The sequence below is a fragment of the Elaeis guineensis genome, chromosome 6 (assembly GCF_000442705.2).
Source record: "Elaeis guineensis isolate ETL-2024a chromosome 6, EG11, whole genome shotgun sequence".
NCBI classification, from domain to species: Eukaryota; Viridiplantae; Streptophyta; class Magnoliopsida; order Arecales; family Arecaceae; genus Elaeis; species Elaeis guineensis.
Genome location: NC_025998.2, coordinates 5,277,033 through 5,344,808, shown reverse-complemented (window position 1 = coordinate 5,344,808; position 67,776 = coordinate 5,277,033). Strand labels below are relative to the sequence as shown.

Below are 67,776 nucleotides of genomic sequence, written 5' to 3'. Positions count from 1 at the left end.
TACTGGAAAAGGTGAGCGAGCCAGTGAACTTTAGGTCTGGTACATTCTGATGTATGTGGACCCATGAGCTCAAGGCAAGAGGTGGATTTTTCTACTTCATAACCTTCACAGACGACCTATCTAGGTATGGGTATGTCTATTTAATGAAGCATAAGTCGGAATCATTTGAAATGTTCAAACTATTCCGAATGAGGTAGAAAAAACAAACTGGGAAGTGTATTAAAACTCTTCGATCTGATCGAGGAGGTGAATACCTTTCCAATGAGTTTCTGCGTATCTAGGGGAGAAATGATTCTCTCTCAGTGGACTCCTCTCTGGAACACCACAGCATAATGGTGTGTCTGAAAGGAGGAATCGGACCCTGTTAGACATGGTTCGATCCATGATGGGGTTTGCTGGTCTGCCGATCTCCCTCTGGGGATGCGCTCGAATCGGCTTGTTACCTCTCTAAATAGAGTTTCCGAGTAAGTCTGTAGCCAAAACGCCATATGAGATATGGATAGGACGTAAGCCAGTACTCTCGCACCTTAGGGTTTGGGGGTGTCCGCTTATGTTAAACGTTTAATTACAGACAAGCTTGGACCTAGGTCTGACAAGTGTAATTTTATAGGTACCCAAAAGAGACCAAAAGGGTATTATTTCTATCCTTGCTGATGGAGCAAAAAGTGTTTGTCAGCCTTAAGGCAATCTTTTTAGAAAAGAGTTCCTTAGTGAAGGAACTGTTGCCTCTAAAGTCGAACTTGACGAAGTTCGACAGGTGAAAAACCGACACATGTTACTGAACCTGAACCGGATTTGATTAGATCAGATCCGGAGCCCATTGATTATGCACCCTTAAGGCGGTTCTGGTAGAGTACCACATCAAACCGGACAAATATTATGGTTCTTTGGTCCGGGATGGTGATCCTATCGAACTTGATGAAAACGATGAGGATCCGATCACCTACATGGATGCAATGCAGAGACCTGACTCTGAGAAATGGCTAGAGGCCATGAAAATCCGAAATGGAGTCCATGAAGGTCAACGATGTGTGGACATTGGTTGACCCACCCGAAGGAGTAAACCCATAGGGTGTAAGTGGGTCTTCAAAAGGAAGAGGGGCGCAGACGGAAAGGTGGAGACCTATAAAGCCCGTCTGGTTCCAAGGGATATCGTCAACGTTATGGTATAGACTATGACGAGACATTTTTCTCCTTGCAATGCTCAAATCCATTCGGATTATGCTTGCGATAGCTGCCCATCTGGACTATGAAATCTGGCAGATGGATGTGAAGACAGCTTTCCTAAACGGAGAGCTGGACGAAGAGGTGTATATGATACAACCTGAAGTTCACATCCACAGATGAGTCTAAGGTGTCAAGCTACAGAGGTCCATTTATGGACTTAAGCAGGCATCTCGGAGTTGGAACATACGTTTTGATAGGACGATCAAAACGTATGGCTTCGTTAAGAACGGAGAAGAACCCTGCATTTATAAGTGGGCTAATGGTCCAGGCAGTAGTATTTCTTGTTATTGTATGTGGATGACATTCTCTTAATCGGGAATGATGTCCCTGCATTACAGGAATAAAGATTTGGCTATCGTCACAGTTCTCCATGAAGGATCTGGGAGAAGCTTCCTACATCCTAGGGATGAGGATCTATAGGGATAGATCCAAAAAGTTGCTTGGCTTATCCCAGTCCACGTACATTGATACTATGCTGAAAAGTAGCATGAAAATTCCAAGAAAGGCTATCTACCGATAGGCCATGGAATTTCTCTCTCGAAAGAGGGATTGTCCGACAACACCTCAAGAGAGAGAGCGTATGGGTAGGATTCCATATGCTTCGGCAGTGGGATCTATCATGTACGCATGACATGTACACGACCAGATGTGGCATACTCACTAGGGTAGTGAGTAGATACCAATCTGATCCAGGAGAGAATCACTGGAAGGTTGTTAAAACCATCCTGAAGTATTTGAGAAATACTAAGGACCAGTGGCTTATATATGGTGAATCGGACTTGAGACTTATAGGGTTTACAGACTCTAGTTTCCAGTCTGATCGATGATGATAGCAAGAGTGTGTCAGGATTTATTTTTACCCTTAATGGTGGGGCGTCTGCTGGAAGAGTTCCAAGCAGCACACTGTGGCTGATTCAGTATGCGAGGCGGAGTTATATTGCTGCATCAGATGCTGCCAAAGAAGCGGTGTGGCTGAGGAAATTCATCACCGAGCTCGGAGTAGCACCCTCCCTTGTTGGTCCAGTTCTGCTCTACTGCGACAGCTCTGGAGCCATTGCTCAGGCGAAGGAACCAAAGGCACACCAGCGGACGAAGCATATTCTGCGCCGCTACCATCTCATCCGGGAGATCGTGGATCGAGTGACGTCGACCTTCAGAAGATCGACGGAAGGAGAACCTGGCCGACCCATTCACTAAAGCCATTGCGGTGAAGGAGTTCAACGACTACAAGTCGAAGATGGGTATTAGATACTGCACCGATAGGCTTTAGGCCAAGTGGGAGATTGTTGGAATAGTGTCCCAAAGCCAATCGTCAGCCTGTTGACGGTTGTGCTCCTTTTGTATTAGTACATGAATTATAAATAAATAAAAGTTATTTTGGTATTTTTTCATCACAAATGTTTCATCTTCTAATGAACTCCTGTGTTGGGGTGAAGTCCTTAGGACTATTTAGACTCGACAAAGGAGGATTTGTCGTTTAGTCCTTAACATGTTTCGCGACCAAATGATACGTTGTTACCAAGGACGACAATATTTATCGAGCATAGGTCGTTGTGTGCCATATGGGTTGGTTGTCCTCATAACCAAAGAGTGTGGAAGACACTGGTATGGCATACAGGTGAGATGTAATGGTACATCTGCACTGAACGTGTCCAAACTTCTGGAGCTATTTCTGCTGTCAAGATTTGCTCCGATGGGATATGGTATAAATGTCCCTCCGACCTGAGACCGCCACGGTGACTTGGCAAGCTCACTGTGCACTTAGGCACTGGACTACCTGAATTTCTAATTCAGTGACGGAAGGTTGCTGGGTGTAGTCAAGTACTTGACTTGTCGGTGCGTGTGTCAAGATGGGATTGACCACTCCAGTTTAGGAGCGTGTACAGTCGTGTTTTCAATTTAGCAAAACCTTGGCCAGGGTAGTCCTAGTGAGGAGTCACAGGACTAATTGAGTTTGCACGATTCGGATGATATCATCAGGGTTGACAGTTTAACTCTGAGTCATCCTAAACACAGGGGTCAAAAGGGATGAATTATACGGAACCATATTCACGTAGGTTCTGAATGTTGCGATTGCGATTATTCGACCTATCCGGTCGTCGGGTACCATTGCTAGATGGTCACTTCGATTAGTACAGAAATTGGTTCCTGTGCTACCAGCTTAGGTTCGAACCTGCGGGGTCACACACATTAGAGGTTCCTTTCTGATATGATGGCTGATTATGAGTCTTATCTATCTGAACTCTATGATTGAGAATTAGGATTCTCTAATCATGAGTTCCACACATTTTGGTACCGGGGTCAAAATTTTGAATTTCGAATTTTGAATTTGAAATTTGAACTCTTTGATCAGGGTTTCATATCGATGGTCTCTGATGCCTGATTGCCCATCGATTTGGACTCAACATTTATGAGAGGTTTAATTAGTGATTTAATCACTAATTAACTCAATTTGATTGAGTAATTATTTTTGGATCAAGTCCAATTGAATTGGATTCAGTTTGGATTGACCCGATTAGGTTAAATGTTGACCTAATCGCTAAGGTGGTTTAGTCCCTTGATTTGATCAGGGGTTAGGTTTAGTTAATTCCTGATTTGATTAGGATTTTATTAAGCCTAATTAAGCCTTTTAATATGTTGGGTTTAATTTGGTCTAATTGTGCTCAAACCTATTTTAAAACTAGGTTGGCTCAATTTGAATCAAACCACCTTGTTTTAATTAATTCCCTGCGTCACCCAACTTCTTGCACCCATTTGAATTCACGAGAAGAAACTTCTCATGAAATTTTTCTCACGTAAAACCCTTCCCCACATCCTCATTTGTGCGCCATATGGATGGATAAATTAATTAGTTAGCCATTCAAATTCAAAGCATGTTTGAATTTGAATGGATAACTTATCACTTGCCCTTTCATCCTTATCCATTTTGTGCGCCACATTACTTACACGAGAAAAGGTTTCTCGTGAAACTTTTTCACGCACAAAGAGCCACGCCCCTTCTCTTCTCACGCCCAAAAGGATAGGGATAAGTTGGTTTTCGTTTGAATTCAAATTTGATTTGAATTCAAATGTGTAACCTCTTGTCTTTATCCTCTCACGCGGATAAGACACGTTCGACGTTGTTTTAAAAGAGGAGAAAGGTGGACGTGCGTAGAAAAATTAAGAGAGAAACTTTGGGGCGTGAGGAAGGCTTCTGCACAAGGTGAAGGTCCAAAACCTTCCGAGAGAAAAAGAAAGAAAAGAGAGAAAATTGGGCGCAGGGTTTTTGGTGTGTACCCTAGGGTTTCTACCTAGGGTTCGGGAAGTGAGATTGGTGTGCCACGAGTGTCGTGAGTCCACCAAATTTCAGAGAGAGATCCATCAACCTCTCAAGTAACTGTGCAGACGATCCAGAGCATCCGGAGTCGGCACCCACAACATCGATCGAAGGAGTTCGATCAACATCTGCCATCAAAGGGTGAAATCACGAACTAGCATTCGTGAGGAGCTGATCAGACGGGAGCTTCGTGTGGGCGATCCGCAGAGGTCAGACAGTTGGGTGGCTGCGACGTGACGATCAGAGCCTCCAACGGTGATCAAATTGCGGTGATCGACTACCCGCAAAAGGTGATGTGTTCTGAACACAGTACTGTAAAACGTTTACTGATTCAAATTTGAATTTCAAATTTAAATGAATGCATACTGTTGTATCATATTTAGATCCTAGTGTAGGATTAATTAGTATTAATTAATGAGATTAATTAATAATTCCGCTGTAAAATAGTAATTTTGAAAAAGTTTTAAAATTACCATTTTGCCCCTGCACTAAATTTTTGCTACACTAACCCATGTCCTTAGCAGGACAACGCCCCGCGGCGGTCGTACTGCATGTCCTGACAGGAGGGCTGCCCATAGCGGTTGTACAGCATCTGGGCAGACTGGCCGACTGTATATCGGTATTCGGCTGTTGCGTCGTCGGATGGTGACTCGGAGACACCGTCGGCTGATCTGGTGCCTAGTGGAAGTCGGTCGTCGGATGCCACCCCCGACAGTAAGTCGGTGATATGGGTCGACCGCTCGACCGTTGGAACAGTATGGTCTGTTCGACCGGCATATCTTCGGTCGGATATTGTCGGCAGCCATTGTTGGCAGTCATTGTCGGAGTCATCCGTCGGTCTGATCAGTAGAGTCAGACGTCGGTCGGATTGGTTGAAGATAAGTCGGCATACAGAGATCAGTCGGTATATTCCAACATTCTCCATTCAGAACCTTACAGCTTTGTTTCTGATTGAGCTCCAGTTTTCATCATCTTAGTATAGTTTAATTAGACATCTCCATGCCCTCTCAAAGAAAGGACATCATGCTTACCTTTTTAATAGTAATAAATAAATAATATATAAAAATGTAAGTATGGCATGAGGTGCGCTTGGAAGAGGGAGCGCATAGACTAAGGTCTGATCATGGCGTTCTTGTGAACACAGCATTAGGGATATTTATGCATTGCCAATGTCGCGAGAGCCTTGAGATGTGACACCAGCTTTTAAGGATAGTTTGTCTGCACAACCAGAGCCTTTTGCCTGAACATGGGCCTTGGGAGCCTTCATGCTCTCTATTGTAGTGCCAACTGCATCAATAAGTCCTCAATTATTTCAATTTTGGAACAGAACTACCATCTCTGCTCTCGTTGTTCACCAAACGAACAAAAGGATCCCACTCTGGCAGGAAATTATATTTCTTAGGAAAAAAGTTGTGAGAGTGGAGACGACTTCAGCTTCATAATTCCCTACTTGTGCTAGCCCTTTTCCTTAAAAATCGTCATGCTTTAACGTTAGAGCGATGAGAGACCACAGCAGTTACCAAGAGATTGCAAAACCAACGTCGCAGAGCCAAGCCGTGATTCCAACGCTGTCAGAAATGGTCAAAGGACAAGGTATCCTTATAAAAATTGAAACAATACATTAATAACGCCGATGTCCTCCACCAATTCCTTGCTTTATTTTTTGTCTTTTTTCCCCTTTTCAACGGATTCGTGTGGGACCAACCCTTCCTGTCTTTTTGTCTCATCCAAAATACCGGTAACTTTGAGACCCCATCGGTTGTTGGTTCCCCGTTCTAGTAAATCGGCACTTGTTGGGTAGTTTGTGAGCCTCCTCTTACGGTAAGGTCTAGGTCCTCAATCTAGCAAAATTTTAATTTCGTTTCAGACTACTTGTGGCTGCTTGCATATATTGTGGTTATATGTACACACTTATTACATGCAAGGTGTTATGCCATAAAATTATGGTCATGTAATATAGGGACGGTAGGACCTTCAGTTTAAACCGGAATTATAGGTTGTTCTAAACGAGATCCTCTCCTTGTGATACGCACTTACACGTAGCACGGACGGTGTACTGAAGTCGACGTTAGCTTGGCCGCTCTGGTGGTAGGTATGGGGTCAATTCAGTCCCCAGACGATGTCCTTGTGCTTTTCTGAACAAACAAGCCCTGTATCTTTGATTTGGTCTACGTTAACCGTCCTCTGGTATCTTGGAATCAACCGGTTATTGTGACCTTTTTAATCTCTAGTCGAAAGCTACATTTGGGGGATTGCATGTGATGGATGGGTTGGTAGCTGACAGTTTTCCGCTGGACGGGACAATGGAATTATTTTATCCTATCACTGGGATCAGTAAGCCTACACAAATTAGTAAGATGATTTAGATTTGTTGGTCCAGATCCACGGTGGTCCTTGCCTCCTTGGCAGATCAGTCAAGGCTACATAATAGCACATCAAATTAACACGAGTAATTGAGTCCAACTAGATCCAAAGACTGCGAGCCAATTCCAATTCCATCAACCAAGGATACGCTATTCCGGTTTGTTCGGTTCCGTGTTGCACTGTCTAGTCGGGACACTGATGTTGCCAGATCGGGCCATCTGGATATTCCCGTCACGGTCCTTCGATATTCCTGGACGTCTTGGCTGCTCCTGCTTGATTACGTCTCGTATTAGACTCGACGTGGAGAGGGAATTTAATTAAGACAAAAGGATGGAGAAGAAGTCCGCATCGAGGCAAATGGAGTCTGGCCATTAGATGAGAAAGCGCAAAGCGTGTGTACGCGTGAAGTATTTATGGGGACAATTGCACGGTTCTAACAGGGAAAATGGCAAAATTTCTAGGGCCAACCCTAGGGCCAACTGCCAAAACTATATTTCTAGACATTGCGTACGGAGGAAGTAATTTTTTTGATAAAATTTTTTTTTTCTCATAAATCAAATAAATTCTTAATAAAACCTATATAGTATTCTTTTATTAGAAAATATGGAATTATGATAACCTCTCTCATCTAACTTTTTGATGCCTTTGTCATGAATTGGCCTTTCATTTTCTCTAATGAAGAGTTTACATGACTAACAGGGCAATGCACGCTTGGGACCTGATAGCACCGCTAGCTGTCTAGAAGTTTCAGATATTGGAGGGAGAACCGGTCCATCCTAATAAATTTATGTGGCATATTTTTTATTAGTGGATATTGGACAATAACACCAAGCTTCATTTGTTTTTGCAAGCAATATCTTAAATAGATTGACCGGGGCCATCAGACTGCTTCTATGTGTTAATCTATTTATGATTAGATCTGATTATGGCTTGGTCTCCGGCAAAGAAATTTATATCAAAATTTAAGTAGGGCTGGTCCCTGAAAAATGAGTGAGGCCCCATGATCACCTTTGTTTATCATTAATTCTTTCGTATGTACATTAAATGCTGCATCGATTTTCTGTACTTATCTGGACCTCATCGCGACCTCAATTCGACGGCTCTGATTGGCAACCCTTACATACTGCGAGTACATCTTTAATCTTCCAGTACCACCCATCGACCTTAAGGGTATTTTGGGCAAAAAAATCGCGGGGCGGTCACATGAACGTCGTTAAAAATCCATCCTTCGTTTCCCCATACATTTCCGGCACGGAGCTTCAAGCGAACTCGGAGAAGCCGATCTCTCTCCAAGCGGAATGCTGGCCTCAAAATGCAGAAAGTCCGTACCCCGGCCCCGGGGGAACGTTCCACGAGCCGATCCCAACCAAATGACAAAAATATCCTCCCATAGGGGCATTCCCGGAATACCACCACCAGATCTCATCCGGATATGTAGGCCTACTTTGCCGTGTCTCTGTCTAAAGATCTCTCTCCCCCTTCTCCCATCTCGTCTCCGTCTGTCTCGAAGGAGCTGTCACTTGAATCTAATGACACGCCAGGCAAACCCTTGATCGACGGTCCAAAATACTCGCGTAGCCCCGTGGTCCTCCTTGTCTCCGGTGTTCTGCAACCCCATCTCTCTCTCTCTCTCGCTCGCTCGCTCGCTTTAGTCTTCTTTCTCTTTTACTCCACTCCAAGCTTTCTCGCCCTTCGTCAACGGCGGCCGCTGCGGACGAACCCTGAACCCCTCGCTGCGAAGCGAGAAGGGATAAATAAATCGAGCCTTGTTCAATCGCAGCCAGCATGGTGGTAGTGGTGGTGGCCGCGTAGATGGGGTCGCTGGAGACGGGGGTTTCGCTGAAGAGGGCGCCGCTGCTCCGGTCGTCGCCCTCGCTCGGCGGGCGGTCCATCTTCCACCGGCCAAGATCCAGGCTAGCTCGGTTCCTCCTGTTCGAGAAGGTCGACTACCTGCAATGGATTTGCACCATGGCCGCGTTCTTCTTTGTTGTCATTCTCTTCCAGGCGTTCTTGCCTGGTTCCGTGATGGAGAAATCGGCGGGTTTGGGTTGGAATAAGGGTTCGGGGAGGGGAACGAGGGATGCTGGAAAGGATCGAGGGGTTGGATTTTGGGGAGGGGATCAGGTTCGTGCCGTCGAAGCTGCTGGAGAGGTTCGAGAAGGAGAGGAAGGAGGCGAATTGTCATTGATGGCTTTGGGGAGGCCGGTGAAGCAGTCGGCTTCTAAGCCGCGGCTGGCGTTGGTGGGTCTTGGTTTTTGAGGTGGTTCTTTTTTTTTGTGAGGGTTTTGTGCTGTTTGATGTGATGAGTGTCGGAATTTCGTTTGCAGTGGTTCCGGATCTGTCGTCAGATGCCATCCAGTTGCAGATGGTCAGCATTGCTGCTGCTTGAAGGAGATTGCTATGATATCGAGGTACGCATCGGAAAAGGATTTCTGGGTTTCTATCTGTGGTACATAAGGAAATTATAATCACGATTGAAAATTGAATTTACTTACTTGGAATAGATAGTTTTTAGGACAATGAAGCTGGAGGTAGTATATATTTATTTTCATCTTTTTAATTTTTGACATCTTTAATAGCTTGGTTTAATTAAGTCGATATATTCTTTTTGTTTTTCTTTTAAATTGGTGAAATTTTAATTGTGGAAAGTTGTTCGTAGTATCGCGATTGATTATATCAAGATCATTCTTGCATGACGTTGCATCTTTTGTGAGGTGTAAGACACCGTGGGGAAGTCTTATCCGAGCAATTTTACCGAAAAACCTGTGGTGACCATGCAATGTTGCATCTGTCATCTTCTCTCCCTTAGCATGAAGTTCATTATGATCCGACTATGCATCAATTTTCTGAACATTTAACATCCGAGGTAGAAAGAAGCAACAGGAACTATCTTATCCTTTTCTACAGTTGTTAACTTGTCACAATTTGCTTCAAAAAAGCACATGCTGCCATCTAAATCCAGTTTGCTAGAGCATTTCTTGTAGAATTGTGTTGGTCGATGCTCTTTCTATGAAAAACACATGAAACAATTAGCTTTGACTAGGTGTTGTGAGTGTAGCAGTAATTCAGGCATGCCGAAGCACAATAATGGAAATATAGCTCACTTGATATAATCTTTATACAAGGTGGCTGTATCAAAGATTGATAGAGTTCTTGCTTTTGGTGGAGTAAGAATCTTCTCTTTCCATGGAATGTACAAAAAGCAATTATTTTTATTAGGTGTTGTGAGTGTAGCAATAAATCGAGGCATGTGTCACACTATGAGTAAGGACATACTTCACCTAACTATGAGTAGCAATAAATCCAGTCATGTGTGACACTATGAGTAAGGACATACACTTAACTATTTTGTGGTGCTATGTGACATTGTCAAAGATCGATAGGATTGCTTTTGGTTGAGTAACAGTTGCACCTGGACTTGTCCATTCGATGAGGATTGTTTGTGTCCTGCTGCACCATCTTTGGGAGGATTGTGGATCTTACAGTGACTGAACTTGCAAACTGAATTACATGATGATGGGAGAAATATGGTGGACCAGGGCTGTCATCATCTTGTTGAGAAAACAGTATGCTAAGAGAATTATTTGTTTTTGGAAGTGATGTCTTGAAGATATTTGGGAAATAACTAAAAAAATATAGAAGAGACCCATTCTTTGAATGACAAGGCGAGACAATTTTAGATCTGTTCAAGGGTTGAGAAGAAAGGAGATAATTTTAATCCTAAGTTAGAGCATGGGAATTGACTCCAAAGAGAGGAATTGATTGGGAGGCAAAATCTATAATTGTGTGGTTGATCAAAGGAGGTACCCATGCCAGATGCTTTCATAATTTGGCAACAACAAATGTTCATGAATAAGTGACTGCTCAAGGACAAAAATCAACAAAGAGATTTAGTTGATGGGTGTATTAATGGAACAAGAGGAAAATTCATTTGAGACATCATCTGGCAGACTTTATCAGTAATAGCAGTGAGCAAAATATGATTTTCCCCCTTCCACAGATTAGCATTGTCCCTAAAGAATATGCTGCCATTTGGTTCTGGTTTCACTGAAGTTTCAGGATGTCAATTGGAAGAACCTTGAATAATTTCCTCAACTAAAGCATTGTGGATGAGCATGGTGGTCTTGATCACAATCATTAGAATCTGTGAGCCTTATAATTAGATTTATTCTTTCGTCAATGGGAACCGGACCTTGACCTTGTGCTGAAACAAAAGCTGATTGATCTGGCATACTGATCTTAGGGTGCATGCACTCGACTTCTTGATGATATAACATTTCAATTAAAGGATAAAGCTGCATGATGCTTTCAGAATCAAATGATTCGTATTCATTTGATGAATACGCTCCCTCACCAGACCATGATAATTTAATGATCTCTGGATTGCTAAAAGTTGATCTACTACAAGCTTGATTTGATCAACATGGTCAATATAACGTGTTTTCTTCATTGATTGCTTTAGGATCTTCAGATGTTAGGAACATTAATATATGCTTTATTGTCTAAGACTTCCTCTGATGTTTGAAGGTTCATGATTTTTGGCCACATTGGTTCCATCATGATTGCATATAACCAGTTGAGAAGTTATGGATCTGTTTGCTGCCATATTTTAGTATGTTTGCAAGTTGAATGTATGTATATATTTGGCTTCAATTTTCTCCTTTGATGGTGGGATTGATCCATCGCAAACTTTAGCATATCTTGAGAGTTCTAGGTCTGTACCATATGATGTTGCCAAATAAGAAGATTCTTTTTATCAAGCTTAACTGCAGCAACATGAGTGGGGTTATTGAAGCGGAAATGAATGGAATGATTGTTGTGCTGGTATGGAGATCTGAAATGAACTCAAGAGCCAGGATATAAGAGTAGAATGGTCACTAGGGAGGACCTAAGGAAGGGAGTATAAGGTAGCGATTTGAGCTTTGATACCATAAAAGGAATAAAGGAATAGAATTTGGCAAAAAATTAGAATTGTTATTGGAGATATAAGGCACTTTTGTTGTTCATTTCTAGATGGGCCAGACTGCAGCTATACATCATATTTCTGTTACAACTCTGTTACAAAGGTTATGCACAACAAAAGTCATGACTGATCTTTTGGTTAATGAACCCTCTGGCTGTTCCTTGATCTGTTTGTTGGGCATTATTCAGTGGTTTCAGTTTGAACCCTTGTCTAATCTCAGACAACCCCTTGCTTGATTCTTGCTAGCAAGCAGAGCGAAAATACCAGGTCACATTATCTTCAAAAATAAAATAGCTAGATTGAAGAACAATTAAAGATCGAACGTAGTGTTTGATTCATGTTGCTAACAAATGCTGGCATCAAACATCACATAGCTTGGAACTATTATGGAATAAAGCAGAGTTATGTTAGTGCCTGAACAGCTAACTTGTTCAAAGCTTGAATAGTTGAATCCCTTGTGGGAGGAGAACAAAATCAAACCTTTTGTTTCTAATACCTAAATTACACAATTGTCCACAACTGAAATAGAACCACAAAGGTTTGTCTTTTTACTTGCATTATATACATTCTTTTGGTGAATTGTATGACCTTCTGTATCAAGAACAGATGAATGCCTGCATTTAATTTAAAATTCAAAAAGAAACCTTTTACCAATTATGACATGCTTCATTCTTCAGTTTTCTATTAGGAATTATTGCTTTTTTGAATGCTATTTATGAGAATACCTGCTTTCTTCTTATTTAGTTAGATGAATTTTACTGGACAAAACGAGGATATAATGTGTTGTTATTTGTTGTGCTTGTTGGGAGTGTTAGATATTTATTTTTCTATGAAATTTCTGTCCTATCCTCAAGTTACTAGTCTCTGGTTTTCCCAATGGGCACTATTTACCCAATTCTTTGTAAAATATCATATGTATGCATGTCTGTATTAATCTTGGTATCAGGATTCGTTCTGTGTAATTGTTATCAGTTTATTGAGTAAAATTTATCTCATGATTTTTGACTGATTGTCATTGTTTTCACATCACATATGCATCATAATGCAGGTTTTCTCATTTGAAGAAGGTCCTGCTCTTGCTGCTTGGAGGGCTGTAAGAATACCTGTTTATTTTCTGCCTATCAACACAACACCAGAGATTACTGTTGATTGGCTTGAGTAAGCTACACATTTGATTGGGAACTTCGCAAAATAAATTGCTGTCTCCTGTTATCATTGAGCTCAAGTGTAACTTTTATTATAATCTGTTCTTATGTGGCTAATGATGTGTTTCTTTTCACCTAAACAATGTCTAAACTTCACCTTACTAAATAATTGTTTCCTGATCTTTTTCCTTTTCACTTATAAATGCTATGTGCAGCTATTATGGCATTCTTGTGAGTACTCTTGAGGCAAAACCAGTACTTTCATGGTAAATATATCTGGAACCTTTAGATGTCACTTTTACTCTTTAGTGCCTCAATGCACACTCTTCTGCTTTTGATGTTCTGTTTGCATGTAGTTGGCATCAGCTTCAAGTAAGATTGTAGATTGTACCAGCATGATATTTGCGCACGCATGTGTGTGTGAAAATGTTGTGATTAGTTTTTTGATCACTTACATTGCAAAGAGTCGCTTTTCATCATTGGATTGTCATAGTTTATTGACAATTAGTTGTATTCCACATTGTTTTTCTTTTCTGTTTTCATGCTTGTGTTTGCATCTATGCACACACGTGCACAAGTGCAGGTGTGTGAATATGTTGCAGACAATTTTCTGATGACTTATATTGCAAATAGTATTGCTTTTCATCATTGGACCATCATTGTTATAACAATTAATTGCATTTTCATGACACTCCAACTATTTTCCTTTTCTGTATGTGTGCTTGCAACTATAACACAAAAGGTAAATAATATGTATCTCGGACGATTGATTTATTAATGTGGTCTTGCATTAATATTTGTACCTTCACCTGGTTCCCAGTACACATAGATAGTTCTTTGCTATAAATAATAATTCATGCATCCATTGACCCCCGGGACGTGAAACTTATCAACCCTTCTTATCTACTTGATTCCATACAACTTAGGGATATGCTTTCAAATGAAAATTAATTCTTGTTTACTTTACAAAGCTGCCTCAAAAAGACAAAAATAGTACATTTCTGAATTTAGCAGAATTAAGAGACCTGCTTTGATAGTTCTAAACTTAGCTAAAGTGAATCATTATTCAATTTTGATGACTTCACAAAGGTAAATGTATATTTATGATTGGCTCAAAAAAAAAAAAAATGTTAGTACATTTTGTATTTGGTCACTTTTCCCCTGTGGTCTAGAAGTTAGTACACGTTGCCTTCTGTCCTCTTTGGGTAGATTATTACCAATGTTAGGAAACTCTGGAGGGTAGAAACCAATTAAACAGGGAAGAGTGAAAAATGCTTGATTGGCTATGGAATAACATAAACAGAAGGATTCTTGAAAAAATTTATTTCATAATGGCCTGAATGATCCCTTAGATTGGTTTATTTATTAGGTCTAATTACAAAACAGAACAAAGGATAAGCTTCAAACACAGCCGGGAGAATATCCCATTGATTCTGAGAACTTAAGCAAGCTTAAGACAGTAATAGGAAAGTGCATTAGAGTGTCATGTAACAAAAGCCAACTATACCTGAAAAAGGCCAAGGGATTTGTATTTGTTTGTGAAGGAATGAAATGGAGGTGCCAGCTGAATTCATGGTGTAACATGTAAAAACTTTGTAGTAGCTTGTACATTTGGAGGATGTGCCTCTTGGGTTGGAATAGTTAGTAAATTCTAATTTATGATCTTCACTCCAAAAAGTTTGGGTATGTCTTGTTAGTTACTGGTATAATTATTAAGAAAAGGAGTACTGGATATGGATGTTCCTCAAGTAACATAAACCAATCTGCAAATTCTCTTTGTTGATCAATTTTTTGTTTGCATAAGTCAAATTTCAAGTGTCGGCATAGGCAGAGGTTCAAGATAGATGGACATGAATGTTTTTAAATCAACCTCTTGATCCAGCTTGTATAAGTTTGCATGTGACATGTACATAAATGCACACACATTTTTATTCATGTACTTGTTATGTATAATTGTCTAATTAAATGCTTCATAATGTATGCTCTGGATGATCTGAAAGCAGCAAATTAACATGTCCTTTAATAAGATAATTGGTGATATAAGTTTGTATTTATAACAAATCAGTGTACTGCTGCTGATCTGATCTTGAAGTAGAAAATTTATACCGGCTTACAGTCTTTTGCAGGAGCCTTTCAAATCTATACCCGTCATATGGACTATACATGAAAGGTCCCTAGCTCTTCGTCTTAGTCAATATGCAACAAATGGCCAGGTTCAGCTTATAAATGACTGGAAACAAGTTTTTAATAGAGCTACTGTTGTAGTGTTTCCGACCTATGTATTGCCGGTAATATATTTTTCCATATGCCTAAGCTGTATGTTAGGCTTTTAATTTTATTCATTTTGTGGAGGCAAGAATTTGAATTGAAACTGTGCTTGATCTATATTCTAATGTTTAAGATGTTATTCATGCTTCCAGATGATGTATTCAGGATTTGATTCGGGTAACTATTTTGTTATTCCGGGTTCTCCTGCTGAAGCATGGGGAGCAGATAGATTTTCTGCTGAACACAGTGACCATGATTTAAGAGTTAATATGGGCTATGAATCAGAGGATCTTCTTATTGCTATTGTAGGCAGTCAATTTACATACAGTGGTATGTGGCTAGAGCAGCACTCATCTTGCAAGCATTGGCACCACTGCTTAATGAGTTTCCATCTGAAAACACTTCTCATTTTCTGCTAAAAGTCGGCATTTTGAGTGGGAATTCAACTAGCGCATACAAGATGGCTATAGAGGTGTTTTATCTTTCTTAATATAAACATTTGTTTTGTTTTCCTGTTTTTTTATTTTTGATGAGCGCTCTTTTGAAAAATGATGCTTTGGCCTTAAGTTTTTGCAAGCAATGATCTGTCCATGTGTCATATTTTACTTAATTTTGATGTTGTATGCATTGATGCAGACCATTGCTTTAAAAGCTGGCTATCCAAGAGGTGTTGTGGAGCATGTTGTTTTGATGAAGACATGAACAGTTTTCTTGGAATAGCAGACCTTGTAGTATATGGTTCATTTCTTGAGGAGCAGTCCTTTCCTAAAGTGCTAATGCAGGCTATGAATCTTGGAAAACTGGTTATTGCTCCTGATCTGGGCATGATTAGAAGATATGTACGTTATTGAGTACTGATTTTCTTCTGAATATTCTGTTTGCTTAACTGATTATTACATCTTACTGGAAAACTACTGACTCACCACTTAATGACTTAGGTTGATGATAGGGTGAATGGATATCTTTTCCAAAGAAGAATATTGGCAGGCTAACTGAGATTATACTTCAAGCAGTCTCAAATCGGAAATTGTTTTATCTGCCCAGAAAATTGCATCACTTGGCAAAGTGCATGCCAGAAACCTGATGGCTTCTGAAAGTATCCAAGGCTATGCATGGTTACTAGAAATATTCTCAAATTTTCATCAGAAATTGCATCTCCCAAGGCCGCCGAAGAGATCCTTTAAGACTGAAAGAAGAATGGCAATGGCATCTGTTGAAAATGTTTCAGATGCAAAAATTTAAATAGAAGTTTCAGAAGCTATAAAATATTAGACAAGCTTGAAGAGCAATGGAGTAGTAGTCAAATGGAAAGCGCAGCTAATACTACCTTGATGATTGATGAAGCATTCTCCTCAATAGCTTGGGAGGAAGAAAAAGAATCGAGATGGTTAATTTCAGAAGGAGATTAGAAGAAGAAGAGGTAACCAGTGTGGGTCAATACATCTTCACTACTTTGTTATTGACAGTTTACATTGACTTTTTAACCACTTGTTCCTCAGAGGATATTCTGTTGAAACTTGGTGCAGTCGAAGGACAGGAGTGACCAGCCTCATGGAACTTGGGAGGAAGTTTACCGGAATGTCAAAAGGGCTGACAGGACAAGGAATGAATTGCATGAGAGGGATGATAGGGAGCTTGAGCGGACAGGGCAGCCCTATGTATATATGAACCTTATTTTGGGGAAGGAACTTGGCCTTTTCTGCATCATACCTCGCTCTATCGTGGAATTGGCCTTGTAAGTATTCCATATTAGAAAATTCATTTTGGCATCAAGACCTCTCTCCAAGGATATAATAGAAATTTAGATAGGAAGCAAGATGGAAATCACACTTAAAGAGCAAACTACAATTCCAATGCCATGTGGTATGTATCTCATAAATAATGAATAGAAAATAATGTGCACAGAAATCCAAATGGTTGAATACTTCAGGTTTATTTAACCGACATGATGTATCCAAGGATTACATTTTGGTTTGAACCCAAGCTAGGATGTGGTGTCTGTAATGTACAATATTTTTTTTCCATGGTACTTCATAAATTACTTGCACATTAGCCTTCTGAAATTGTTTGAACTGTAAGAAAAAAATGAATGATACATCTGTAATGTACAATGTATTTTTCTTAGTAATTCATAAATTACTTATACATCAGCCGTCTGAAATTATTTGAGCTGAATAAATATTCAGGAAGTCGATATAGCATGAAAAATTGTAGGAAGGTAGGTCGTAAAAAAATCTGTTTACTATCTAATAAGCACCTTGATTATTCTATTACTTGTTCTTTAACACATTTGTTAAAATCCCAGTTCACATATTATTGCATCTGCAGGAATACAGCCAACAATTTTGTTTATAGTATGCACTTTTCTGTAATTTATTTGATCTTATGATTTTCTATGTAGCTTTGTAATGGAAAAACTGTCATTCCTCCATCTAAGCATGAAAAATTGTTAATTGTAGTCCACCAAAGGCCGAAGACCTGGAGCTGATGATATAGATGCTTCTTCCGTCTTCCACTTCTGAGCAATGCATATTACCGAGATGTACTTGGTGAATATGGAGCCTTCTTTGCTTTAGCTAATCGAATTGATCGTATCCACAAGAATGCTTGGATTGGATTCCAATCTTGGAGAGCATCTGCGATGAAGGTATGTATTAATGTAATATATATATATATTTGTGTATTTAAAGTTCCGTAGTTAAGGTTTCAATCATAGTGTATGTTTTTCCAGTATTTTTTTTTAATCACTCTTTGCTTTTTGAGTAGAATCATCTGTTGCTTTTCCCTCACTAAAATAGTTTGGAGTTTGGTTGTGTTGTACCAAAGTTTTAGATATAAAAAACCATCTAGTATTCTAAGTAGTAATTACAAAAGGCTATAATGTGTTCAGACTGTATTAGCTTTAGTCCTTGGCAAGAGGCAAAGTAGTGAAACAGAAAAATATTCAGTTTAATTGAAGAAATATTCTAGCTAGAGCATGATTCAGCCTAGCCACTAGGGGTATATGATAATTTTTCTATTGGACTGGAGGTCCAATCACTGCAATTATAGTCCCCCTAATGCTGTTAGTTCAAAGTAACTGGAACAGTTACAGTTCTAGCTATTTTGACTGTTTGGTCTGCATATTTCCAGCTTCAACAAGCATCCAAATTGCTGCAACTTGACCTATGGTCAAACAACCGAGGCCATATTTTTTGCAGCAGAGGATATGGGGGTACTCATAGTATTGCACTCTAATCTTATTCAAGTTACACTGACTGCAGGTGCTTAATTTCTAGCTCCATGCTGCTTCACTTACTTCGGCGTTATCATAGATGATAGACATAGAAACTCTCACATGTGGAACATAACTGATTTTTTGATAATGCAAGTACCTTCCTTTTAAGCAGTGTTAAATGTCAGAACAACAAGCTACCAAGAGTTCTTGCATTGGTTTTTATGTGTAAAATCTGATGAACTAACCATGCTATCATTGTGTAGCATGTCAGGCATCTTAACACCCCTTGAACTGACTTAGAATTGCAAGGTTAGATCCTTTACGTCCAACTAGCCTTCTAGGTTTCATAATCCTTTCTATTATGAAAAGCTGTTGCAGCAATAAATTCTGTACCAATTCAGAGGGCTAACATCATGTTGAGCACCCGCTGTGAAACATTCTCAAACTTCATGTTCTGAAGCTAATCCTTGATATATGGGATAAGACTTGGCACCTATTTGGATGTTTGGGCCCAAAATCCATGAAATTCGTGAGTTGGGCCAAGACAACCAGCTAAATAAGACTATATCGGGCCTACAATTATTAGAATCCAAAGAACTATTGGAGTGAGAAAAAAAAAGAAAAAAAAAGACCTTAGCAAGTCTTTTTTTTCTCCTCCCTATGGGATTCGGGCCGCTACACTCCAATGATTTTCTGGGTTCTTATAATTATAGGCTTGATCCAGTCTTAGCTGGTTGTCTTGGCTCAATCCATGTATCCCATGAGATTGTGGGCCCAAACATCCAAACAAGCCCTTAGTGGTTAAACCTTACTAATGATTTATGTTACTATCTCTGTAATCAGTTGATGAGTCTTCTTCATAAATATATTTTTCATTTTGGGTTCATGTGGCTTAAGAAAATATTAAGATTGGGCACATGCATGTATACTTTGATGGCTGCAAGTATTAAAGTCATTTATGTTGGACTGTTCGTCTGCCATTCAGTTATATCTGCACCTTGTATCTTCATTTTCCTGTTACAATTTGATCTCTCTCTCTCTCTCTCTCTCTTTTTTCTTTTTGATAATGCTTGCTCAATTTTAATTTTTTTGATGGAAGGAGATAAAGTTTGTATGTGAGTATGCGATCGATATTACTATCCTTTAAAGTTTAACCAAAACGTAAAGAAGTCCCAGGCTCATGGCAATACTAAAGAACTAAACAAACTAATGAATCCAATTATATACCATTTAGCTTGAGCCACAATTTGAATTTTGGCTGATTAATTCTTATTTTTTTATTGTGTATATTTCCTGTATCTCTCAAATAAAATCTGTGTTTAGATTGCTACTCATCACCTGCCATGCGGATATTACTCTGTTCAAATATTGAAGAATCACATACCGGTGGTGTGCTGTGCTGACTATGCAAGTGCTTGGCATGCACTGGCACAAGAGCGTGTGGAGTTCTGGCATGTTGCTGGCACCTTGCCAATGCTCAATGCTGAATGTTGGTAAGGCACTGGCATGGTATGTACAATGCCATGCTTTGCCTTGCCAACCTGCATTTAAATCGATGATTTTGTTTATGCGGAACCATTTCATGGAAAAATTCAGGCCTCAGACTCTTGGTCAAATACTTATAGTCTCAACCAATTAACTTATTCTGGTTAGATTATGCTATGGTATGGTCAGGAATCATGACTGAAGTAATAGTTGGACTTGTGTAATCACTAGTTTTTTTGCTGTGTCTATGCACGATTTTTATTCTGCTACCTTGTTTTGCATAATGACAGGCTTGTTTATCTAAGAAAGCTGAAACTGCACTTGTAGAGGCCATTGAAGCCAAGAGGCATGGGGATACTCTTTACTTTTGGGTTCGAATGGACAAGGATCTGAGAAATCCACTACAACTAGATTTTTGGACATTTTGTGATGCCATCAATGCAGGAAACTGCAGGTCATATACTGTTTTCTTATATTCTTATCACCAAAATGCTCAGGCTTATTGTATACCAGTTTCTTATGCACTTCTTCTTTCCACAGTTGCTCAAAAATATCTAATCTTAGTCTCTATGCAGTGTTTTTTTTTTGGGTTAATGCCACTATGAATAATGAAATGGGTGGAGTTCAATATCAGGAGATTTATCTGTATCGAAAATCCATCCACTCAATCAAGAACAGAAACAGGTGACATTGTCACAAGAATCCATGGTTCAGCATAAATCCTTTGAATAGGTGATGTAATAAACAGTAGTTTTATTGAGTCTCAGCATAAAAGAAAAACCTACATGTCATTTCAGAACAGCAAAGGCAAAAGGAAAGCTAGCAGTTTTGAACATTCTTGGCAATATCACCTTCAAGATGTCTGCTTCAAAAAATCTATGCACAAAGATTGAGGAGATAGATTATCACCTGCGAATGTCACTATGCAAGACATCTGCATCAATGTTCTATATAATTAGGTGGATGAATTGGTATATTCCTGCCATTGGTAGATACTGAAAAGTTGATAGGTGATCCGTAAATATGAACAATAAGTCTATTGTTGTAGTAGCATGATGCATATCAAATGGTCACTCAAAAGTCAGAAACGTCAGCATGCGTCAATATTTCATGTTAGGATACACATTTCAACTATTAATTGACATGTGCTCTTCACCTGTGTTAAATTATCCTTGCAATCTGAAAATCATAAGCATAAGCCTAACCGTTAGGCTGCATTCCAACTGTTCATTTTTTTCAAGAATCAGGATGGAAAAATCCCTGACAAAATCAGGGTGAGGGCAGGACTCAAACCCAGGTCTTTGCTGCCAACCTGCGAAGACCTTTTCAACTGCACTGCTTGACACCCTTGACTATTCATGATTGCATTTATGAAGCCTTTCTTATTGTAGCTTGATTTCTATTGACCGGTTATCATCCTTAACCCTCAGTATTTTTGTTCTGTGCTTGGGATCAACTTGGGCTTTGGTGCAGCCTGGTTGCCAATAATATTTAAAACTTTAAACGAAGGTTTTACATCCCGGTGGGATGGGGTGCGTCCCAGCCATCCCATCCCGTTCCTGTGAGAAAATAGGACGAGATGGGCTCGGGACTCTGAAACCCATCCTTGTAACGAGAGAAGAAGAAAGAGGAAAGAAGGACATGAAGAAAAGATGAAGAAAAGGGAAAAATAAAAGGAAAGAAGAAGAAAATGAAAAAAAGAAAGGAAGGGAGAAGGAAAAGAAAAGAAAGGAAAGTAGAGAAAAAGAAAAAAAAGAAGGAAGAAAGAAAAAGAAAAAAAGAAAGAAAGAAAGAAAGGAAAGAAGAAGAGGAGAAGGATGGTGGATAACACTGGGATGCATGTTCGGGACTGCTGTCGTGATGGAACGGGACAGTGGGATGTTCTATTCCATAGAGAAACCGGGACATCTTTGTCTTGCGGGATTTAAAACCTTGCTTTAAACATGCAATTGTGCTTAGTAGCATCAGGGTTTTCCATCATGATGATTAGTTGTAAGATAAACACTAATCTTTTACTCTGCTTGCTTTATAGCTTATTAAGTGCATGTCACTAGGACATTTTCAAAGACTAATCAGGTGATTTTTTTCTCCACTCCTTTGATTCCTTATAGATTTGCTGTTTCTGAGGCTCTTCGGAGGATGTATGGTGTACAGCATGATTTGAACTCATTGCCACAAATGCCTAAGGATGGAGATTCTTGGTCTGTTATGTATAGCTGGGTCTTACCAACAAGGTCTTTTCTTGAGTTTGTCATGTTCTCAAGGTACATAATTTGGTGTTCAAGTATTTTTATGCTAGTTTAGACCAGGCACAAATTGAGTTGCCTTTTCCATATATGCACTAATATGCTTCCATTTCCAATCAGTGCATTTATAAATTGATTGTACTTATATCATATTCTTCTTTGCTTTCTAATGAATCTCTTCTTTTAGCTGGTAACTTGTCTTTTCCTTTTTTTTTTTTCCTTTGAAGTGGAAAGGAAAATGAATTAAAGTTTAATTGGTCGTTGACCATCTATAGTTGATTTAGTAAAGCTTAATGATCTGATTACGTTGGGCTGCATGATCAACTTTTATCTAAGAAGATATAATATATTGTTTGTTTTTCCATTTTTATGCCTATTGCCATCCTTGTAGTCTATTTGATTTGAAAAGAAAATGGACAAAGTATAGCCTTGATAATTGACAAAAGTGGAGTCATTTGTCTTTTGTTACCAGTGCGAAAAAACTGATGGAACATTGTCTTATGGGCTAAATATTTTGAAGTCCTTGTGGTGCTTCTTGAGAATATAGTTTTAACTATTTGTACAATGGCTCATATTTTTGCTGATGCGGTATAGAGATATCTATTATACGCAGCTGTTGGCACATGGGAAAAATTATGCATTTCGAAATTTAAGTATCAGTTATTAGTGCTTGTGACTTAAACTGCTTCTGTGGCTGAAAAAAAGCTCTACCGTAGTTATGACTTATGAGTGAGAGTTCTTTATATTAAAAAATTCATTATTCCCTGTAAAAACCCAACAATGCCAAATCAGTTTTGGATGTTTCTTTTTTAATAAATTCATTCGTCACATTGCTTCTTGGAGGATGAATATCTTATCTATATCTCCCTAAAGAGATTGATTGGTAATGAACATCATTTTCTTTGCACTCGCAGTCAATCTATTTCAAGTAACAAATATCAAATTAATTTCAATTGGATCTCATTAAGGACTTGGAAATGATAGCTGATTATGTAAATTAGTCTGGCCATGATATATGACATGCAAAGTAGTCAATCTATTTCGAGTAACGAATATCAAATTAATTTCTATTAGATCTCATTAAGGACTTGGAAATGATTGCTGATCATCTAAATTATTTAGGCCATGATATGTGATGTGCAGAGTAAGGTAAGGATATTTATTTTCAAGTTGTTAGCTATTGCCACTTGGTTTGAACTCTTGCTGGGTATCTTTCAGAATGTTTGTAGACGCATTGGACACACAGATGTACGATGAGCACCATCAAAGCGGGCATTGTTGTTTGAGTGTATCTAAGGTAATGATTCTTCATAGTAGCTTTATATGTTTTTTCTTCTTTTGTGTGTGTATGCATGCGTGTTAGAGCAGTATCCATTACATATCAATTGAATAATTCTCTGGTGGTAATGCTGAATTTTTTTACAACAATCTTGAGATGTTTTGATAAAGAGCTAATGAATCTTTTTATCAAATTACTGTTCCTCTTATTGGTAATTGAGAGCATCCTTATTGCTCCAGACAATCTTTCCATCTTTCACCTGCTGTTAACTCTATTTTTAATGCAAAAAAGTTTCGTTTATTGTCATTTAAGAGTTGTTGTTTCAACAGGTTAGATCTTTTATCCTGTAACTATGTAGCTGCCTCATTTTGACGAGTAACAAATGTTGACTCCACTTCTAATAAATCTTAAAAAAAAATCCACAATCTATGTTGATGGAAACACACCTAAAAGAAATCAGGTGCAAAGTGATCATGTTGGTGTTATGTAGAAAATCCTCCTGTTTGTAGATACAGCATCCCAATATTGTCATTCAAGTTGAGCTGATTAGAATTGCGGATCATTAGCTTCTTATGCACAGAGCCGTGCACATAAAGTTATGGCTTCTTGTTTGAGCAAAGGGTCAAGGAGCTTTAATTCATTATATCATCACCACATGTTACAGGACCGCCACTGCTATTCTCGTGTGCTAGAACTTCTGGTGAATGTATGGGCATACCACAGTGCACGGCGGATGGTATTTGTGAACCCTGAGACTGGAGCAATGCAAGAACAGCACAAGCTGAAGAGCCGGAGAGGTCATATGTGGATCAGATGGTTCTCATATGCCACCTTGAAGAGCATGGATGAGGATTTGGCAGAGGAATCAGATTCCGATCACCCTGGTCGGAGATGGCTGTGGCCTTCAACTGGTGAAGTCTTTTGGCAGGGTATGTATGAGAGGGAGCGAAACTTGCGCCAGCAGCAGAAGGAAAGAAGGAAACAACAGAGTAAAGATAAAATTCGAAGAATAAAGAAGCGGGCACGCCAAAAAACCCTTGGAAAGTACATAAAACCACCACCTGATGAGACCGGTGATTTGAACACTACGAGAACTCTTTGATCGTTACTTACCTTACAAATCTTTTCATGATTCTTTTTTCCCCATTGTCTTATTTTTTGTCTCCCCCTACATAGTTATTGCAGGGTGCACAAATGTGATTAGATTTGTTACTCTTTTTCATTTTATTTTTAGTTTTTCAGCATTGTATTATTATTGCTCTTTTTCATTTTGTTTTAGTTTTTCAGCGTTGTATTCTTATTGCTGAGTCTTGGAGCAAATCCAATGGCAATTAAAGATGTAATTATATCATTCCTTACGACTCCATTGTTATTGTGCTGCTAGAGGGAAAAAAAGGGGAATGCATGAATTAGACCTTCTGGACTAGGTTTCACTATCCCATATTGGCAAACTTCTCTGTTCTTCAAAATGGAGTTCATGCAACGCTTTTGGATTTTTTAAATTTTTTGCTTATTCCATCCAATTATTTGTAACCACTCTGTAAGGGTCTTTTTGTAAAAAATGCTTAAAGTCTCTTTAGGGTCTTTAGTGATAGATTATCGGTTACATTTTTGCATTATTACTCTTTTCCCTGGTAGCATCCTAGATGCTCAGAGTTTTAGCAAGTCAGCAGGGGAATTTCCTTACATTGAATGGAATAACAATATTAACGGGTAGCTAATGCCTCCCTTTCCATCTCGCACATACACACACACATATATATATATATTATAATAATAATAATAATAATAATAATAATAATAATAATAATAATAATAATAATAATAATAATAGTAATAATAATAATAATAATAATAATAATAATAATAATAATAATAATAATAATAATAATACTTCTTCTTCTTCTTCTTCTTCTTCTTCCACTTAGCCTGAAGGAACTAGGATCATTTCTTGCTGAAGTTTTCCGTCCCAGTCTGGTCAGTTGGCCCGAAAATCCGATGATCCAGTCATGGGATCGGACTGGTTGTTTAATCCGATTTCATCTTATCTCCCGTTTGGATTGTCCCTTCGGCTTCGTCTCGAGTCTTCGACTTTCTGATCCCAGGCTCCTGACTTCTTTCTTCAGTGATCAAGTCAGCAACGGCGGCAGCGAACGGAGAGTGTGGACGGGCCGACGAGAATGAAAATCGAGCAAACAACAATGGACAGGACTGGAGATGAGCCGATGAGGATGATTGGAACTTCGGTGAGTAACAGTAATCTTTTTTTTTTTTTTTTTTTCAAATCTTCGGTGAATAAGCGCAAGATCGGCCCCTCCATCTCTTTCTCCTCCATCTGCGACCTCCTCCCTCCACTTCTTCCTTCTCCGCTCGATCCACTCCACCTCCTTTTCTATTGATCGAGATCTCTCTCTGCCTCTTCCTCTTCCGCTCGGCCCCTCCCTCTTCTGTCTTCTTCTTTTTCGTTATTCGAGACATCTTCCCTCTGCCTTTTCCTCCTCTGCTTGACCCTCTCCACCTCCTTTCTATTCGAAACCTCCCCTCCGCTTCCTCCTCCACTCGGCCCCCTCTCTCCTCCGTCTCCTCTTCCTCTGCCATTCGAGACATCTCCCTCCATCTCCTCCTCCACTCGACCCCCTCTATCTCTTTCTCCTCGTTCGGGACATCTTCTCTTCACCTCTTTCTTCACTCGGCTCCCTCTCCTCTCTGCCTCCTCCTCTGTATGGATCCCTCCATCGATTCAACTGTTGAACTGACGATTGGACCATTGATCCACTGATTCGGTATTTTGTCTGAATCAAAATTTGGGCCGGATTAAATAACATTGCTCCAGCATCCAGGTGATACTGGTGCTGAAGTCCCAGATAGCCCCTTGTCCTTTTTATTGGTCTCATAATCTTGCGGTGTAAAGGTCCCCGTGCCATGGACAGAACATCTCGTGCCCTAGGTAGGCATCCTCCTTTTGAGTGTTGCTAGTAGAAGCAGACATGGTTCATAAACACCTACACCAACGGCCCGTAGAGCGAGGAGAGGAGGATCAGAGTGAAGATGTTGGGTGTATGTCTGGTCAGGACACCATCTTCCAAGATCTTTTCAGTACCACGCGATGCAGCAGAAAGAAAGAAGAAACAAAACAAAAAAAAAAACAATCAAAATACGTGGATCAGCCACAAAAGGACTCGCCTCCACGGGGCATGCAAACTTCACTATAAAAAAGAAATTTTACAAGAGGAGACCTCACCCTCAACCCTTGTACACCCAATTCTCTCTCACCTGAAGTTTCCCTCACAAAAACTCTCTCTCTCTTGAAGACCCCCCTGAACCCCTGAAGTGTCTGGCGACCGCTGTCCAGGAGCCTCCTGCTCCTTCTCTCTCAGCACTCTCGTCTCTCTCTCTCTTCTCGGGTTCGTACGGGCTTCGTACGGCACAAATCCGGACCCCTGCCTCTCTGTTCGTCATAAGAGCCTTTTATAGACCTTAATCACGACTTAGATCACGATTAGGACTCCTTAATCAACCCAAATCACGTCCCAGACCGTCAGATCAAGATCGGGAGCCACCCATGCAGTCGGATCGCGCTCCGGTCCACGAAATAGTGCCGTGGACCGCGAGAAATGCGTGGGAAACACCCACGCGGTCCACATTCCCCGCCGTGGACCGCCCGGTCCACGGTGGACCGGGGCAAAGGGGCCAGCAAGCCGCTGGCCTGGGCCGGCCCGCACGCGCGGGCCTGGGCCGCGCCTGCGCGCGCCTGGGCCGCGGGCCTGGGTCGCGCGTCCCGCGCGCCGCCCGCCACCGGTCGCTGGTGGTCCTCCACCGCCTCGAATATCGTGCCGACTTCAATAGCTCGTATCTCCTCCATCCGAGCTCCATTTCGGATGATCTTGGTCTCATTGGACTCCATTTTTCACCGCGAACCTCACTGTGGGCTCAATGTGGACTGAATCTCGAGGCGTCAAATCCTAACAATCTCTACCTCGACTCGATATTCGGCCTCCTCCAAACTCCGAGAGCTTCTGGATCTCCTCGTCCTCATGCCCTGGGGCAATCGCCTGCTGATCATGGATGGGCAAACATGAAAGTCGAGCCAGGCTGCTCGATCCCATCTCTGTCGTATGCTGTGCTCCTCCTGACCTGAGACCTGCTCGGGGCATCATCCTGCGGCAATAGGAATCTCACCTTGCGACGTCGCCTCTCGTCCTCCCGAGTCTCCTGTCTCATGCCCGATCTACCTCCTGGAGCTCCACCTCGCTCTGGGCTCCACCTGGCTCCCGATGCTCCACCTCGCACTGGGCTCCCTGCCAGGTAATAATGTCCTCTGCTCCCCTTCTTTCCCTCCAGCACAATCCTATTGCCGCGTAGCACCCTCAGGATTCCTCCACCAGCTACCGTCCTGTAGCCTCTCGAATCCAGTCTGCTAAGTGAGATAAGATTCCGCCTGAAATCGGGTATGTATCGGACCTCCCCCAATCTCCTCACTGCACCGTCATGTATCCTCCAGCTGACCGTCCAATGCCTCTGATCGCACAGCTCGATCCATCCGACAGATATACAGTGCCCTCACTGTTCTCCAGGGAGTCAAACTGCTCCTCTCTGCAATATACATGATAGGGGCATGCAGAATCTAATATCCACTACTGGGAAGAAATAGATACCTCATCAGATATCTCCAGGACATCTCCATCTAAATTGCTGCCGGCCGTCGCTACAGCAGCCACCGTCCGATTTTTCAGTTGAGGGCAATCTCTGGCTAGATGCCCCAACTCCTCACACCGGTAACACCTGGTTTTGCTCAAGTCCCTCCTGGACTTGGATCGCCCTCATTGCGATCTCCTGTCGCTCCGTCTACCGCCTCCTGCACCTCCAGAAGCCATCAAAGCTGAGCTACCGCCACATGAGCTCGAAGCTTGGTTCTCCCTCCTGAGAACCTCATTCTGGAGTATCACCGCGGTGATCTCGTCCATCTTGATAGTGCTCTTCTCCACTAGAAGAGCAGTCACCAAGGACTCGTACGAAGGAGGAAGCGATGCTAGCAAAACCAGCGCTCTGATCTTCTCATCAACATTCTCACCAACGCTGAGGAGGTCGGTGAGGATCTTCTGAAAGTGGCTCAAATGCTCCTGCACGCTCTGTCCCTCAGTCATCCGCAGTTGGTAAAACTGCCTCCAGAGGAAAAGAGTGTTGGTGAGAGACTTCGTCATGTACAACTCCTCGAGCTTCAACCACAGCACCGTCGGGGAAGTCTCGCTCAGCACATGGATCGCCACCTCATCCGCCAGGTACATGCGGATGGTACTCACCGCCTGCATTTGTAGCCATTTCCAATCCCGCACCTCCATGGTGGTCGGCTTCTCATCGCACAAGAGAGCATCGATCAACCCCTGTTGGATGAGCACATCCTTCACCCTTGCCTGCCACAAGGAGAAATTGCTCTTACCATCGAACTTGTTGATCTCCATCTTGATTGTTCCTGTTTTCTCCATCTTCAGTCTTGCTCACCACCACTGCAATCTGCGTCCTTGTACCGCCTTGCTCTGATACCACTTGTTGAGTGTATGTCTGGTCAGGACACCACCTCCCAAGATCTTTTCAGTACCACGCGATGCAGCAGGAAGAAAGAAGAAACAAAACAAAAGAAAAAACAATCAAAATACGTGGATCAGCCACAAAAGGACTCGCCTCCACGGGGCATGCAAACTTCACTATGAAAAAGAAATTTTACAAGAGGAGACCTCACCCTCAACCCTTGTACACCCAATTCTCTCTCACCTGAAGTTCTCCTCACAAAAGCTCTCTCTCTCTTGAAGACCCCCCTGAACCCTGAAGTGCCTGGCGACCGCTGTCCAGGAGCTTCCTACTCCTTCTCTCTTAGCACTCTCGCCTCTCTCTCTCTTCTCGGGTTCGTATGGCGCAAATCCGGACCCCTGCCTCTCTGTTCGTCACAGGAGCCTTTTATAGACCTTAATCACGACTTAGATCATGATTAGGACTCCTTAATCAACCCAAATCACGTCTCAGACCGTCGGATCAAGATCAGGAGCCACCCATGCCGTCGGATCGCGCTCCGATCCACGGAATAGTGCCGTGGACCGCGAGAAATGTGTGGGAAACGCCCACGCGGTGCATGGTGGACCGGGGTAAAGGGCCAGCAGGCCGCTGGCCTGGGCCGGCCAGCGCGCGCGGCCTGGGCCGTGCCTGCGCGCGGGCATGCGCGCGCCTGGGCCGCACGCCCTCCTGGGCCGGGGGCCTGGGTCGCGCGTCCCGCGTGCTGCCGCCTGCGGCCACGCCGCTGCTGCCCGCCGTCGGTCACCGGCAGTCCTCCGCCGCCTCGAATATCATGCCGACTTCAAAAGCTCGTATCTCCTCCATCCGAGCTCCGTTTCGGATGATCTTTGTCTCGTTGGACTCCGTTTTTCACCGCGAACCTCGCTGTGGGCTCAATGTGGGCTGAATCTCGAGGCGTCAAATCCTAATAAAAAAGAATGGCAAAGCTGGCAGTCGATCATCTCTCTTGTCGATGTAGGCTGGTTCGAAAACTAGGCATAAACTTTCAGTCCGTCGCCGGTTTGCGCGACAGACATCGTATCCATATACGTCGACGAATTCCCGCATATAAACCTTTTATGCGGTCCTACGGCACCTGAGATCTCTACCCAACGGCTCTATTGGAAGATGCGGGATATAGTGACGTGTCACTGAGATGCGACGGCGGTATCGGGTCCAAGCATGACACACAAGGTTCTCTCCATGCTGCATGGGACAAGGACTTGAGTCTCGTCCAGTGAGTTTATGGTGTGAATCACCAACCTCGACTGACACGTGGCAAATTAAGTTGGCCCCAGAGCATGCGTTTGTTAATACAACTAGCTTTGGACCCCGTTGAGCTGGCGATCACGCTTTGGATCCACCATAAATTCCCCTCCACCGTCGAAACAGTGGAACGTAACCGTCCAGGTCTAGCGATCTTAAACCGTCCGGTCTGGATTCAAGATGGGCTACATCACATGGTTCGAAGACCATCTCGTCTGATCCAGTGAACCGGCGGGCATCCGGATATTCTCTAGTTCCCCTTCCGTGGATACCGGGGGCGCCAAGCAACCCTTTTGAAAGTCGAATACTCTACGGTGTCCACTTGGAGATGTCTACTGGACCGCTGGAACACCGTAAACATTAATGGCGTAATAGCGTTCGAATGTTAGGGATGTATGTGTAATTATGGGGTCATCCTTTTTGAATAGGTTGCCTGACGGAGACGCTGGGAGGAGAGAGAGAAGGGGGCGTTCGGCTTTCGATACAACCGAAGCCTCGCCGCCTTCTTTAAGTCCCAGCTGTACAACGACGGCGATCTCTCCAAGGCGAGAGAGAAGCACTCAAAAGCCAAAGCTCCACCTTCGTGCCTCGACGCCTCCAAAGCTCTCCCTCTCTTCTCCTAATCTTCTTGTATTCTTCTGGTCTTCTCTCGGAGCTGGTGGCCATGGCGCAGGTGGTAGCCACTCGATCCGTCCAAGGCTCTGCCCTCTTCTGCTCTAGCTCGGGATCTGGGGTCCGGAATAGCCCGCCTCTCGATAAGATCAAGCCCTCGAAGCTCCCGGCGATGTTCTTCCAAGGGAAGGAGCGGAGGAGCACCAAGGTCAGTTCTCGCCGTTCGCCGGTTGTCGCCGTGGCTAGCCGAGAGCCTCGGGCTGAGGCGATCGTTCTTCCTGTCACTCCCGAGGATGTCCCAGAGGTGATTCATTCTCTTTATCTTTCTTATGGCTCTTTCTTGCAACGAGTTTAGATTTTGCTTTTCCAAATGATTTTGACTAAACATTTTTCTTTTTCACTCAAAAGCTCCGATTTCGTCTCCTCCCGTCGTTCTCATCTGTTAGATTTCTCCAGATCAGTACAATTTTTTTAATTGTTATTATTTATAATTCTTCCATTCCAATGGACGAGAAGCTCACCGCTCTCAGTGTTCTTTGCTTAACTATTTTGTGTTTAAAATTTGAGTTGAGTATGGCTAATTTAATCATTGATCTGACAAACGTACTTACTGAATATGCTTCCTTATCAAGAAAGCATGTTATTATTGGTGATTTTAATGATTCTGAGATTATTAGGAAATAACAGTGATTGTTGGTTATTTTTTGATGAGTAGTGATTGTTGGTTATTAGGAAGAAGCAAAATATCAGCACCTGAAGAGTATTCAGCAACTTGGAGAGGTATCGCAAGGAGTATGGTCCAAGCCAAATGTGAGGCGCAAGACAAAGATAGTCTGCACTATCGGCCCATCTACCAACACAAGGGAGATGATATGGAAGCTTGCTGAGGCCGGAATGAATGTCGCTCGGCTGAACATGTCTCATGGGGATCATGCATCCCATCAGAAGGTCATTGATCTGGTGAAAGAGTACAATGCTCAATCAAAGGACAATGTGATTGCAATCATGCTTGATACCAAGGTAAGCTTTATCGTTCCCTAGTAGAATTTCTAGTTCACCAGATGGGGGAGGTGATCTCATGTTGGGGAACTCACATGATTATTGGTTCAAGATTTACTAGGGTACTTCTCATACCATGCTTTCCTGAAGGATGAGTATTTATTTGGTTCTTAGCATTTTGCAAAGAAGAAAAGAAACTATGCTCTTAGGTCTCAACTACTTTTCTGGATGAGCTCCAAGCAATTGTCTTGCTTCTTCCAGGATTCTTTAGTTTGTTGAGATTGATGAGTTGGGCAACCTGGGTCCCTAGTAAAATTCTAAGATATGTTGTATGGGGGTGATACCCTCTTATCTTCATGTTTTATTGTTTATGTGTCCATGAACTCAAATGGGTGCTAACAATATAACTATAGTGGTATTTATATGTTCTCACTTCAGTCATAATGATGATAATTCCAAGAATGAATGCATAAGCTCACTTCAGTCATATCCAATATTTATATGTTCTCACTTCAGTCATCATGAAAGAGTTAGTTCTGCATTTTTGTTTATAATACACATCAATATTTCAAATATGATTTTTCTTCTCTCATTATATCTCATATTTCAGGGCCCAGAGGTTAGGAGCGGCGACTTGCCACAGCCAATTTCATTATCAAGTGGTCAGGAGTTCACTTTCACAATAAGAAGAGGAGTTGGCACAGAGACTTGTGTCAGTGTAAACTATGATGACTTTGTCAATGATGTAGAAGTTGGAGATATGCTTCTTGTGGATGGTATGTTAAAATGATTACACTGCCATGCAGCCATTAATAGATAAAGATACAAGAGACATACGTACATAACTATCTTGTAGGTTTGGGCTGACGTTTATCATTTTTATGGCAAGATGAAGTCTATATGCTGGAGTGCTTGACAAACAAAGAAACTTAACAAAGATGAGATGTGGACCCTGATCTATATCGAATCTGTGAAGACCAATGGGTCTCCATTACATAGGACATAAATGGAGGAAAGTCATTGGTGTTTCATTTATAATCTACTGGAAGTCATCATGATTTGCAGATAGAAATTGTTCTCGAAGGACTAAATTCTGAACTCATTATTGATTGTATTTTTAATTAGAACACTCTGTTTATTGGAACACCAAATAAATACTTGTTTTCCAGTCTGTTGATGTGCCTTTATGTGCAATAATATCTGAGAACTCTCATATGACAAATCTAGAAACTTTAGTATAGCATTCGTAATATAGGAGGGGATACCCATAATTACATAGATGGAACTCATGTAGAACAAGTTTAAAAAGCTGACATTAATGGAGCATTTGGCATCTAATGGGGAAGTATCTGAAGCAAACAATTCTGAAAGCTGACCATATAGTTGAAATAATGCCTGTTGAGTAAAGTTTAATAATTTAGTTCCACACCACAACTGACCCGTTACTTGTTTTACTTGTACTTATCTTTGGAAAGGTAATATTGGTTTCTGATCAAATGTCCTTGGGTAGCTGAAAATAAGGTTCCTCCTTACTGGAAATGTGGACACGAGTTACTTCCAAGCACTTCATAAATTGAAGAACTTTTATTAGCTTTGAGGTTTGTTGGTTTGATAATTGAATACCAGTTGTATCCCTTTTCATCCTTCAGGAGGAATGATGTCCTTAATTGTCAAGTCAAAGACTGAAGATTCTGTGAAATGTGAAGTTGTTGATGGAGGTGAACTTAAGTCCAGGCGGCATTTAAATGTCCGAGGAAAGAGTGCGACCCTGCCATCTATTACTGGTGAGAAATTTATGAATCAGGTTGTCCCATTCTCTTGATATAACTATATTTTCCTTTTCCATATTTTGGGGTTTACCATGATATGCAAGCTTTTCAGGTTTTACTAACATAACTAAGCTTTTTATTCAAATAGCACTTGCTGCTCTATTGGTCCATTTGACTTTCCTTTCTTATCTCTTGCAGACAAGGACTGGGATGATATAAAATTTGGAGTGGAAAACAAAGTAGATTTTTATGCAGTCTCATTTGTCAAAGATGCAAAAGTTGTCCATGAATTGAAGGATTATCTAAAAAGTAATTGCTCAATTAGGATTTCTTATGTCTAAGCTCACCTGATTCTCCACATTGTGGTCCAAAATGACAGCTAAGCATTCTACTTTGTTTTCTTTTCTTTTTTCCAGGCTGTGGTGCTGATATACATGTCATTGTGAAAATTGAAAGTGCAGATTCTGTTCCAAATCTGCATTCTATAATTACTGCATCCGACGGGGTAAGAATTTGAATATGGTGACACACATTATGCTGTTTGAGTTCTAAAATTAACAACTATTAGCATGGAAAATCTATTTCTGGATGCAGATAAACAATGCATGGTGATTTGGTATATCCCTTCAAATACTCTGAATGTGATGGGTTTTTCTTTTTTTGGGTGATGGAACTGCTCAACATTATTGATGCCTGGTCTTTGATACATCCAATAGCTCCCATCTCTGCATAAAGAGGTCCTAGTTTTGGTTGATGGCTCCAGTCTATTGTGCCATCCTCCATTACTTGGAACTATAAGCTCTTGACCATGAAGCATTATTTATGCCAACTTCGAAAGATCAAAGCAACAAGTTCGGATTCCTTGTGGAAAGTGGAAGTGGACATTGGTACTTAAGCGACATTTTTGATTATGAATGGAGATCAGGTTGCTTTATGTATGGCAGGAAAAGGCATATGTGTTGGTTAGATACTATCTTGGAGTTCAGTGGGGGGCTTCATAGCAGCACTCTTAAGCATGCAAACAATTCCAATGGGTGTAAAATTTAGTTCTAGACTTTGATAATGTACAAGATCAAGAGCAAGAGTTTGGAAGTTGATATACACAAGAAGCTATATTCTCCTAATAGATAACAATCCTGGTGCTTAGAATATAGAATTCTTAGAGGAGAGTATATTGTCTACACTCCACATGGCTTACAAAGACCTAGAAACTGGTATTTTTCCATATATCATAGATTGCTTGCCACCTTTAGTCACCACCTTTCTACTGATAAGGACAACCAACCATTAATTAAATTCATGTCCCATCATTTTTCATGATTCACCAGTCTTCTCTAGTCCTCTGCAGCATTCACAGTGAAAGTATCTTTTGCAGTCATACCCTTCTTCTTCCTTAATACATGAGCCCCCCACCCCCCACCCCCCAGGTCCCCAACTTAAGCAAAAGTAAGAATCAATCCCAGGTCTCTTGATAAACCATGGGGATCTTACCAGCACTCTAGTTGGCTAGTGGATGCTTGAATGCAGAAACCAACATTTTTATGCTTAGTAATGCTGTGTAGATATAAGTATGGCTAGTCTGGGTGGGCAGCCTGGTAACTGAATGCAGCTCTTGTAGAACAAATTTGGCGGTCTAAAATGTGGTGAATGTGAACAGTTTCTAATCCAAGATGACAGTTCCCCCTTTCCATGGTCCAATGATGCAAGTTAAAAAAAAAAAGAATAAAGGAAAACTAAATTAGTCTTACAATCTTTTGGGAATATTGTTGCACAAAGAGTTAACACTATGCTTAGCACCTTGTATAAAAATTCTTAGAGGACGTGAAAGCATTGACAAAGTTAAAAAGAGAGTCATACTGCCCAGCCATTTTTTACAGAGACAATCTAACAATATGGGAAAATAAGCAGGATGCTGCAAACCTGTGTACATACAAGGGAAGCTGGTATTAAGATATTTTGTATTCTGTCATCATGTTTTTGTAAAGTCTCACAATATGTGCATAACTTGCATGTTTAATTAAGCCATGCGCATTTGGTTGTTCCTTTTCACAGGTTGCTTTCTTAACTTTGAGATATTCATAAAAATTGTTTATTTTGTTCTTTTTTACATGCTGGAAACTCTGGTGTTATTCTTACTTTTGTTTTTCTCAATCTTTTGTAGGCTATGGTAGCAAGAGGTGATCTTGGAGCTGAACTCCCTATTGAGGAGGTTCCACTGCTGCAGGTATTTGTTGTCCATTGCCCACCAGCATTCTCAACATAGATGCTTTTTTAATTGTTTGAATTGGTATTGTGCAAAATATTGAGTGATCTATTGGTTGCATGCTAAGTAAACTTTCAGTTGATATTCAGAAATGCAAAAGTGATTCTTTTTTAATCTTTTTTTTTTTTTTTGGTAAAGAAAACAGTTTTTCTGTGTCTAAAATAGTTTTGTTTAGTGTTGAATGATGTATATAAAAATTACTGTAGAGGCAATCTACTTCGGCATATTTGTTTTCTTAGTAGAATTGTTTTCCCTTATGTTAGTTGCTAAAGATAAGCAAGAAAAACAATATCTATATCTGTCATTTAGTATAATTTAAATCAACAAAGCAGTTGCTCAACATACAAAGTATCTCTTCAATAGATTGCCAACTATTACTTATGCCTTCTCACTGATACTATAAAATGAGAAATCATAGGGGCAATGAAGTTTTTTTCTTTTTCGTTTTTTTTTTTGGGGGGGTGGTGGGGGGGGGGGGGCACAAGATTATTTGATCAATAATGACAAAAAATAATGACATTAATAAGTGCAAATTTCTGATATTTCAAAGTATATCTCAATTTTACTTTGAAAAATTGTTACAGTGCAGTCATGGATGACAAACTACATATATAGTAATGAGTAATTCACCTCCTTTCTTTTTATAAAATTCATTTAGAGCCAGCAATTCAAGCATCTTGAAAGAGGACAAAAAATGCCCAGATTGAGAACCAAGATTTCTTTCTATATACTGTATAGGTAGTTGTGTTTTTTTTATAAAAAAAAATATTTTTTATTTTTTTGCCATCAGGGGGTGGTGCTGGCAGGGAATTGCTGTCCAAGTGACTGATCTTGCTGCTTTGTTCTCATCCATATGACTTGCGTGACAAGGAGACATTCATCCATGCATTAAATGCAGTTTCCTCTTTTTTACAAAATATAGCATGTTTCAGTATTTCAGACTTGTCTAAGAAACTGATAATCAGATCTTCCAAATGTTGTTATGCACGACATCTCTTGGGGGTCCAATCCCCTCATAGTTGAAGCACATCATCTAGTATGATAGCAGATGGCAGCATCACTATCTCTGTTTACACTTTGTCTATCAATTCTAGGGTTAATACTTAAATTATCTGATAATACACGTTCACACGAAACTTTCAAATTCTTTTTGCAGGAAGAAATAATTAGACTGTGTAGGAGTATGGGGAAAGCTGTAATTGTAGCAACAAACATGCTGGAAAGCATGATTGTTCATCCTACACCCACCCGTGCAGAGGTCTCAGACATTGCCATTGCAGTTCGTGAGGGTGCTGATGCAGTAATGCTCTCTGGAGAAACTGCTCATGGAAAGTATGAGGTTTCCTTCTCTCTCTCTCTCTCTCTCTCTCTCTCTTTTTCCCTTTTTAATTAATGCTAAGCTGTCTCTCTTAAGTATAGATAACAGTAAATGGCATTCAATGCTACAAATTATAACCATTAATACAAGTACTTAACTAACAAATCTTCTCTGATCTCTTTAGCTTGCCCTTGCTACCATTGTCTAACTTCATCATTCTTTAGTTGATAAAAACTATCAAGTATATCATGCTTTTCTATTGAATATCCGTAGGTTTTTCATTAAAGTTTTATGTAAGTTAACATTTATGAAGTTTGTTTACATAACTGATTTCTACACTTATCTGGTTGCTTGCATACTGCATCGTCCTTTTTGGAGGCTGCTGTTTTCTAAATCCTAGTTAATCTTCCTCAGCTTCAGATATATAAGCTAAAGCATCAATAGTGTTATTTATAAAATCTCTCTGGTTTTCTAGGTTGTGCTTGATGTGTACATGGTTCTGCAAAAATTTCTCTATTGTAGATGCTCAAGTTCAATTTTTAGTTTCATTGCCTTGCATATCATAGCTTGTTACATATAACCATTACAAGAACAGGGTAGTTTTTTGAAAAATTTTCCCCCCTCTTGTAACTAAAAAGTATTTGTCAATATCTAGATTGATTTATTTCTCAATTCAATCCTGCATAAAATGGGTTAAGGCTTGTTGATTAAAATTATAGTAATCATTAAATTGATTTTCACTGTCTAGTTTGTTGTTGCCGTAATATGTTCTTCCGCAGCCACTTATATGGCTCCCATGCAGATACCCACTAAAAGCTGTAAAGGTGATGCATACGGTAGCTTTGAGGACTGAAGCAACTATGGTCAGAGGAGAAGCACCAGCTAATCTTGGACAGGCTTTCAAGGTTACAAATTCATTATCTCTTCTATTATGTTTCTTTACTGTTTTCAATTCATTTATCTACATTAAGCCTTGACTTTAACTGAGCTTTTGTCTTCTGTAGAATCACATGAGTGAAATGTTTGCATATCATGCAACCATGATGTCAAACACTCTTGGCACCTCGATTGTAGTCTTCACCAGGACCGGATTCATGGGTATCCTACTCAGCCACTTTCGGCCCTCTGGGACCATATTTGCCTTTACAGATGAGTGCGTGTCTAGCACCTTTAGTATTTAAATTCATAGTTGTCTATGGTACTGTTTACAGGAAATGAGAATGCAGCATGACTCATCTAGTTATATTTTTGTTATCTTTCTGAAACTCATGATACTAATCTATTGTATTAGTTCTGTTAACAACTAATGCAAACCTGCCAGTGGAATTACCATTGTCAATGGGTGGCTATTTCAGGGAGAGAGTGAGACAGCGATTGTCCCTGTACCAAGGCGTTTGCCCCATATATATGCAATTTTCAGATGGTGCAGAGAAGTCATTTGCCGAGGCCTTATCCTACTTGCAGGTATCTGCAGCTGGTTTTCTTCCATTTCGTTCTTCAGATCTTGGTTTTTCTTTTTCTTATGCAGATAATATCTTATTTTTTATGTATCCAAGTGTTGCAAATTTCTGATCTGTCTTGAATTGTGTGCAACTCAGAAGCAAGGTATGATAAAGGAAGGAGAACAGGTAGCTCTTGTTCAGAGCGGTAGGCAACCCATCTGGAGGTCCCAATCCACACACAGCATCCAGGTTAGAAAGGTCTAGTGTGACGAACTATAAGCTTCCATCAGCAATGTCTTAGCCCTAGTGTTACCCCCGTCTCAAGGCTGCTTCTTCCACATTTGCGTGTTCAATTTACATTGGAATCTGTTGCAGATTTTTCATTCACTGGACAATTTTCATCTTTCATTTTGAGTGATCGTTTCAGACATGCACATGAATATAAAGTGCTATTTATTTTCTAATTTTCCTTTCAGCATCGATGACGACTTAATTTGAGGGGATCTATGAGACTGGGATAAGGGACTTTCATAAGATGTTTGATCAGTCCACCATCATCAGGCCGGGACAAGGGACTTGCATAAGATGATGCATCAGCAGCACATCAGAACAAGCAGGTGAATGAATTAAGGATGGATACACCTCTCCAACCTCGATTTCACCATTTAAAAGTACTCAAGAAAAATAGAATTGATCAAACCAGGATATCATAGATGAGAGGCATTCCAAAATTCAACCTGCACCAACAGAAGATAGCAACGTCTTATGGTTGTTACACTAATCCTTAATGGATTTTAAAGGTCTTCAGCAAAGTAGAAGGGGCTTTGCGACAGTTGATATCATCCGTTTGTTCGTCAGCCAACCATTCCTATGATGACAAAAAACAGTTGTTTTACAAAAATTAAGAAAGATTAGAAAGGGCAAACATGAGAGAAGAATGCCAATCATAACAAGAAACAAGGGCTACTTCCAGCATAACATGATAGTATGCTTTCGTGATATTGAGTGCAAGAAATGCTGCTGGCCTCATGCCAAACAACGGTGGCCGCTAGATATTTGGATGAAAATTAAGTTATCAAACTATAGCTAAAAGGATTTGGAATTCACTAAAGACTATATTTGCCGGAGAAAATGACAGGCCATCTGGTCATCAGATTCAAAAATCCTCCTGAAGATCTAGTGATGTAATCATCGTGCAACAAACTGAACATATTTGGATAAGGAGCCAGACTTGCCTAGTTTAGAGCTTTTCACATTTGAAACATGTATCTACACACGCAAACTAAAAATAAAAATTAGAATAAAAACGCTTTAAATAAATAAGAACCGTTACTATCTAGCTCTACTCCATATATGACACAGCAGTGAAACTAAGATTTTCTCCATAACTGAAATTCAGATGTTCTCCACACAAAGCAGACAAGGCTATACAGCTATACACACGAGCCATGTTTACAGTAACTGGAAAAAGAAAAGGAAGAAAAACTAGCAAGCCTGCACTAGAACTTTGCCTCCCCCAACTTTATTTTTTTGCACAAGAGGGCCTTACGATCACATCCAAGTTCAAGCACGTATAATTAATGAATGTGAAATAGTGACTTCATCCCCGGCAGCAAAATCACTTTCAACAAACACTAACCAGGCAGACCACACTATGCCAGAACTAAGATCAAAACCTGATACAAGAAAGAATATAGGAAAGCATGCTCTTGCCATTATACCCACCTATGCATCCTGGGATGTGACACACCCTGCTCTGTAGTGCCCCCAACCGATTGGCTTGTGCAGTTGCTTCGGAGGCCTGCACTGCTAGCCAGCATTGCCATTAGACTCCCTCCACGCACCCTTCCTTCTGGAAGTGAAGCTGACCCGGAACGGCAAGGGATCAGGTGGGCCATAATATTTTTCATATCAGAACCATTCCATCCTACAAAACTGTCTCCATCCTCGCCTATCCTCGACAATACATCTTCTTCAACAGTGATATCCTTCATTTTCTCAGTTTTAACCAGTGTTGGGCACTGCATAACTGAAGATCCCAGTGTGCTCCCACCATGAACACAATGATCTTGCACAAGGGCAGTATGTGCAGTGCAGAGACCAATCTTGCCCCTAGCAAACCTATCACAAGGCAGGGCACCAACACCAAAATTTGACCCTACATGGCCCCATGAGCAGCACTTACCTCCTCCATGTGCCTTGCAAAAATCAGTGCTCCCCTGGGCGCTCTTCCCACACCCTTCGAACTTGCATCGCTTGCCCCCACCATGCCGAACACAGAAATCCGTTCGCCCTCTAGCACTCTTTGTGCATCCAGGAACAGCACACCTCTTCCCGCCACCATGGGCAACACAAAACTGGGTTCCACCATGCACACTTTTTGGACACACACCTCCACCCTGAAATAAGCAGCGCTTCCCTCCACCATGTCCCTTACAGAAAGGAGTGCTCCCTTCAGCACCTTTAGTGCACCCCAAAAATGTGCACCTCTTTCCACCGCCATGCGCCTTACAGAGCATTGTGCTCCCTTGTGCGCCCTTTGAACATCCTAGGAATTGACAGCGCCTTCCACCTCCATGGGAGATGCAGAGGCCAGAGAAACCTTCAGCACTTTTTGTGCAATGCTCCCTCTGACACCTCTTGCCACCTCCATGTCTGATGCATAAACCAGATTTTCCCCTAGCAGCTCGGGTGCAGCTCTCATGGCTGCAGCGCCGACCACCACCATGGGCAATGCAATAATCAGTGCGGCCTTCAGCACTCTTTGTGCAGCCAAGGTATTGGCATCGCCGACCACCTCCATGGGCCTTGCAAAAGATGGTCCTGCCCTCAGCTCCCTTGTAACATCCAGGTCTCTGGCATCTTCGTCCCCCACCATGGGCTATGCATAGTCCAGAAGCACCTCTTGCTCCTTTCCCACATCCCTGGTACTGACAAGTTTTTGTGGTGCTGTAGCATTGCTGTGGATGAGAAACCCCGGAAGAACAGGCAACTGGGATTTTCATTGTTTGCATCATGGTTGATGCAAGGTCTGGGACAACTGCAACCGGATCAGCTTGAGCATGAATCTTTTGTTTGGAAGGAAAGCTGCTAGCTGTCTCTGAAGTATATAAAGATGGTGTCATATAACTTCCAAATATCCAGCAAGATGATGCTGATCCTTCATCAACTGTTGGCACTTGATTGATCACTATTGATGTGTCCAACCTGTTCTGAAGTTGCCCTGAGACGGGGGTGATACCAGCAATAACAGATTCAGATGGGCCAGTTGATAGATTAAGCTGGAGATCATACACCGCCCTTGTTCCCGATGCCTTGGGAGTAGCAACAGAGGATTTCTTAGGGTTGGGCATATTCTCATTGCCAAGATGAAGCTGCAAATTCAAATCCATATCTGCTGATGATTCCTCATCAGTTTCCTTCACTGAAGACATGGTGCAAGCAGTTGTTGAGCTACCCTTGCTAATGTCGGAGGAACTCAGTGACCGCCCTAAACCCAGTCCAAGTAAAGGGTGCTCAGGACCCTCCAATCCATTGATATCACCCCACTTCCTCTGTGTCTCTTTAGCGTTGGAACTATACAGATTGGCGATACCAGGGGAATCAATTCGCAATGTAACATCTGTGCAATATTCAGCTCCTGATTGAACGTCACTCCAAGAGCCAATAGCATGTAAAGAGAGGAGGTTGACAGCAAATCCTGAGTTAGGAATGCTGGTATTCATTACTATGTCACGTAGAAGACCTCTTATGTCAACCAGATATTAATTGAAAAAAACCAGTTAGACTGACTTCCAGGACAGATGGCTAACAATATTTAACTAAGTTAGAAACATCTGAAGGAATGCTTGCCACCTCCACTAACAAATCCTGATGTATCACAACGATCCATTTCAGGAAACGAAACACAATGTGGTTAACACTTGCTGTTGCAGTTAGGCTACAATATCTGATGATTCACAGCCAATGATGTCATGATCAAAAAGAGCAAAGCAGCCAAGAATTCCTGCTGCAGAACAAACAAGTGGAGGACAAATTAGCAGCATGAAAGAAATCAAGGCCAATCAATCCTTGGGCACACATTAGCTCAGTAATAACTCTGAATGCAACCCAAAAAGAAAAATATATCACGGAGAGAAGAAAAGCATTCTTGTCCACCATCAAACCTTTCAAGTCTTATCTCAACCTACACTTGCTTATTAATTTAATATACAGGAATCCTGAAAAATTTATAATTACTCTAAAACATAACTAACATTTTAAAGTATAACTAAATTCAGGGGTCTAGAGCAACAACAATGATAATAATAGTACTGGTCAGCACTCAGCAGGCTCAAGTTATGGCATTGCTGATACCTGCCATTTCAAAGTGCAACTAAATCCTGGAGTGCTTTGACAACAATAATAATGATAATGATAGCAGCAGTACCACTAATTAAACTGAAGTAAAAGGAAAAGAACATTCTCGATTATGAGAAAGTAAAGCCACTTTTAAGATTCATGCCAACAACTGAATTTCTTTAAGAGGGATCTTCCAACATAAATCAAAATTTCTGTCATCAGCACATAGCTTCACCATGATGTGACTGGTATCTAGGAATATCGTCTCAGTATGTATTGGTATTTACCGTACAACATGTAGCCTGTCAATTAGAATGGAACAATGCAAATGGTAAAAATTCTGTGATGCAATATGTATCAGACTGATGTGAAGCAGTAAGGGCCATAAAAAGCCTCTTTTTGCTTAACCACTTCCGCTTATTTTGGCCTCTTTTGATATGTAAAGACTCTTCTTTTGAGGTTTTGAAGGCCCAATCTAGGAATCAGACACGTTCATGATGTAAAAACATCACTTTATTATTAGTCTCATTTATTTCACAAAAATTTCATCTGTGTGATTAGTGTGTATATGAATCTTTTTTACGTTATATATGTATAAAACTAGATCATGGTTGCCATAAGCTTATACATCAAAATCCAAGCAGATATATGGATTCATTAATTTGCATATGTTGTTAATGTGATGAAAAACAAAAATGGAAACAATAACAGAATATGAATGTCGCGAAGAAAAAGAAGTAGATTGAGTAGCTGTACATCTGGTATGTTCTTATGGAAATATTATAATCTTATGATGTATCATTATCTGTTAAATGATTTATGGATATTGCTCAAAGTTTCATATGAATTAAAATTGTTCATTTGGTACATCAGTATGTTAGTAGTCCAGATATGGTATTATCAGTCTCAGAAACTTAGTGGTAAACTTGCTTTATTTTGCAGTACATTCATTGTATTACTACCAGTACAATTTACTAGTTGGCATTTGGGTTTTGTGTTGTTGCTCATGAATAAAAATGGTCATCTTGCATCAAATATTAAGTTATGTGATGCACATGTTGGAAAACAATTAATTTGCATGGATGCCATAATTAACAGAGCTGAGATCTTGTAGATTACTTTTGTCTAATGTTAATTCTTTTTCTAGAAAACAACTCTTAGCCCACTAAAAAAGAGGTTATAAATTGTCTAAATTAAAATTAAACCTAAGGAAAATGTAAGCCTGCAGCGCAAACCATGCCTATGCAATATGGTTGCTTGTCATGCATCCCAGTGCCACATCTAAAAACAGTATCGTACAAGTATTTACCATGCTAACCAATGATTGGCACAGGTTACCTGAATATGTGGTATGTTGGGCAATACAAAACAACTAAGATTACCAAATAAACTAACATGAACTCACAAACAGGCCTCTATGTGGGGAAATGGATAGTTATAAACTCCCCTTTCTAGGCAAAATAGATTAAGAGCCAGCAGTTCCTATCAGAAACGAGAACACATCCTAAAATTTCATAATGCAAAACTCAGAATTATCAGTTACCACAAAATCAAACTAGATTTAACCAAAATGTCTAAAGTAGCATCACTTCAAGTTTCAATAGAAGAAGACAAATAAGTTGACACTTGATATACAGAAAAACAAACAACAAAGTACTAATATATCACAAGGATTATTTGCATTGTACACCATTCGCAAACATTTAAAAAAAAAGGCAGCTAAAAACCAAATTAAATGGGATCACTAATAAGAGCTATTGAGACCCTCCCCCCCTTTAATTTCATCAAACAGCATGAATATTTCTAGCTTCACAAAAGTAGAACAATATTCTGTATATTTCAAAAGCTTGACAAATGAAACAAAAATTATGATAGTATGGAATATCTTAAACAGTGTGATGGCTATAACTTAAAGACATAAATCTTCAGAAAATTCGCATAACTTCATCATACAGACATTACACCATGGATTGAAGTGCCAATACATACCGGCCCATACCAATCATACTATGTTGTACGGGCAAGTATTGATACTGTTATGCCCTCAACACCATACAGTACGGACACAAAATATGACATCTCGGTCATGTTATGCTGGCACCAGCAGGCACATCATGTGTCGAAAGTCCATACCATGCCATAATAGTAAGCTACCGGCATGGGTAGTTGTACCAGTACTTTACACTTTGCACTACACTATGCTCCACTAATTCTAAGACCATCATCAGACTACAAGCACTATCACTGACCATTAATTATGCCTATAAACTAGAATGGCTAATAAAAGGTATGAATATAATAGACATTGTGGGCGACATAAGTGAATATCTTAATCAAACTGAGAACGTGGAAAATAACAAAGGCAGATCAAGCAGTAAATACCACTAGGAAATAATTTGATGATGCTCTGAGAGCATAGGGGTAAAACTAAAACAGGAACTAAACTACTTAGTAATTCTTTGCAAAATTCAATATAAGGCTAAGATATGGTGTACCAAGACTATAGAAAAGAAATCAAAGAAGAGAGGGCGAAGGACAAGGAAAAACAAGAAGAGTTGGAAATGCAAAATCCACCAAAATCTGAAATTCCATTAAAGATCCAAAGTCTGCGACTGCAACTTTTCTTGAAAGTTTATATAGACCTCTAACAACTCAGGATCCTCAGGACTTGTAAAATCTGGATGGCAGAGTTTTCTAGAGGACCTGTAAAATGAATAGATTATAAAAGTTTTACAAACACCAACAAGTATAATGCACCAACCTGGAAATAATCTGCTCCCTAATTAAGCTTAGAACTTTAATCTCCAAAAATTCAAAATTAACATAAGTATGTAAAATAGCACTTCTAGAAAAGACAAACAACCAGATACACCATTTAAACAGTAATTGAAACATCGCAGGTTTAACCATATCAAATTGCACTACTCTGTTAGACATCAAGTTTAACTCTTCAGAAGTATTGTCCTGAAGTTCAAAGAAGACTCCTCCAGCATTAAGACTTCCTTTCTGCTTGGCGGAAATATAACATGTTTTATCACAAGATTTTAAAAAAACATTACTCATCCATTTTCGGATTTTGATGGCATAAAAATAATGTCAATTATCCTTGAGAATCATCACATTAGAGGATATTTATCGATTATTAGGATGAAATGGAGGAGTTATCACATTCTTAGATAAAAGTTGATGCTCTTACAACACCCATTTGCTATTTGACATTTTGGAGTCTGCAATTATCATACAAAAGGAACATGGAAAGAAAATGCAAAAGCATGCATGAAGGCACAAGAAGCAACCTTCCAAAACAAACACTTGTTTCATCAAATCCAGCCAAAAGCTGGAGCTTCGACCAAGAGTTAAAACTATGCTTTCAGCTTCTGTTGTTTCTAACTTATATTATATGCACTTAGCTTTCTAAATCATATTGAAAATTTAAATCACATAAGACAGATGGCACCAACTATGTTGCAACGAAAGAAACAAATGAAAAAAGACAAAAAACCATTTTTTGATAAAAAATGTGTGGGAGAGAACTGCGACATGATCCAAAAGGCATAATCTAGCAAGTAGAACAATTAGCATTATATGGAACCGACTATAGATCCAAGACAAAAAATATATAATCTTAGTTTAATAAAATCAGGAAAGAGCTGTGAAGTACAATACAATTTGAAACTGCAATAAGATCTAGAAAATTTAATGGAGTGTCTGTCCACTTGACAAGACAACAAGATCAATCTAAAAGACTGAAAAGAATCACATGACCACTGAAAGTTTTAAGGATTCACTGTGGTGCCACTTCTCCTTACCATTTCACACTTTAAGGCTTCAACTATTCATACTTCCTACTGACATCAAAGTAGAACCCACATTGCATTTTCATCAGTATGCTACCTTTGTATGAGTGGTTTACTTTTCTTTTGTTTTTGTTTTTCGACAAAAGAGGTCATAAGTCCATTATTTTTCTAGGTACAATTTGTAGTGTCTTTTAAAAAGTTGATAGAAAGTTTTGATATACCAGTATACATACTCAATAGGATAAAACATCTACATGCACAAATTACCAAAAGTACCAAGAGAGAACACAGATAAAAAAAAGCAGGTCCATGATACTCAAGCAACAGAAAGATGGATGATAATGAAGCACTCAAACCACAGTTGTGATAAAGCAGTCAAAACCATACACACTACGGTGTTCTAAGAGGAATAAAAAGAAATGAGACTCGTGTCAATTGATTCAAACTTCAAAATGATTAACATAAAAAAAGACAAAGTATCCCACTAACAAAAAGATGGAACAGAAACCAGCTAGTCATTCAAATACATAAACCCAAAACCCATACAAAACATTACGCGAAGTCGAAAATAAAAAAAAATAATGCAAAAAAGACAACAAGCCCAATCTAAAATCCATGCCTTAAAAAAATGAAGACGAATAAGAAGAAACAAGAAAGAGACACAAACAAAGTAGAGATCACTACAGGACGATTGAAAGAATTTTGAAACAAAATCAAATCTCATTAAGCGTATCAGATAGATCTAGTACGAAAAAGAAGAGCACGTTAACAGACTAGTGTAAAGAAAAGCATGTTAACAGACTAGTGAAACAGAACGCACCAAGGTGTGAATCAAATGGAGGAAGCCACCCAGACCTCAGGATGCTCTGTTGCTGTGGAAGGGCTGTGTTGAAAGAATAAAGAGTCACAGGCAGGAGATTTATAGTGCCTGAGAAAACTTCAGAAATATCACCCATATACCAGAAAACCATCCAGGTTCACGGAATCCATGTGTGTTACTACCTTCCCCCTCTGAATCACAATAAGCTTAACAATAAGATTAACGACCATACAGGCCACCTCCTAAATTCAAAGTAAAGACGACCACTCTCATCAAAGAGCGAACTCAGAAATTGAAAATTAAGAAAGGTATGAATCAAAAGACATCAGTACAAAAACCAGATTAATTCTTGACCAAAATTCTTCCACTTTTGGGGGAAAAAACAAAAACTAAACCAAAGATGAACAGTAGCGAAATCTTGAAAGGAATTGGGTATTACCCATCAAGAATAAGGGATTAAAAACAAAAAAACAAAATTAAATAACTTTTGGAATCAAAAACCCAGAGGCTACAGAGAATTCCACTGAAAAAAAAAAATTCAAGAAAAATGGGCAAAAAAAGAAAACATCAGATTTTTTCCCCGAAAACCAATAATTCCTTGAAAAGAGAAGCACATCATGGAACACAGATTTCTTCGCAGGAGCAGCAGAACCGCGTAAAAATCTTCGAGGAAAAACACATTAAAGAATAAAAGCAATAATTCCACAGGCCAACAAAACGCGCACCTCGAATCGCAGGCGCCGACGCGCAACGAGTTCAGGAACTCCAGCAAGCCGAGATCCCGAGGGAGCGATGAAACAGCTAGGGCTTTAAGGCGGTGGAGGGAACGAGAGTGCAGCAGTGAGCGAAGAGGGAAGGAGGCGAGTCCGGAGGAGGACGACGACGACCAAAAAAGGGGAACAAGGACAGAAAAAACCGAGAGAGGGAGGGAAAATAGCAAGAAGAAGAGGGTAGCGCAAGCGGGAGCTAGGGGGCGGAAGGGTCCACGAAACAACATAAAAAGATCGAGTTCGAGGGGAGACGCGCACGTTAGGAGGAGTGGCGCAGGTTAGGCCAAGCGGTCCGCTGTTGCCCGCGGCTTGGCCCCCCGTGCCATGCTACGAAACCCAACTTCATACCCGACAGAGTTCTTGTCCACGTGACCTAATCAGGCTGTTCTTTTTACGGGGCATTTGATCTGATTAGAACCAAAAGCTATCAGCCGCGATATCAGCGACCATGTTTGGTACTATAGTTGGGGCATGTAGCGTTCCATCTTACGGCGCGTCGATGGGCCCCGGCCGTGGCGATGCGATCGGGTGAGAGGAGCGCGACGCCACGACACGTCACCCCTAACGTCAGGTTCCATACTTCCACGCCGGCAGCAGCTCGTCACCGTCCATGGTGCGCCGCCTGTGGGGCCCGCCGTTTCTTTTTTTTTTTTTCCCGCCTTTCTTTTCCTTTTATTGTTTCCGTTTCCTTTTGTTTCTTTCTCAGGTTTGCTGGATAATAAAATAAAAATTTGGGATAGTTCCTGATTACCAAGAGAAAAATATATTGAGGTTTGTTTTTTTCTTTTTTTTTGTGGAAATGAGCACGTGAACATTTATTCATAAAATAAAGTATGATGTTTCAAGGTTATACGTATATGAGATTGTGCTGTACGGAAAAAAATAGCACCAGCTCTATGTATAGTTGCAAGAGCCTGTGACTTATAGACAAAAACAGCATCAACTTGATGTACAGTATGTGAAACCAAATATGGTAGAAATTTGATTAATAGATCTGGGCCTGAGAACATAACAACAGCCGATAATCATATCAAGAGTCATAAGCAGCAAAGTGTAGCTGCTTGAAATATGTGAGGTGAGACAAAACCGTGAAAGCAATGAGATAAGTGGAAACCAGAATGTAACATGGTTGAAATATAGTATAGCAAGAAGAATCAAAAGCCTGGTAGCATTATATGAAGTTAGAGTGAACGTAGAGCTTTGGATTGAAGATTTGTACTACAGTAATAGAAACTTTGGCAGCTGATACAAATTATTGCACCATGAATATCAGGTTAGTAAAATAGCATGAACATGATGAAAGAACAAGCATTGTGAAATATAAATAGGTGAAATAATTTCCAGCCCAATGCCACAGCATAACAGAAACCCATAGAAGAAGATAGCGTAGGACAATAGAGGTATACGTACTATGACCATATGTCCACAGGGTGGAGATCTCCAATCAAGGACCGGAGGAGCATGAAGTGATTGTGCGGATGATAAGAAGAAGCACAACTCATCCGATAACCATGCACGAAGTTGATTTAGAGGCTGAAGAATAAAAAAGGTAAAGAGGAAAAGAACAAGAGCAAAGTGGCATTTAATGGTCTAGTTAGTTAATTATATGTGGCTGTTGGTGAGGTACTGTCATCTAATACCTTTTCTCCGTTTATAGAATTCTGACGGTAAAGAGTTTCCACAGAATGGCAGGATTTATTAGTGCTTGTAACTGTTGAAGAAAAATAAAAAGTTTATCTATTTTTGAAGTTCATAGGGCCTTAAGTGCAAAAATTTTATATGGTAAAAAACTTATTATTTTTTTTCTTTCGGTACAAATAGGTAATTACATCATTCTAATATGAGTGCAGCCTGAAAAATCAGAATACAAAATATCTCACAAAATTTGAAGATAATCATCACTTTCACAAGTCCAATCTTCGATATGCTCGGTAACAAAAGAAGCAGTCCAATTTATGGTGCTGTTTGCCTCTCAAAATACATGCCGGACAAACGATGCAGTAGTATGATGAAGAAACTTTCAGATATCGTGAAACAGTGGATAAATCTCGAGATGCTTCACCTGATCCAAAATCCAGCCGATGACTATAGTCAAGTCGTCCTCAATGAAGATCATCTTAGATCGTAGCTCATGTCTCATGCAGATAATGTCCGTCCAAGAGACGTGGAGCTCTGCTTTAAGAACAAATGGATCGAAGAGATGAGATCTTCTAGCAGTCAACAGTCTGGCGTTCGGATCCCAGATGATATAATCCGCACTATTTTTGTCATTTTTGATACTGCTATCAAAGTTGATCTTGATAAATTATGAAAGTTGAGGCTCTTAGAAAATGAAAAAAATCCTTCATGATGCTATAGATATAGCAAAAAAGTTTTAAAAATTTATGGTATCAAGAGATTTGATAACAATATTAAAATGATAGTACTCTTTGGCTAAGTAATGGGTTCTCCCCATCCCCTACTGCATAGGCATAATTTTAATTTTAAAAATAAAATTATTTTTAAATAAACAGATTTGATAGGTGGTGTGCACCATCCTAATACCTCGGGATGATTCCTTGATCATATCCCGACAGAACTCACCCTGGAAGGATGGTTTCAAGACTAAATTGCAGGAACTCAAAAGTCATGTCACATGGATGGAGGACACTTGCCAGCTTAGCCTTAGCATTGACTAGTATGCTGTACTAATAATTATTTTTAGTGGTCCTCCATAGGCGCAAATGCTTGAGAAGCTCATTGTCCATTTAATAGAAAGTAAAAAAAAAACACAAAGGCACAATCTTGAGATAAGTGGTGTCATCCTATCTTTTTATGGAAATTTCCAATCTGTGATATTAAAAGGTGCATCATTAAAAGTGAATGTCAAACTCAGTAGCCATAGATGGCATTTATTAAACATCGGCAAAGCTTCGAGAAAACACTGTGACAATTGCCCTCATGATTACATTTATTGAGCATAACCAACAGACTAATAATTTAAAATACTCAATGATTAGGAATCAGGTAACATGAAACTAATTAAGTACTATGAAAAAAGATTAGACTGGTAAAAAGTGCAACTAACCGTGCCATTCCACTGGAAAGTTGAAAAGCGATGATTCTTATCAAAAAAAAAAAAGCGATGATAGATACCATTCCTATGTCAAGAGAGTTCTAATAGTGGAATATCTTAAGCATGTGCATGGTGCTTCTCTTGGAACCATGTTATAATGATGTTTGGCCTAAACAATCCTAAAATGATTTGTTTGGCGTCAGGCTTAAATAGACCCAATCATAATTAAGGATTTTTTATATATACACTCTTATAAATATCCAGATTTACATATGTATCATCACAAAATTTACTATATAAGATATATATAATTTTTTATTCTTATAAATATATACATACAAAAAGAATAATTCATAAGGTTATACATATGAATAATAAATTTATGAGAGTATTCACTTAATCTTAAATTTCTGCAAGTGTAATTTTATAAAAAAAAAAATCCATAATTATATTGGACAACTTTATTTTCACTAGTAAGAATGGATACTAACATCACAAATTTTTCATAAAATTGTTTGAAAAAGGTAAAAATTTAAGTTGAATAAAGCTTAATAATTGTGATTATGATCTATATGATATCACATGATGATTCTTTTAGCCTCAAAATTATGATTGAGGAATAAGATCTTGAAATCATGTATCGGCATTCCCTACCTCTTTTTGCTAATGGAATAGCATCTCTCCATTTTTTTTAAATTTTTTTTGATAAAATTTTTTCTTTTCTTCATCTGAATTAGATAAAATTTGACAACTACCATATTTTATGCTTCCTCCTCCTTTGTGTATCGCTTCATGGAAACTCAGTGCTGCCATATTAGAAATAAACAACATAACAACTAACATAACCTATAAAAAAGCATAAAAATTAGTTGGATCATTAGTATAAGATAATAAGTATTAAAATGCACAATATATTATAATGCTTGGACATCTACGACCTAGCCACCGATTCACCAGTGAAACATTCTCCGCATCCACTCACCAAGACTTGGGGTGGTTATCCGTTATTCTCCGAGCATAAGAAATAGAAAAAAAAATAGTTTTATATTTTTATAACAATATCACGGCACCTCAAACCACGGCATACTCGGATGCTAAACCGGCATATCCTTGGATCTTCTCCCTTTTTAATTTATTTTTTATACTATGTCAATGTCAATGTATACTTCATCGTACATCCGGTACGTGGAGAAATAAAACTAAAACCTATGGGCGCCTCAACATCCGTGGGAAATACTAGATCGGGCATAATAAGTGATGGGACTCTGGGTTTGTTCACGGGTGCACGAAGGCATATGATTAACACCGTGGCGATGGCCCACCAATAAACTAGAGATAGGATAGGACTGGATCATATTCCATTTCCTTGTCCGAAACTATTCGGAAGTAAATAAAAATTTAAATATATAATTTATATTTATATTTATTAATAAATAAATATAGATATAAATAGATAATCATCCGATTAATATTTAAATTTTTAATTTTATTTTTAATTTTATTTAATTTAATATAAAATTTATAAATTTTTTAAAATAATATGTAATCATACTAATATATTATTAATCCGATTTACTATATATTTAGTATTGATTCTCTAATTATAAATTTAATTATTCGACTTTTATATATATATATATATATTTATATTTTAGTATCTGATTTGTATCCGTATCTGTTTAAAATAAATATAGATATAAATTTTTATATTCAAATAATATCTATATTTATATTTATAATCATCAAATAAAATAAATATGGATATGAATATATGGGTATTTGATTCATATCTGATCTGATTTTAATTTTAAAATAAAAAAAAATATGACCCTTGATATTTTTTATTTACTTTATGCCAAACTTACTTTTTTCTTCTTTCCCTAAAGTAAAAAATTTCTAGAAAGCCACCGACTCTACCAACCTATATACGTAAAGATGGGACGAGTGCTGGTCACATTCTTCTCGAAGATTTTGTGAACATTATTAGTTGGGTATCGAGATAGAATCAATCATTGGATACTTATCTCTTACCAATAGATATATAAGACTCATTTGGTTCATAGAAATTTTTTTTTTTTTAAAATATTATTTTTATAAATTAATTTATAAGAATATGATAGAAAATAATTTTTATATATTTAGTTGATCATTAAAAAAATTATTAAAGAATAGCTTATGTTTGATTCAGCATTCACTTTTCTATGAAAACTGTATAGAATATCTATTATATCCTTAAAAGATATAAGTCCACATCTTTTTTCTTTCAAATTTTATATAAATATAAATATAATATTTGTATAAATATAAATATAATATTAATATAATATAATATTAGATCATAATAATTTATTATATCAAAAATAATAAAAATATCACATAATGTAAATATAAAAATAATATAATATATTATTAATATTATATCATAAATATTAATATTATGTTATATTAATATTTATATTAATATAATATAAAAATATAGTATTAAAAGGATATTTTCAAAAAAAAGGCCTCCAATTTTCATTCTACAGAAATTCTAAAATTTACCTCCATTGTAGAGCTGTCAACGGGCTGGGTCTAGACCCGAGACCCACGGGTATTTATTTGATAGGTCTGGATCTGGTACTAGCATTGGATCCATTTATCCAGATCCGGATCTGTATCCGATAAACTATAATGTAAACAGATAGAGTCTGGATATTTAATACCCAAATCCGATAGACCCGGGACTCGATAATATAATATAATATATATTAAAAATATTTAATATTCCATCCAACACCGTCTCTCTATCTCTCAGTCTCCTCGAGGACCTCGATGGTGCCTCTCCCTCTCCGCTGCGAGATCCGCTCGCCGGCGGTTAGACCCCGACACCAACATCGGCCCTCGACTCCCTCCTCCAGCTCCTCGCTTCTGGTCCGTCCAAACTCATCCCTCCTCACCATCGACATCAAGGTCATGGCCATCGCCGACCGCAACCTCATCACCCATCTCGTCGCCGCCATGCGCTTCCTCTCCGCTGCCTTGGCCAAGGCCAAGGCCGGTTTCTTCGAGATCCACATCTCCACCTCCCACTCTCGACATTCTCTCCTTCTTCGAGCCCCCATCCTCTGGCTGCTTCCGTTAGGGCTACGATCGTGCCATGTTTGCCCTCATGCTCGATTTCCGTCGCGAGGCCAAGACCCCATTCGTCGTAAACACCCATGCTCGCTAGCGGTTGGGTCCTGGCACCAAGGCTGTGGATGGAGGAGATCCGAACTGCCTCTCCCCTACGAGATCTGCGCCCCCTCCCTTTGCCTCGCATCGTCTCCGCCGCCATCCGGGCCGCTTCTCCCCCTCTGCTACTGCCTTCCATGGCTCCGTCGCTCCGTGCGCCCTCCCTCTGCCTCGCATTGTCTCCGCCGCCATCCGGACCCCCTGTGACGAGGAGTTTCGGGTTTCGAAACCGGATCCGAATATCCAAAATCCATTAGGATCCGAGTTTGGTACTTCAAGACCAGATCCGTCGGATATTCGGATCCAGATCTGGTATCAGTAACTAAGATCGGATCCAGATCTGGATATTCAGGTTCCGACCCGAGTTCGACCCATTGATAGGTCTACTCCATTGTGGATTTTTCTTTCCATAAAATATGAAAATTGTATTCCCATGGGAAGATAATTTTTTCAATCTCTCTCCTTTGAAAACTCCAACCAAATAAGAGAGATTTTTCTACTTCCTAGGAATCACACTTTCTCCTTCCAATTTCCATGAACCAAACAAGTCCATAGATTATATTTGAAACATGTATCTTCTTTCATGCTTCATATGTTTGGAATATGACGAATAGAGCAACGAATTAGATGGCACCCTACATAGTGGATCATTTTGGTTGTCGATTCTCACCCAAATGCTGAGTTGGTGGGCCACTGGAGATCTTGCTTGTTTATACTCCAGATTAGAGAGATTGGATAAAATTGTTGCATGCCTCCATGGTGATGATTCGATGACTTCTATACTTGGTCGGCGATGATTCCGACTCTGAGCACCCTTGAGTCAACATTGGATGGCAAAGGAATCATTTTGGACTACACTCCAATATTGGCTCAGACCTTAAACAATAAAAATAAAAAGTCCTGTTGGGATATATCGACCGACCCCTTTTACGCTGACTTATCCTCGGGCCTGTCCGACCGACACCCGACTCTACCGACCGCACCGACTGACGACTACCGACAGTAGCTGCTGACATTATCTGACTAAAGGAGTTTCGGTCGGGCAGACCCATTCTGTTTCCGACTAGCCGAGCGGCGGAGTCCAGATTACCGACTCACCATCGGACGAGGGTGGTAGCCGATGTCCGACTCCCGCAATGCACCATACCGACCGACGGTGTCCCCGGGTCTTCACCCGACATCCCACAGTAGAATACTGACGTATGGTCGGTCAGCTCTCTCAAATGCCGTACGACTACTATGGGCTGCTGTCCTGACAAGGACATGCGGCGTGGCCGTCCTGGGGGCATCGTCCTGCCAAGGACATAGGTCAACCCCAGTGATTTGACAGCCCACGGTGACTTGTCAGTCTGCGGTGACTGACAGCCTTCGGTGATTTTACAACTCTCCGATTGTCTGCGTCATTAATGGCAGGACCATGCCGCGTTCTACTATAAAACGGGGAAGGCAACAGTGTTGAAGGGGAGGTTTGGCCAAGCTCCTGGACTCTCTTTCTCTCTCTCTCTCTCTCTTCATAGCTCTCTCCCGCTGAGTCCTTGATTCTTTTCTACTGTTGCCTAGTCTCCTCTTTGACTTGACCATTGGAGGGTCCCCGCCGGAAGCATCTCCGGTTAGTGTGGACTTCTCTTGCAGGTGCTCGTTCCCGACGATCAGACGATGAGGGGATTGGCCGCAACAGGTTTGACGCACCAGGTAGGGGGGATCACGACCTCCACAGAGCTTGAAAATCCTTTCGAGGTGACAAGGACCAGGGCTCAGCGATCGAGAGCCACCAGTTTGGCGAGGCACTCTTCCCATCGAAAAGAGGCCTCTCCTCCACCCTCCATGGCGGAATCCAGCTCTCCACATCCTGTGGTGACCACGGAGGTGCAGATCGCGGTGATCGTGCGGCAGATGACTGTGCTGACGGATGCAGTCAAAAGCCTTCAACAATAACCGATCCGGTTGCCGCACTTGCCGGCGGAGCAACCGGCGGCGCACCCGATGCCGTCCAGGAGCAGCCACCGACGCCCGTGTCGGTCTCCATCTCTTCCTCAGGAGCAGTCGTCTCAGCATTCCCATCGAGAAGGAGAGAGGCGGCCATGGCATGACACCCACTGGTCTCGACGTCCCTCTCCTTCCTAGCTGGAGCGAGCGAGGAAGGAGAAGCGGCCGCGGACACCGTCCACCTCCCTCTCAGATTCATCGGGAGATTCGACCCCTGGGGTCTCCCAATACCGACAGATCGACGATTACAAATGTAGGTTCGAAGAAATCGACCGTCGGCTTGCCCAGCTCCAGGTGGACAGACAGAAGTCTTCGAACGATGTCGACTTTCAGACCGCCCAACCTCTCTCCCGACTCATCCTCGACGAGTCGATTCTTAGTCGGTTCAAGATGCCCCATGTGGAGCCTTACGATGGCTCTACCGACCCAATCGACCATCTAGAGAGCTACAAGGCTCTCATGACAATCCAAGGGGCAACCGATGCCCTCCTTTGCATCGGCTTTCCCGTCACACTCCGCAAAGCTGCCAAGGCCTGGTACTCCGACCTTCGCTCGAAAAGTATCCACTCCTTCGGACAGCTCGAACATTCTTTCGCGGCCTATTTCAGCATCAGTCGGAAGCCACCGCGGACATCAGACAGTCTTTTCTCCCTCAAACCGAGAGAAAACGAGACACTACGACACTTTGTGACGCGATTCAACGCGGCCACGCTTAAAGTTCGGGACCTCAATGAAGACACTATCTCAGCCATGAAGAGGGGGCTAAGAGGGTCCCGATTTACATATTTCTTGGACAAGACCCTCCCCCAGACATATGCCGAACTGCTGGAGCGCGCATACAAATATATGCGCGCAGACGAAGGAGCTTCCGACCGATGCCAGACTAGGACCAAGGGCCCGAAGGAGAAGCGAAGGAAAGGTCGGGCCCCTGCCGAGCCTAGCGGGCCCCCGACCGACAAACAGGTCTCACCCCGATGACAAAGCTCGAGATTGTCCCGACGGTGGAGTTCGAGGCCGATGCGTCGCAGGTATGACTCCTATACTCTTCTCTCCACTCCTCGTGTGCAGATCTTGATGGAGATCGAAGGAGAAGAATATCTGCGACGGCCTCCACCTTTGAAGGCAAAGGGCCTCGACTGACGAAATACTGTCGATTTCATCAGGGCCACGGTCACAACACCGAATAGTGCATCCAACTCAAGGATGAAATTGAGGCCCTCATATGCCGAGGGTATCTCGAGAAATTTCAAAGGAGCCCACTGACTCGACCCATCCCCGACCGACGACCCCAACCGACTGAAGAGGCAGCGAACAACCAGCCCACGATCGGGGTTATCAACATGATTTTCAATCGACTGGACTGGGGGAGACTGCTGGAGGGGAGTCGACAAAGAAGCTGTGCCAAGATGATGTAATTATTTTTACAGATGAAGATGCTCGGAGAATCCAAACTCCCCATGACGACGCTGTTGTTGTCTCAGCAACAATAGCAAATTATGATGTAAGAAGGATCCTTGTTGATAATGAAAGTTCGACTAATATTTTATTTTACTCGACCTTCTCCCGAATGCGACTATCGGCTGATCAGCTCAAGAGAGTCTCCACGCCCCTGGTGGGTTTCACCGGGGAAGCTGTCACGGTGGAAGGAGAAATTACTCTTCCCGTGACAGCTGGAACCGAACCACGACAAAGCACCGCCCCCCTAATCTTTGCGATCGTCCAAGTACCTTCGGCCTACAACATCATACTTGGAAGATCCGAACTAAATGCCCTCAGAGCGATAGTCTCGATGTACCACCTACTGATTCGGTTTCTGACCAAAAACAGAGTCAGAGAGATGCGCGGGGATCAACAGCTCGCTCGGTGATGCTTCCAAATCTCTGCTCGGAGCAATGAATCGAAGGACTCCCTGATGGTCGACAAGTTGGACCAACGGGGAGAGGAAGAACGGGGTGAACCGGCCGAACAGCTGGTTTCCATCCCAATAGCGGAGAATCCCGAACGAGTGGTCTGGGTCGGATCCCAATTATCCGACCCTGAGCAATGGCAGTTAATAAAGCTGTTGAAGGCCAATGCAGACGTATTCACTTGGTCGGCAGCGGATATGTCTGGCATCCCCCCAAAGACGATGACTCACCGACTGAACATCGACCCCGGAGTGAGGCCGGTGAGGCAGAAGAAGCGGTCTTTTGCTCCCGAAAGACAAAAGGCCATCGACGAGGAAGTGGACAAGCTGCTCGAGGTGGGCTTCATCAGAGAAACCACATACCCCGATTGGCTCGCCAATGTTGTCATGGTGAAAAAGACTAACGGGAGGTGGAGGATCTGCATCGACTATACCGACCTGAATCGTGCTTGCCCGAAAGACAGCTTTCCACTTTCGAAAATCGATCAGCTGGTAGACACGACGTCCGGCCATCGACTGCTCAGCTTCATGGATGCCTTCGTCAGATACAATCAGATCTGGATGGTACTCGAAGATGAGGAGCATACAACCTTCGTGACCGCTAAGGGCCTTTACTGCTACAGAGTAATACCCTTCGAACTGAAAAATATCGGAGCCACCTACCAGCGACCGTCAATAAGGTCTTCAAAGATCAAATCAGGCGCAACATGGAGGTGTACGTAGACGACATGCTGGTGAAGAGCGCGCAGACTTCAGATCATGTCCAAGATCTTGAAAAAATTTTTCGCACTCTTCGACGACACCGGATGAGGCTGAATCCGACTAAGTGCGCCTTCGGGGTGACTTTGGAGAAGTTCCTCGGATTCTTCGTTTCTCAATGAAAAATTGAGGCTAACCCCGAGAAGATAAAGGTGATCATCGACATGTGGCACCCAGACACCAAAAAGGAGGTACAGTAGCTCAACAGAAGGATCATCATGCTCAGTCGATTCATCTCTCGATCGGTTGAGAGGTACCTCCCGTTCTTCAAAACTCTGAGACAGGTGAAGGATTTCTCTTGGCCGGATGAGTGTCGGCAGGCCTTCGAGGATCTGAAGAGATATCTGGCCTCCCCATCGCTGCTTGTAAAGCCAGAAGTCGGAGAAATATTGTACCTCTATTTGACAACCTCCTCAGAGGCGGTTAGCTCGGTGCTCGTCTGGGAGAACGAGAGCCAAATTCACCAGCCCATATACTACACCAGCAAAGTGCTCCACGAAGCTGAAGCTCGGTATTCAAAGGCGGAGAAAATGATATTCATCTTGATCGTGTCTGTGCAACGACTTTATCCGTATTTTTAAGCACACACTATCGTGGTCCTTACCGATCAGCCCCTGAGGGCGATCCTACGTCGTCCCGACACATCGGGACGACTGACGAAATGGACAGTGAAGCTGAGTGAGTTCGACATTCAGTACCGACCGCGACCTAACTTGAAAGTCCAGGTTTTGACCGACTTTATTGCGGAGTGCCCGACAACCGATCAAAAATTGGAAGCCGAGCGCTCCAAGGAGACTGCAACCTCTGAATGTGACCCCGGGTCTACCTGGGTGTTGCACATCGACGGAGCTTCCAATGCTCGAGGGAGTGGGGCCAGGTTCCTGCTCACCAACTCGAAGGGAGTGGTTACCGAGTACGCCCTTCGATTCGACTTCAAAGCCTCCAATAATCAAGCCGAGTATGAAGCACTCCTCGCTGGCTTGAGAGTAGTGAAGGAGCTTGGGATCGACAGCCTCAGAGTCTTCTCTGACTCCCAGCTGATCGTGGGACAGGTCAAAGGCAAATTCGAGGTGCGGGATCCGATCATGACAAAATATTTTCAGAAAGTGAGAGATCTCGTGGCATACCTCAAGTATTTCGAGATCTCCCACATTCTTAGATTAGAGAACGCTCGGGCCGACGCACTCTTCAGGCTTGCGACATCAGCCTACGACACTTTAGGCCGGACACTTGTGGAGAGTCTCGAGCAACTGAGCATCGACAGGGCCAAGGAGGTGCTGCAACTGGCGATTGAGCCGAGTTGGATGGATCCGATCGTTCAGTATCTAACCGACGGAACCAGCCCTGAAGACCCCACGGAAGCCAAACGACTATGGTGGGTGGCCTCCCAATATGTCATGATGGACGGTCGACTCTACAAAAGGTCGTTCTCCCTTCCCTTGCTGAGGTGCCTGGGATCGACGGACGCGGACTACGCACTCAGAGAGGTGAATGAAGGGATCTACGAAATCACTTGGGGGCAAATCCTTAGCCTACAGATCCTACGGCAGGGTTACTACTGGCCCACCATGAAAAAAGATGTGGCTGAGTTGGTTCGGAGATGTGAGCCGTGTCAGAGGTACGCTAATATACAATACCGACCCGCCAATCAGATCACTCCCATAGTCGCCCCGTGGCCCTTCGCCCAGTGGGGAATCGACATACTTGGTCCTTTCCCTCCGGTGTCTGGCCAAAGGAAGTTCATAGTCATCGCAATCGACTACTTCACTAAGTGGATGGAAGTCGAATCCCTGACGCAGATCACCGAACGAAAGATGGAAGACTTCATCCAGAAGTCCATCATCTTCAGGTTCGGACTACCGCACACTATTATCACCGACAATGGTTGACAATTCGACAACCGAGACTTTCGAGAGTTTTGTGCGAGATTTCATATCGCGCACAGGCTAACCTCGGTCGGGCATCCATAGTCCAACGGTGAGGTCGAAGTAACCAACCGAACCATTCTGCATGGACTGAAGACCCGACTGAATAAAGTCAAAGGCCTCTGGGTTGAGAAATTGAATTTCGTCCTATGGGCATACCGAACGACACCCCATATCCCGATCGGAGAATCTTCTTTCAGCTTGGCCTATGGGACGGAGGCGATGATCTCACTCGAGATCGGGCTACCATCGACTAGAGTCGAGCAGTACTGCGAGCCGGCCAACTCCGAGTATCGGAGGGCCGACTTGGACCTCCTACCCGAACTCCGACACGAGGCTCAACTCCGCATGGCTTCCTACCGACAAAGAGTGGCTCGATACTATAATGCTAAGGTTAAGCCAAATTTTTCAGACCCAGAGACCTGGTCTTAAGGAAGGCAGAAGTTTCGAAGCCTCTGGATCAAAGAAAACTATCCTCGAACTGGGAAGGACCCTATAGGATAGCGGACACCTACAGGCCGGGAGCTTACCGACTGGAGACTCTAGAAGGAATGGCTATTTTTCAGATTTGGAATGCCGACAACCTGAGATTGTACTATCAGTGAACTCTGTATGCCCTTGTTCAGAATACAAACTCAGTTTTGAAACTTCGGAGTCTAGAATCTCGGCTCTCCAATTGTGCGTCGGTGCTCACCAGTAGTACGAGCCCCGACGCCCCGACTTGGGCCCAACGTTCCATTGAGAATCTGCGGCCCGATCGTCGATGACACATCAGACTCTTATGAGAACCGATATATCTATGCTGGTGGAAGGCTGGCAATGACGACGAAACCCCCCTGAGTTGAAGCCACGCTCCTTCCACAGTCAACTCTCAAGCTAGACGACTAGCTAACTTGCTGACTTGGCTCCGGCCAAGAAAGGTAAAATGCCAACACGACCAACGTCGCGTTCGCGACATACCGATTAGATCACGACCGATCGAAGGGTATTCGACTTACCATCGTTTATCACACGTCGCGACGTATACGCCCGACAAAGAATCGGGCAACGGATGACCGACTTGTCATCACCGAATGCGTCGGACACTATTCGACTATAGGACTCTACGTGATGATCGGGTCAAAGGGCTACGCCCGAAGGTCGGTCGACACCCAACTCGACAAACATGCCCGACTCAGGTCTGGGCGACGGGCACTCGATTTAGACTCTCGACTGTCGGGTCATACGACAGTCAGGATGCCGATCTAAAATCGGAGCTCACTCTGTCTTTCCCGTGGTGCGCGCTACCGACTATCTCGGCTAACTATCTGGGATCTTACCGAACATCCTAACAAGGTACGTTGGGCCTACGACTTATACGCTCGGGGGCATCTCGGCGAAACATACATTCCAAGATACATTTCAGGATGCATAAAGTAAAAGAAAGTTGAAAAGTTTTCAATTTTATTCAAGTATGAACCGAATTTACAAAATTGGGCTGAAGTTCGATTACAAGTACACTAAGTGAGAGTAAAAATAAAAGATGCTCCGACTACTCGTCGGAGTCAACTTCTTCAATCGAGAGAAGTTTGGGGGCAATCGACGTGGCCGCTTGGGCCGGAGTAGCATCGGGGTTCAGAGCTGCCTCACCTTCGATAACCTGATCCGGGACGGCTTCCTCCACGATAGTGTGATCTCCCGACGTCGGGTCGGCCACCTCTCCTGTGACTTGGCCCTCCGATCCTGGGGGAACGATGCTGCTGAGGTCAAGCTCCGGATACAGGCCCTGGACTGCCTCCCGGGCGTCCTTGTATCCCACTCGATACGAGGCGAAGCCACTCTCCAAGAGCTCCTCGCGATATTCGTCGGAGCCGCGGAAGTCCTCCACTGCCCGACCTAGAGCCTCCCTCGTCGACTCCACCTCCGCCTTCGCTATGTCTGTGTCGGCTTGAGCGGTGAACAAGTTCTCTTCGGCCTTGACGAGATTCTCCAAGCTTACCCGGAGTTGCTCGCGCTCGGCCTCGAGCTCGACGATGTAACCATCCCGCTCGCACCGCAGTCGGTGAGCGGTACGACCCTTACACCTGGCTTCCTCACGGGCCGACTGAAGTTCGGCCCCCGAGGCAGCCAGGACATCGGTAAGGCAGAAGATCTCATCCTCGAGCCGGGCCTCACGATCGACCGACTACTTCAGCTGCTCGACCATTGTCGCCTTCTCGGCCTCGACGATCTCTGCCTTCTTCTTCCAGGCTGCCAAAACGTCGCCGAACCTCCGGTACCCGCCTCCAGCTCGGATATATTGTAGATCAGCTGCAGGCAGAAGACCGGCTATCAGATAACCGAATTGATGGAAAATAATAATGAAGAGGAGAAAGGAAAAGAAGCTCACCTGATCATAGTCGGGAAGAAGGAAGAAAGCATGTCGGATACCGTCTGACTCTTCATGATCTCCCGATCGGTCGGGAGAATGGTTGCCTAGCACAACATCCTGGCCAAATTATGGTTGGCCAGGGCCGACGCTCCTTTGGAAAGCTGGACGTCGGACGACGTGGCTCGGCGGCCGACCTTGTGTCATCACCCGACCCATCGGAGCCTTCCCCCGTCCGGCCGCCCAGGCCCGAAAGTCGGAGAGAGATGGAAAGCTCGAGCTCGACTGGGTCCCTCCCGAGCCCGCAGCGGCAGCTACTGCAGGTCCTTCGGGCTCACGTGCTTCGGTCTGAACCTCTTTCGTGGGTGGGGGAGCCGACGCTCCTTCGGCTACCCCCTTGGCCAACCCTTCCTCGGCCGGTGCCTCAGGTGGCACCATCGGAGCCGACAGGACGATGACCGGCTCATAGCCCGACGCATGTTCAGCATCGGGCTGCGTCCCCATCGCCGCAAGATCGATCGGTGATGCTATTTGAGGCCTCTTGGGAGGCCGCGATGGTCCGGCCCTGGTAGCCGGCTCTTCCTTGTCGCATGTTGTCGAATCTCGACGTCTGTTAGCCTCATTCTCGACGCATACCTGCAATTTCAACAAAAAAGTTAGTACAAATTTGGAGATAGACGAAAAGCTAAGAAACAGTCAACAGGCCGAACTGTACCTAGGCGAGGGATCAAGCTCAAGCCGGCGTTGTAAAGAGCTTGTTCGGTAAGAAGCTCTCTCTGCTTCGGTACCGACATATCTTTGAGTCAGTAAAAATCCTCTCGATCGTCTACCTCCACTCGGCTATTCTCGTTCGGTCGAGTTAGGGGGTCCCCACAGCGGGAAGAGAACCCCCAGGGAAGTGAAGAGGAAGCAAAGAAAAACTGATTCTTTCACCCATGAATTGACGATGGAAGACCAATGATAAAGGAAAGACCCTTCCGAGGATTGAAAAACCACCACCCTCAGGCTTTAGGGTGGGGTCGGAGCGCAAAGAATGCTCGAAAGAGGGAGATACGAGGGTTGGTCGGTAAAAGCCGACACAACAGGGCAAAGCTGACTATCAGCCGGACTGAGTTCGGTGCCAGTTGCATCGGATGAAGTCGTAATAGTCCAAAATATTCCGGACAAACTCCGAAACCGAAAAATGAAGACCGGCCCGGAGATCCTCAACATAGAAAGCCACCTGGCCGGGGGCGGGTTGTTAACCTGACTGTCGGCCTCAGGGGCGAACAGCCGAAACTGCTCCGGGATGCAGTGCTGTTCCCTGAGCCGATCAACGTTCGGCCCCGAAAGTGAAGAAACCTCCACTTTCAGGGTCGATCGAGAATCATCGTTCGGGTTCCCCGACGGACTTCCACGAGGAGAGGTTCTAGCTATGATGCTAGTCCCAAAGAAGAAGGCTAAGGGAGAAGAAAGAAGAAAATTTCAAGGAAGCGAAAAATAAGGAGACAAAGACAAAGGCTTCAAAAAAAACTTTTCAAGGAGGAAGGCAGGGACAACTATCTGAAACAAGGGGACCACTCGACCAGAGTCTCGGCAACAAGACTGTGAAAAGTGGAGTTTTGGATACAGGTGACCCTATATATATAGTGCCCCTCGACGGCCGGGATGAGAGCATGCCCAATGAGATTCTCCCGGATCTTGACACATGGCAGCATCTGGGCCTTCTCTTGATTCGACGATTCGACGCACCTGTCCCAGATCGAGCCACCTAGCCTCTATCCGCCTGAATGGGTTCGACCCAATGGCCCCCTGCCACGTGGTGGAAAAACCGCATCTCAGGATTCACTAACCGACGGCGGTTTGCGTTCCCGAGAAGACGGCGGAAAGGGCGGTTCCTATTCCCAATGAGACGTCTGACACCAATAGGATGCCTGACGCCAGACCGTTCATTGGTACGATGTCAGAGTCGGAGCGTGACGTGATGGAATGCCAGAATCAGAGTACGGCGCGATGGATATCCACTTCTTTCGCCCGAAGCCGTCGCCCACGCGGAACGCTGGCCAGCACGACATCCGACTCAGGAATGGGGGGGCAACTGTTGGGATATACGATCGACCCCTTTTACGCCGCCTCATCCTCAGACCTGTCCGACCGACACTCGATTCTACCGACCGCACGACCGACGACTGCGACAGTAGCTGCGGATATTATCTGACTAAAGGAGTCTTGGTCGGGCAGACCCATTCTATTCCCGACTAGCCGAGCGGCGGAGTCCAGATTACCGACTCACCGTCGGACGAGGGTGGTAGCCGATGTCCGACTTCCGCAATGCGCCATACCGGCCGACGGTGTCTCCAGGTCTTCACCCGACATCCCGCAGCAGAATACCGACGTATGGTCGGTCAGCTCCCCCAAAACCGTACGATTGCTATGGGCTGCTGTCCTGACAAGGACATACGGTGTGGCCGCCCTGAGGGCATCATCCTGCCAAGGACATAGGTCAACCCCAGTGATTTGACAGCCCACGGTGACTTGTCAGTCTGCGGTGACTCTGACAGCTCCGACGATTTGACAACTCTCCAGTTGTCTGCGCCATTAATGGCAGGACCACGCCGTGTCCTACTATAAAACGGAAAAGACAACAGTGTTGAAGGAGAGGTTTGGCCAAGCTCCTGGACTCTCCTCTTCTCTCTCCTCTCTCTCTCTTCGTAGTTCTCTCCGTTGAGTCCCTGATTCTTTTCTACTGTTGCCTAGTCTTCTTTCTGATTTGACTGTCGGAGGGTCTCTGCGGAGGCATCTTCGATCAGTGTGGACTTCTCTTGTAGGTGCTCGTTTTCGGCGATCAGGCGACGAGGAGATTGGCCGCAACAAGTCCACTATTAGAGCATGTCCAATGAAGGATTTTTCATGTCTAAGTCAATACAACTCTCAGGAATAAGAAGAGGCTTGAGAGGAGTAGAGTGGCAACATACGAGAGTCGAAAGAGAACTTATTTAGAATGTACCCCAGTAACACAATATATAGGTAAGGGTTAGAGTCGGTCACTGAGTGATTTGGGGCTATATATTAGTTGATAAGATAACATGCTGTATATCTTGTCTATGAATTTCACTCATGGTTCTCGATTGTAGGATTTGCTCAGATATTGAGCTTGTTTGGAAACAGTTAATGATTACAACTGAGTTGTTGCTGGCTGTGCAAAGAGTCCTTTGCATTTTGGAAATTATAAACGTACCACCTCAATTTTATAATTTTTTATTTTTATTGAATATATTCATATTAGATTGGTACGAATCATCCATCCCATCAAAAAAAGATGCTTGGATCAGACAAGATGATAAAGATAGCTACCTACACAACTTAGATAAATCACATATGCAAGCTCCATATTTTGATAAATGTAATGATATCCAAAAAGATCATCAAATTTGACTTAGACTATTTTGGCCATCATGAATAGGATTGGATATAGTACAGGACGAATCATGTGTTAACTTCCAAAAAATATAATTGGTCATATGATGTCGGATTGAGATAAGCTTTTTTTTTTTTTTTTTCTTTTTAAACTGAAGAAGTTTTCAAGGTATATGATATGGCATCTAAAGGAGTGAATACAGCTATTGATCAAATTCAAATTCTGGTGTTTGAACTTCAAAATGGGACAATCAAATTGGAAATTATTTTTTTGAAACAATTTTAACTGGACATAGCTTCCAATATAGAAAGAATATAGCAGAGTGATAGCAGATAAAGTTAATATAGGAGTTGACATTGGCATCCTATAGGGTTTTATATTTTTTATATTTATTGCTATTAGTTATATCTATTTTTGAAAACTAGTGATATTTGAATCAAGATAGGAATTTAACCTGAATCATATAAGAACATATCTTGCTATCATAAATAGGATGAGGCCTATGTACCTCAAGTTTTGAAATAATGAAAGAAAGAGGACCTATATCATTTTTTTCTTTTTTTTGGTAGAAGACCTATATCATTTGTTTTAGAAAAAAAAAAAAAAAATCATTTGAGAGATTTGAGTTGAGTAGGTTAGGGGAAATCTTCCTTCTTTATAATTGGATTAATTGGTGTGTTACATGTGCAAACTATAGTCTTGGGACATATTTGTGTGTCACATTCAACATTCAATTA

At 41.9% G+C, this 67,776-nt stretch overlaps 2 protein-coding genes and 1 non-coding gene across 9 annotated transcripts; 2 read left to right on the top strand and 1 right to left on the bottom strand.

The window, feature by feature from the left end:
* The first annotated feature begins 8,223 nt into the window (after positions 1-8,223).
* LOC105047532 (uncharacterized) lies at positions 8,224-24,951 on the top strand. The gene is made up of 14 exons (XR_012141996.1): positions 8,224-9,152; positions 9,235-9,318; positions 12,919-13,028; positions 13,231-13,281; positions 15,132-15,303; positions 15,436-15,755; positions 15,920-16,122; positions 16,222-16,703; positions 16,810-17,018; positions 17,743-17,930; positions 20,276-20,439; positions 22,097-22,249; positions 23,450-23,528; positions 24,175-24,951. It is a non-coding gene; the product is annotated as an uncharacterized protein (transcript).
* Positions 24,952-30,757: 5,806 nt separating this feature from the next.
* LOC105047533 (plastidial pyruvate kinase 2) lies at positions 30,758-39,187 on the top strand. The gene is made up of 12 exons (XM_010926488.4): positions 30,758-31,236; positions 31,665-31,952; positions 32,542-32,707; positions 33,581-33,715; positions 33,899-34,009; positions 34,117-34,205; positions 35,862-35,924; positions 37,120-37,295; positions 38,084-38,186; positions 38,286-38,434; positions 38,637-38,745; positions 38,880-39,187. The coding sequence occupies exons 1-12, from the start codon at positions 30,985-30,987 to the stop codon at positions 38,985-38,987; spliced, it is 1,749 nt and encodes a 582-aa protein (XP_010924790.2). The 5' UTR covers positions 30,758-30,984; the 3' UTR covers positions 38,988-39,187.
* A 901-nt stretch (positions 39,188-40,088) lies between these two features.
* On the bottom strand, positions 40,089-48,666 carry LOC105047534 (uncharacterized). 7 transcript variants are annotated; one of them, XM_073258982.1, is made up of 3 exons: positions 48,407-48,666; positions 47,682-47,872; positions 40,089-42,822 (listed from the first exon to the last, which is right to left on the bottom strand). In XM_073258982.1, the coding sequence occupies exon 3, from the start codon at positions 42,446-42,448 to the stop codon at positions 40,439-40,441; it is 2,010 nt and encodes a 669-aa protein (XP_073115083.1). In that variant the 5' UTR covers positions 42,449-42,822; positions 47,682-47,872; positions 48,407-48,666; the 3' UTR covers positions 40,089-40,438. The 7 variants fall into 7 exon arrangements, 6 of the variants coding, with proteins under 6 accessions (XP_073115083.1, XP_010924791.1, XP_010924792.1 ...); XM_010926489.4 differs by having other exon boundaries at positions 40,089-42,732; XM_010926490.4 differs by having other exon boundaries at positions 40,089-42,729.
* Positions 48,667-67,776: the final 19,110 nt, after the last annotated feature.

What these genes read in the sequence shown, in the direction of transcription:
- LOC105047533 (XM_010926488.4), top strand. Translation starts at nt 30,985, where the DNA reads ATGGCGCAGGTGGTAGCCACTCGATCCGTCCAAGGCTCTGCCCTCTTC. An exon ending in GACCCTGCCATCTATTACTG is followed by an intron (nt 33,716 to 33,898) that starts GTGAGAAATTTA and finishes TATCTCTTGCAG; the next exon opens with ACAAGGACTGGGATGATATA. An exon ending in AGGCCTTATCCTACTTGCAG is followed by an intron (nt 38,746 to 38,879) that starts GTATCTGCAGCT and finishes TGTGCAACTCAG; the next exon opens with AAGCAAGGTATGATAAAGGA.
- LOC105047534 (XM_073258982.1), bottom strand. Translation starts at nt 42,448, where the DNA reads ATGAATACCAGCATTCCTAACTCAGGATTTGCTGTCAACCTCCTCTCT.